Raw genomic sequence first — 72,089 nt, forward strand, 5'->3', positions numbered from 1 at the left:
TCGCCTTTTGAAGCGTGGTGCTGTGCCCACTATTTACACAGAGGATGTGGGTCCCCAGTACGCCGAAATTGTTAAAGGTGAAGAAAATAATAAAATCGTTGGCGAGTTACTTCAGCAGAGTGCATCTGTCGCAGCCAACGAAGGTACCAATTTCAATTTACAAACGAGTTTCGAAATATGTTTCTAGCTATACTTTTATAGACAATGCGAATAAGGAAAATAGCCTTATGGAGGCAAATTTATCCAAAATGCCCGTGGCTACAACACCTAGCAAATTTTTCTACTACGACACCAGTTTGCGGGAAGTTGAGGAGCTGAAATCTAAATTTTATAAGAATCAACTAATTTTCATTAGCACTAAAATCTTCTCAGAGTGACCTTTTATAACATTCTTTCTTTAATAATACAGTTTTTTTAATTCACAGTTTCGGTAGCTTTAAATTAAACGCAAAAAGAAACACACACGAAACTTCAAAATTTTCGCATTTTCGGGATAAAAAAGCACTAAATGTATTGCGAAGAGCAAATGGTTGGCAATACTGCACAACTCAGCAAACGTGACGTCACGTACGCTCTGATGGGCGCAATCTTGTTTCTATCATTCTTGGATGTATATTGCTAACCTCGTCATATATTGTAGAATTGTTTCGAATTTGGCAAATGGTGATATTTTTGCTGGGGCGAGTGCGCGCCGGTGCATATAGTATGTATATGCATGCCCACTTATATGTACATACATATGTATGGATTAGGGATAGGGAAATACATATTACACTAGTTTACAATTTTTCACTTTCAAAAATGGTCCTCGACCAAAAGGCGTTTTTTAAACTAATTTGAGGTCGCTGAAACCAAAAATTAATTTTATTTTTTTTTTCAAAGAACGGTTTCCGAGATATTCCCAAAAAACCTGTTTTTTGGGCAATAGTGCAGTTATTACCTGCAATCTCGAAAATAGTGCGCGCCATTTCTTTGAAGTGCATAAATTTCGAAAGGCACATACATAACCTACATGGCAATATATAATTCGTGTCAATGGAAGTCGTAGTTTTCGCAAAACAGCTGTTGAAAGTTAAAAAAAGGCTTTTTTGACGTTTTTTACCAAATTATCAAAGTTTATTAACTTTTTTCTGGAACAAAAAATTTGTTTATATCGACATAAGATAGGTTTTCTGGAAGACAATTTTCTCACCTACATTTGAAGCCTAAGTTTGTCTGAATCGACGAAAAATTGTAGAAGTTATAACATATTATGTGAATGACGACAATTTCATCGTCTGTCATATATCCTTTTGATGTATAGGTACAATACGGTTTCGAACAAAAGTAAATCACGCCAGCCTGCGTATTGAGTCACGCAAAATAACTGTTCTTAGGCTCACTATAATTAAAAACAATATTTGTTTCATACAAATAGATATATATATATATATATATATGGGGCATTATTCGCCAACCGAACACCCCCATCTGCCCAGAACAGTTTTTATAAAAAAAATTTTTCCCTATGCCGAAATAAAAGCTTATGTCATGTACTTTAATTTGTCATGTGGCACTTTTTAAATATTCAAGATGGACGACGAATATTGACAAATATGTTGGAAGCTTAACAAAAGATTCGAGTCTGCTGCACCAGTTCCAGAAATACTAAAAAGCCATTCCTTCCAAATTTCAAACAAAAAGGAAGTGATTATTAAAAGATTTTCCAATTCTCCAGAAGAAAAAAAAGTTTTACTGTGAAAAAAATCCTGTATTATGAAAAAAAAATTCCAATTTCAGCAATTTCCTTCAAAATTTATATTCAGCAGCGAACCCAGAAACCCCCGAGCATCATGTCAATATTCGTCGTCCATCTTGAATATTTAAAAAGTGCCACATGACAAATTAAAGTACATGACATAAGCTTTTATTTCGGCATAGGGAAAAATTTTTTTTATAAAAACTGTTCTGGGCAGATGGGGGTCCGGTTGGCGAAGAATGCCCCATGTATATATATATATATATGTATATATGTCGCAGAATAGGCTTATTGGCCCATTGTACCAATTCTTGCTAAATAAGAGGTATGACCTTGTAGGTATGACCATTGTACGTCTGTATACAATTTTCGGTGGCGCCATATTTCTGCAAGTATAAATTTGTGCACGACGACAGAGGAAAAGAGATGGACTCTGTTGTCGAGTAAGGTCTGGTCGTAAGGCGCGGAATACATAAGTGAAAGAAAGAGAGCAATAGAATAATGAGATGATGAAATTATACAGGCTCCTTTCGTAAGTCCGTCAGGCGGTCGGTCAGTTAAGATTGCGCCTTGCACTAGAGCAGAACTTACTTTGTTTGTCTTTGTTTATATCTGTGTTATAAGAAAATACACTGAAATGTCCAAGCATGCGCCAGATAAATTCTGTTTTATTTGTGGTTTATATATCTTCAAAGAAAGTGCTCGAAAAAAGCTGACCACGCATTTATTAGCAGCTTACGAGCAATATTTTGGTTCACGAACAAAAAATATGGACAAAACGTGGACTCCAAGCTCTGTCTGCGCTACATGTTCTGCACGTTTGAACGAATTTACCAAAGGCTCACGGTCATACTTATCTTTTGGTAAGCCATTTGAGTGGCCTATTGATCATGTGAGTGATTGCTATTTTTGCCTGACTAAACTTCGAGAAGGAAAATATAGCAAAGCTACGTATCCCGAAGTGTCATCAGTGACAAAAACCGCACCACATTCTACCCAATATCCAAAACGTGAACCACCAACACCAAAAGCAGAGTCCCTCAGTTCTCAAGGAATAACAGCTTTGATTTCGAGTGTCGGCAGTTCCCCAAGCACATCGAGTCAGAAGGCAGAGCCAATTAATCAGAGAGCATTAAACGTTTTATGTCGTGATCTCAACTTATCGAAAGAAAAATCAGAACTCCTAGCTTCACGTCTACAGGAACGCGGTTATTTGAAATCAAGTACTAACGTAACGTATTACCGAAACCGCAATAGAAATTTCGAACAGTATTTCTCAAAAACAGAAAATTTTTGCTGCACTTGGAGAAACTCATGATCCAAACGAGTGACGTCTATTCATTGATGGTAGCAAGTATAGTGTTAAGGCTGTCTTACTGAACAAAGGCAACAAGAAACCATCAATCCCTGTTGCTCATTCTACGAATATCAAAGAAACTTATGAGACAATGAAAGAGCTACTTCAATTAATTGACTACAGTTCGTATAACTGGAAAATATGCTGTGACTTGAAAGTTGTCGCTCTACTGACTGGTCTGCAGGGTGGCTATACCAAATACAGTTGTTTTTGTGTCTTTGGGATAGCAGAGCGGATGACAAACATTTCACTCAACAAGTTTGGCCGAAGCGTATGGAGCATGTCGTGGGAAAAAACAACGTTACGAAAAAAGCACTTGTTGAGAAAGAAAAGTTATTTCCCCCCTTTGCATATAAAACTTGGGCTAATGAAGAATTTTGTGAAAGCTTTGACAAAAAAACCGGAAAACACAGCCCTTAAATACTTGAAAACCAAGTTCCTAAGATTATCAACAGAGAAAATCAAAGCGGGTATATTCGTCGGTCTACAGATAAAGAAATTGTTTACGGACACAGAATTTCTACATTGCCTTGACAGTTCCGAAACTAAAGCTTGGAAAGCTTTCCAAAGAGTTGTCCATGGATTCTTGGGAAACAACAGGAGCAACAACGACCGTCAATTGATTCATACAATGATGAAATTCTTTAAAACTATTGGTTAGTATTGTAAAACGTACATACTCTAAAATATATTTATCATATACATTCATTGGAAAATTATGAGAAAATTTACAATAAACTTTATTTTTGTTAACAGGTGCTCGCAAAAGCGTTATGAGGGCTTTTGGGATCAAGCAATGATGAGCGACTACTGCTGGATGCAACTTCGTGAAGATTCCGTGCAACACAAAAGAAGAAGTTCGAGAGTAAAAACGTATTTTCGACCTCAAACATAGCCAAGTCAAAAGCTGCAAAATCACACGTGTTGACTTTATGGGTCATAACTTCTACAATTTTTCGTCGATTCAGACAAACTTAGACTTAGGTGAGAAAATTGTCTTTCAGAAAACCTATCTTATGTCGATATAAAAAAAATTTTTGTTCCAGAAAAAAGTTAATAAACTTTGATAATTTAGTAAAAAACGTCAAAAAAGCCTTTTTTTAAACTTTCAACAGCTGTTTTGCGAAAACTACGACTTCCATTGACACGAATGTAGATATCAAATGTAGGTGAGAAAATTGTCTTTCAGAAAACCTATCTTACGTCGATATAAAAAAAATTTTTGTTCCAGAAAAAAGTTAATAAACTTTGATAATTTAGTAAAAAACGTCAAAAATGCCTTTTTTTAAACACTCAACAGCTGTTTTGCGAACACTACGACTTCCATTGACACGAATTATATATTGCCATGTAGGTTATGTATGTGCCTTTCGAAATTTATGCACTTCAAAGAAATGGCGCGCACTGTTTTCGAGATTGCAGGTAATAACTGCACTATTGCCCAAAAAACCTGTTTTTCCCGGAATATCTCGGAAACCGTTCTTTGAAAAAAAAAAAATTTAATTCATTTTTGGTTTCAGCGACCTCAAATTAGTTTAGAAAACGCTTTTTGGTCGAGGACCATTTTTGGTGTAAACTAGTGTTATCGCAGGAATTGTGTAGCATATGCTCTTTTGTATGTGCGTTTGTTTTTCTACGTTCCCATAAGAATGGTGATATTTCGTATGCACGTACATACATACATAAATATCTATTTATAAGAACAAAAATGCGAAGTGGTGAAAATTATGAAATGTCTTTAAATCTGGAGCAGAAGAACTTTGAATTAAGAGTCTGATAATTGATAAATGTGTTTTATCTACAACTAGCTGGTTTACTGGTGAGTGTAAAGAACGTAGGATTCCATTATTAAACTTTTTCGTCCTAGTGCTTCTGCGAAAGCACTGCTCCTGTGCCGCTGAAAAAGTTCGATGGACCAAGTAATGTTTTCTTATTAGATAGTATTTAATTTGAATTTCAAAGCGTGCTGGCTTTGCTCGTAAACACAAACAGTAAAGGCTCAATATAAGCAGTGGGCAATAATGAATTTTGTTAAAAATTGTTTCTTTCTGATGCATTTCAACAATCAAAATACGTCTATATTTCGCAAAATAAAATATTTTATTTGTGCCCGCGAAAAAAATACTGTACGACGCAGCCAAGCAAGTTCTGCGCCGGGTGCACAGAAATATGTACATACATATATATATATATATATATCTATCCTAACAATATCCAGAACGTAATTGTGCCAGTGTTACGCGGGTCTCACGAGGGAGCTGGAGCTCTTCGTCTGCTATAGGGGGTGGTTCGACTCCCATTACGGCATTCGGTGGACGGGAGCTTATGAAGGAGGTAACAGTCTCCCGGTGAATGTCGTTTAAAGTCTGTCTGAACACTGTCTGGTCCAGTAGATGTCTGTTAGTTTTGTCCTGGATCGCGTAGGCGTAGTTTAGTAGGTGTCTCCTTTCGTGCCTGGGAGGCGGCTCTGGAAACCTGCGGTAGCACCCTAACAGAAACTGCTTTCTGAGCAATTTGTTATGCTCCTTCACAGGAAGAATATGGGCCTCGTCATGAAGATGTTGTATTGGGGACATCACGAGCCAACCCGTTGCTGTCCGAATGACAGTGTTTTGGCATGTATGGAGCTTTATCCACTGCGTGTCACTGGTCCCAGGCGACCAGACAGGCGCAGCAAAGTTTAGAACCGGCCGGCCAATTGCCTTAAATGTTTGCTTATATAAATAGTACATAGTAAGACTAAGGTCTTTTAATAGTATTTCAATAATATTATAAGCAACTGGAATATTTGTAATATAGAAGCTTCTTAATCTAAATTTTACACCAGTTCATTTACAAATCAATCCAATATATTTAACTTGACTATAATAATAAGAAGAAAAGAAGCAGTAGGAAAAGAAAAGAAGGATTTATAAAAGAAAAAACAAAAGTAGTAATTAGAGAATGTAGAGAGAAATTTAATGCCCTAATTTAATGCAATCAAACACTTTTAAAATAATTATAGGCCTGTGCCCTGAAGTTAAATCTGTTAAGTCCAGCCTTTACAATGTCGGGTAATGAGTTCCACACTTTAACAGCGTTAATGAAAAAAAATCTAGATTATGCTAGGAAATTAAATTTTGGAACGATGAATTTGTTGTGTCTGCGAGACCTTACTGGTATCAAGTACTTCTCTGTCAGATAGGGAGGAGACTTGAATAATGTAAGTTTGCACAAAAATATGCAATTTCTAGCAGAGAAATAACTATTAAGGCAACAGCCCAGGGACCTTGATCGCCAGGCAGAGATATGGCCATATCTGCCAATCCCATATACAGTGCTGGACTTAAGTATAGGCACAATCCGTTTTATAAAAAGAACTGCAGTTTTATTTGTATTCAGAAAAACGATATATTTATTTTGTAGGTATATTATAGGTGTAGAGCTTATATATTACATTAAAAAATAGCTATGAAAACTAAATACATTTTCTTTGCAAATAAAGCTCAAAAATAAAAAAATTAAAATTAATTCGATATTTTACTGGACAAAAGTATAGGCACAACTACTTGCATAATTTTTTGTGCGCGTCTGTTTCAGTATCTGTTTCAATTATCTGGCAACACTTTTATATTCAGCACATTCCTATGTGTACCGTTATTATTTTTTATTGATTCAAACAAGCGAAAAGTTGATAACATTTTTGTAAATAATTATTTTGTTTGTAAACTCTTTATAATGAGCCCAAAAAAGACTGAAACAACAGTATCGGAGCGTAAAATCACTTTACACTCGCATAGCCAAGGAAACTCGTTTGCAGAGATCAGTGAATTAATGGATCGTAGTCGTTTTACCATACGGACCATTGTAAATCGCTTCAAAGGTGAAACAAACTTTGAAAGTGCAAGTCGCTGTGGTCGTCCGCGCAAATTAACAGAGAGAGAACGTGCTCAGGTCATACGAAAAGTGAAACGTGATCCAAAAATTACATCTTCACAGGTTGCTGCAGAGGTAAAGGCAGAAATTGGCAAATATGTACACTTTAAAACTGTACAAAGAGTGTTGCATGAGGCTGGTTATAACTCTCGTGTGGCTAGACGAAAGCCCTTGACATCTGCCATCAATCAGAAGAAGCGATTGGAGTATGCCAAAGAGTTTGAAAACAAGCCAAGCGATTTCTGCGACCAGGTATTGTTTTCTGATGAAAGCAAGTTCAACATTTTCCGGCCTGATGGACACACAAGGGTATAGCGACAACGTAACACTGCAATGGAATCTCGAAATCTTTTGCCAACGGTTAAGTATGGTGGTGGGGGGATGTTGGTATGGGGCTGTATGTCTTCCGCGGGTGTGGGAGAGCTTGTTTTCATTAATGAGATTATGGACAAGACAGATTACTTAAACATCTTTAAGGAAAATGTGAAGAAAAGCGCTGAAAAACTGAACTTACCCGGGTCGTTCACATTTCAACATGACAACGACCCGAAGCATACAGCCCATGACGTCAAGATATGGCTCGCTTATAACGTTTCACACGTCTTACCACACCCCCCGCAGTCACCAGACTTAAATCCGATAGAACATTTGTGGAAGGAATTGGAGAGAAGAATTCGAAAACGCACAATTTCAAATAAGGTTGAGCTAAAAGCCGCTTTAATGGAAGAGTGGCTTAATATTGGCGAAAATGTAACAAAAAAACTTGTCCACTCAATGCCAAATAGACTTAAGGCCGCCATAAAACAGAAAGGGTTACCAACAAAATATGAAATTAATATTTCAACGCATTTTGGCTATCGTTTAAGTAGTTGTGCCTATACTTTTGTCCAGTAAAATATCGAATTAATTTAAATTTTTTTATTTTTGAACTTTATTTGCAAAGAAAATGTATTTAGTATTCATAGCTATTTTTTAATGTATAAGCTCTACACCTATAATATACCTACAAAATAAATATATCGTTTTTCAGAATACAAATAAAACTGCAGTTCTTTTTATAAAACGGATTGTGCCTATACTTAAGTCCAGCACTGTACATACCGCGTGGCGTTATTAAATGCCACATTAAGTTTATGGCAAGATGTGGAGTCGAGATTGCTGTATACCACCTCGCAGTAGGTAATGAGAGGCATAATTGGCTGGAGAACTAATTTGCGCCTCGTTTTCTCTGCCGTGAATGTTGCAGAGACTCTCAGCTTACGCAATGTAGCATAAATATTCTCCACAACCCTATTTATATGGTCAGTACAGGTAAGTTGTGTGTTAAGAATAAGCCCAATTTTTTTTTCCTTATCCATAAAGGTAAGGAAACTTGTACTTATCCACTTAGGGATATAGTTAACATGCACAACACTATTACATATAGGTAAGATATATGACTTTGACGCGCTCAGACATAAAGAGTTTTCATTAGCCCATACAGAAATAGCAGACAAATCACTGTTTATTTTGAAACATAAATCTTCAACGAGACCAATACGACTGGACAATTACAATTGTATATCATCAGCATACGTATGGACATTCACATATTGACAAACGTTAAAAACATCATTGACAAAAATACTGAATAAAAGTGGACCAAGGATCGACCCTTGCGAAACACCAGTGTGTACGTATCTAGACTGAGATGTTAATTTACTGGTCTTGACCTTCTGCGTTCTGCCACCAAGGTAGCTGGCCATGAGCTTTACCGCACTGTCTTTGAAGCCGAAATAGTGTTTAAGCTTCAAACATAACAATTTGTGATTCACTGAGTCAAATGCTTTAGAAAAGTCAAGAAAACAAAGTAAATGCAAGTCTCTGTTGTCAAAACTAATTCCAATGTCGTCCAGTATTTTAACCATAGCAGTCGAGCAACTGTGACTTTGTTTGAAGCCAGTTTGCAGAGGAAAGAGTAGACGATTGTTCCGTAAAAATGATGAAATTTGCGTGGCCATCAAGTTTTCGCAAGCGTTGGAAAATGTGGGCAGTATGCTGATAGGTCTATAGTCAGCATAAATAGCATTTGTCTTTTTTGCGACTGTGAAAACTATAGCCTTTTTCCATACTGCTGGGAAACGTGAAGTAGTGAAGCAATGGTTTATATGGGTAAGGGGTCCTATTATAAGAGGTGGTTAAGTTTCAAGGGCCGCTGTTGATTTCGAATAAAAAACAATTTTTTTAGGAAATTATTCGCATTTATCTATATTAGGATAGTATTGGTATGGCTCAAAATATCGGCCAAATATCTACCAAGGCCTCGGCGGCATACCTCCATCCGATAGTCCAAATTTTCTATGACGCTGAAGCATAATTGAAGTTATATGCCGTTAATGTGCCGAATTATCTCATCCTTTAGCTCTTGAATTCTTGCTAGCTTATCGACGTACACCTTTTCTTTCAAATAACCCCAAAGAAAGAAGTCCAACGGTGTCAAATCACATGATCTTGGCGGCCAATTGACATCGCCGCGACGTGAGATTATTCTGCCATCAAATTTTTCGCGAAAAAGAGCCATTGTTTCGTTAGCTGTGTGATAAGTGGCACCGTCCTGTTGATCATCCACATCCATATCTTCCAATTCGGGCCATAAAAAGTTCGTTATCATCTCACGATAGCGAACACTATTCACAGTAACTGCCTGACCGGCCTCATTTTGGAAAAAATACGGCCCAATGATGCCGCCGGTCCATAAACTGGACCAAACAGTCACTATTTGTGAGTGCATTGCTTTTCGGCAATCACTCTTGGATTGTTATTCGCCCAAATGTGGCAATTCTGCTTATTGACGAATCCACTGAGGTGAAAATGTGCATAATCACTGAAGATGAAGTGCGCGATATGCGTTTTGATTTAAACGCCCGTTTTCATAATATGCCTGAATAACTTTAACGCGTTGCTCAATTTTGTATCTTTCCCTGGTTCAAATTGAATAAGTTTGAAATTGAAAAAGGTCAAATGAAATACAGAAAAGAACGTGAAGTTTAGGTGTGGTTTGCATTCAATAACGGCCTTTAAAATTTAACCACCCTTTATATTGGATGACTATACGGACGAACTTTAGCGAGATGCCATCATCGCCTACAGCATTAGACCTTGATAAAGCTTTCAGAACATCTACCTCACTAATTGTCATAAATTTTAGAGTAGGACAAGGTGAGGACTCCTTTAAAATAGGAGAACAATTTGTTTTCTTACAAACACTAATAAAGTAGTCATTAAGTTCATCAAGGTCACTCGGGACTTTCCTTGCCATGAATTTTACATTTTTTTAGGTTGCGCCACAGTTCTCTTGTTGGAAGTGACTTATCAAGTTTTGAGTAACTGTACCAACGTTTCGCTTGTTGTATTATTGCAGTGGTTTCATTTCGGATTTCCTTGTACCGGCGCCAAGAAGTATCTGTCAAGTTTTTTCTCCACTTAGCATAATAAAGGGTGATTTTTTAGCTATTATCTTTTCAAACAGTTGGTTTAAACAGCTGACGCACGTTTCGTGTTTTGTTTCACTGTCAAACATCTTCAGTTTGGTCTATAATTTAACCATGAATCGTCTTACAAACGAACAACGCTTGCAAGTCATTGAATTTTATTATAAAAATGCGTGTTCTGTTCAGAAAGTTTAAGATCCACTTTTTTATCGAAAAATTGTGTTTAGCGACGAAGCTAAATTTTGGATCAATGGGTACGTAAGTAAGCAGAATTGTCGATTGTGGAGTGAAGATCAGCCAGAAGAATTGCAAGAGCTACCAATGTATACAGAAAAGGTGACAGTTTGGTGCGGTTTATGGGCTGGAGGTATCATTGGACCGTACTTCTTCAAAGATGCTGCGAATCGTAACGTAACTGTGAATGGTGAGCGCTACCGTGAAATGATATCCAACTTTTTTTTGACTTGCATTACATGTGGTTTCAGCAAGACGGTACCACATGCCACTCAGCACGCGTAACAATGGACTTGTTGAGAGGCGAGTTCGGTGAACATTTTATTTCACGTTCGGGACCTGTCAATTGGCCTCTCAGATCGTGCGATATAACGCCTTTAGATTATTTTTTGTGGGGCTATGTTAAAGCTCATGTCTATTAAGATAAGCCTGCTTCAATTAACGCATTGGAAAACAACATTAAAGCATTTATATGTGAGATACCAGCCGAAACATTGGAAAGATTATGCCAAAATTGGACTAAGCGGATGGACCATTTGAAGCGCAATCCCGGGCAACATTTGCATGAAATAATCTTCAATCAAAAAATTTCATGTTTTTTTCTGAATTTGGCTTGTATTTTTTGAAAAACTTTCCTATAGCTCTAAAAAAATAACTTTTTACTTGTTGCGCTTTCTAATGGCAGCTCAAACTTTCTAGTTGTACCAAGAACATGAACTATTTAAAACATTTACAGAACAAAGCGGAACATGCATCTTAAATAAGGAGGATAGGCTACGGTTGAGGAAGTTAAGTTCATTATCAACAGTAATAAGAAACCAACATTCATTCCAATTTATAGAACCCATGTCTGAATACAAAGAATTAACATTCAACGATTTAAAATCACGATACTCGTAGGTGGCACCTAAATTTGGACGATTCATCACAACATCTAAAGTACAAAATATTAAGTCATGGTTAGAGATAAAGTCAGCTTGGTCGAATTTAAGAATATGTGACAAATCACATGTTATAAAATATTCAAGAAGACTAGGTTGGGAGTTATTTGAATATCTCGTTGGTGTAATTCCGTTAACAACACAAAGTCCTGCTGTTGCCAACTGGTCGAATAGTTTACTACTACTAGGCTAATTTTTTTAAAAGGTTAACACTAAAATCACCACACAACAGGATACGTTCGTAATTTAAGACAAATTCAGACAGGTCAACAAAAAGTGTATCAAGAGCACTACTTTTGTTAGGATTGTGTTTAACATGCAATTAAAATTTTATTCATGCCATCAGATACTTCAGTAAATAAGTATTGATTTTCACAGTTATTTGACTTTGCAATCAGTTTAAATTTCAAACTTTTTTTGCAGTGCACTGCAACTCCCCCCGAGTAATAGAAGTTCGAGACATAGAAGTTGAAACGCAAGGGTGAAAGGACACCTCCCTGCGGAACATCTTGCTTGATCTTCCTCTGTTTAGAAGTTTGGTCACGAAAAATCACTGACGAGTGACGACCGCTCAGATAATTGGCGGACCACCTCTTCAGCCCTGGCGGGATTGTCGACTGTTAAATATCATCTAGTAGCGTGGCTGTCAGTGTCGAAAGCCTTCTTCAAGTCCAACGCTACAAGGACAGTCCTCCCACAATGGCGGTTTTGGTTAAACCCGCAGTTTATCTGGGCATTTATGACGGTGAGTGTAGTAACCATGCGGATGTCGGGCTGGAGCCAGGTGTTTCGTGAAGGGAGTAAAAGGGCTTCAAGTGTCTTCACTACTGGGGAAAGGAGAGTTATCGGCCGATAAGATTCCCCTTGGTTGGCGTATTTACCAGGTTTCAGTAGTGGGACCTCTCACTGAGCTTACTCATATCAGTTGTGAAATTGCAGGTCTTCAGGTTATAGAGAAGTCTCTATGACAGGAACGCATGGAACTTTGAGGGGTCCTCGTTTTTCTCGCGGAGTTCACAACAGACATATTTTCCACCAAAAGTTAACAGAAATATACTCAACTGGTCAAATTAAACAGAAGTTGAGTAAAATTCGTTTGTATGAAGGAAGAAAGAATGCTAACGCTGTAGGGCTAGCTACAGACACTTTATCTTAGGTATACATATGCTAAGTTCAGTAGTGACTTAGAAAGAGCAAACTATCCAAAATTATATTCATATATTATGTCTGCCTAAGGATTATTCTGTAAAACTTTGTTGACCCTTCAACCAAATCAAATCCTTCATAGAGAATTGATTTATTACCAGGCACACAGAAAGATGGCATATGCAAATTTAAATATTTGGATTTATATACATATGCGCATAAATACATATATGCTATGTATGTATGTGCACTTCCCACAGCAAAAAATATTACGGTAAAACTTCTCAAGAAATCCAGCGCACATTAATAAGCACAGCATTGTATATACAGTAACCTTCAAATGTGTACAGTAACCTTCAAATGTGTACAGTAACCTTCAAATACTCTGATTTCAGAGTAAGTTTCTAACCTTGCAGATATATGCATATGTTTTCATACACTTTTTATCAATTGAAGAACTACATACGTAAAGTCATATACTAATTAACTATTTGCATACTATCAGTTAACATAAAATAATTGTTTCGAAATCTTTGTCCTAGTATTGAAATGTCCGACACAGAACTTTTTTATAAGCTGCTTATGTAGTTTTCGGCAAGTTACTGTATGCTCATGCGGGCACTTGACGCACAGCAGCTGCGGTTGTAGAGCATTTAGAAAGACATATTTACATACATATATTGATGCATACATATTTATGGACCCGCGGGCACTCGATTTGACAAAAGTTCAAGACTTACCAAATATTGGCAAATAATTCTACGCGAAATATGCCAATATTGACTATTTTCGATTGGTCGAGAAAATTGACATATGGGCGGCTCGTTTTATGAATGAAAGTACTTTGCTCGTAGAAACATGAGCTCGAACATGAGGGCTGTACCATGGCAACTAGAATGATGACCGCTACGGCTGCGCCTATGAATGCATTTTGTTCTTGTAGTCGCTAGGCATAGCACTTTAGCTTTGAACGACAAACGCATTTTGAAAAATAAAGTGAGTGGCATGTGTGTGCGGTTATATGTACATATGTACATGTCTATTACATAAGTTAAAGATTTTCGCGTAAAAAATCTTCTTTTAAAAAGACTGCGGCATGACCGCTCTTTATTGAGTTCTGTCTAAAACTAAATTACAAAATTTCTTAATCTAAAACCTAAACTTAAAATGCACCGAGCTACCTGTGGTGGCGTGAGCAATTTCCAGGAATCGCTGACTTTGGTTGCGCGTGCATAACTTCCGGCTTAATTCGATTGGGGTGTTGCTGCCGTTGGCTTTTCTGCTGACATTGCGTCTGGATTATTGTGGGAAGCGCTATGTAAGCGTTGTACATCCGCTGTACTCATGTTACTGATCAGGGTTTTGAAAAGTAAACATTTGCCATGTTAACACTTCGCCTCTTAAAAACGTTCGTCCTCGAGCGTTGTTAGAAATAGGGTAAGTTATTGAAATTTTCATATCTTGGTTGATCTTTTGGCAAATCTTTAAGTTGACCCAAGTTGAGGCCTGCTGGAGGCATCTGGTTGCTGTCTAGGCTTTGTGCGATGATTATTTTGTTTTGAGTTTTCCTCCAAAATTTGAAAAATATTAGTGCTATGCAAGTAATAGCTGCAATTGATCCAAGTGAAAGTGAGCCAGTTGATATTGCTGCTGTCTTTAGGAGATTTATTTTTCGGGTATTATATGCAGTTCTTGCAGAGATTTTAGTGAAAGCAATTCAATTCGTTCGTTTTCGATTGGTGCTGGTTGTAGGACAGCTGGGATAGCTGGAGGAGGAATTGCCTCATAGTTGATGAATATTTGATTATTAACTTTCAATGTTGAGTTATGGAAGTTGATAACATGAGCTCCCGTCAAGTTCTTTGTTGTTGCGTCAGCATCTATTTTTCCCACAAAGCCATTAAGTAGTAAAATGCCTGATTTTATTTCTTCAATATGTGGAATATGGTGCCCGTTGCTTATGGTGCAAGTTGAATTAAAGGTATTAATTATTCTAGGTATACAATTACTATTAGTTATATTAACTATCTGCTTTTGTTTACAAATTTCAATTATCTTATAGTTATTACAATGAGTTCTTATTCCGTAAACTTGATTGTTTCCTTTTAATATTTCACTAATATATATTCGACATTAATTATAGTGTTATTTGCCTTTATTGCAGGTCTTATAATAATTTTTTGAAAATTTTCTTTAATTGTTAATGGTATTTTTACCAAGTAAAAATTGTAAAATTTTTGCTAATAACATTAATTTCTGATATTTCTAATGCCTGTTCCGCATTTTTAAATGGAGTTTCATCATCTTCTAATTTTTCAAGTGCAATTTCAATTTCGTTCTTGTTTAACAATAATGAGTTTAATATAAATTCTTCTTATTAAGTGTTCTGGATATGAAAGCTATGAGTTTCTTATCTTGTGCGAGGACTGCACCGATGGCATAGTTGGAAGCATCGGTTGTTAGATGGAATTCTTTACTAAAATCGGGGTATGCCAGTATAACGTCATCGGACGTAAGAGAGTTCTTGACTTTGTTGAAGGCATCTTTTTCTTTCGCTGTTCAATACAATATTTATCTTGGCTGATTTAGTTTTTGAAATACGTCCCTCTTCCCGTCTTAAGAGTGAAGTTAGTGGTTTAGTTAGCATAGCATAATCTTTTATGAAACGGCGATAATAGCCTGAAAGGCCTAGAAATGAACGGAGTTGTTTAATAGTTTTTGGATATGGTATCTTCGCTATTGCTTCCACCTTTGCAAGGTTTTTCGTTATCCCTTTGGATGAAATGATGAATCCCAGGAATTCTACTGAGTCTCTAAAGAAATGACATTTGTCCAGCTGTATTTTCATGTTAGCATCTTCAAGCGTCTTAAAAATTTGTTGTAAGTGGAGGGCATGCTCTAAGTCAGATTTACTAAATACGACAATGTCGTCGATATAAACGTAGCAAATTTTGCCAATGTGATGGCGAAGAATGTCATCAAGCGTGCGCTGAAAAATTGAAGGAGCGTTTTTGAGTCCAAATGGTAACCTCGTGAACTAGTATTTGCCGTTATTAATTGAGAAAGCGGTTTTCTCGATATCAGATTCCTTTAATGGGATTTGATGGAATCCGCTTTTTAAATCTAGGACTGAGAAATATTGATTTTTCCTTAATTGGGACAGTACCTCATTAATTTTAGGTATTGGATAACGATCCGCTATGGTTATCGCATTGAGTTTGCGATAGTCGATTACTATTCTGTACTGTTTATTGCCTTGAGAGTCCGGTTTTTTTGCTACAACCCAAACGGGTGAATTATATGGTGACCTTGAAGGTCGAATAATGCCGTCGTCTAGCATTGTTTTAATTTGGGATTCTACCTCGCCTTTTAATACCATTGGGTAGGGGTAGTATCTTGTGTAAACTCGGGTATCTTTATTTGTCCTAATTTCGCCTATAACTTTCGTAGAGTAAGTAAGTTTGTCGTTAGGTTCTGCAAAGAGTTTAGAAAAGTTGTTCACTAAATTGTTGATTCTGCTTCGTTGGGTAGATGTCATATGATCTTCTTTAATGTTAATTGCGTTCGCTGAATTGGATTCAAGTTGCTTTATTTTAATTTTGGTGTTACCCTTGATTGACATAAAATTGACTTTGATGTGGATAACAGCTTCGAGAATTTCAAGGCTGTCGTTTCCAAGAATACCATGGAATGAACGTAGCGTTGGGAGAAGGAAAAATTTTAATTTTGACTTTGTATTAAAAAGCTTTAGGAAAGTATGTTCCTTTATTTCTATGTCCCCTGCTATTGATTTTGCGAAAAAGTTTGATTCATTTTTAATTGGATTAGGGACGATAGAAGGTTGAATATAGTTTTTCGTTGATCCCGTGTCAATTAGAAATTTCACTATCTTTTCACTCTCCAGCCTGCATTCAAAATAAGGCAGTGAAGAGTGAGTTAACCTAAAAAATGTATATCTGCTATGTCAGTCAGATCGTTGTCTTGTAGTTCATCGTACTGGTCTATATAATCATTTGTATGTTCTGCTATAGATTGCTCTTGACCATAATTTTGGTCGGAATCTATATGGAATTTTGTCTAACTCTGTTATATTGTTTGGTAGACTATTGTACAATCGATAGTCACGTCCAAAATGTCAGTAAAGTTCGCACTAGGGTTGAGGGCAGCTTGAACTAAGTTTCGTCCCTCTTGTTTAAGTATGTTATTTACGACTCCTGCTATTACGTTTGTTAATTGCTTCATGTTGAATGTATTTGCATTTGAGGAGGAAGGAACAGATTGTAGAGGAGGAGCGCTTAGCACAGGAGGTCTTACCAAGTTATTTGGATTAGACATGATAGTTTTTCTCTTTTTTTCCTTAATTCTTTATAACTTATTTTTTATTTAAATTTTTGTTTTTTAATTTTTTTATTATTGATAAAGCTGGAGGGTCCCCCCGAAGGTGGTGAATCGCAGCTTTTGCGTGTAATTAGTTATTGGCTATACAAGCATAACATACGGCTTGGTATTTGGTTACTCCTTCTTGGAAGGAGGGCTTTCGTACCCTGGAGGGTCCCTGGTGTTGGGAATCGCAGAGTTAAGCTATATTATCAATTTGCAATTTATTGAGTTATTGGCTGTACGAGCCGTTCTTTATGAATTTTATAATTGTTGTATTTGTTTTACTCCTTCTAGGAAGGAGAGCTTTCTTATCCTGGAGGGCCCCTAGTGTTGGGAATCGCAGAATTAAGCTATGTTATTAGTTTTAAATTTATTAAGTCATCGGCTGTACGAGCTGTCCTTTATAAGCTTTATAATTATTATATTTGTTTTACTCCTTCTAGGAAGGAGGGCTTTCCTACTCTGGAGGGTCCCGTAGGAATCGCAGAGTTAAGCAATATTATAGAGTTTTTTATTTTTAATTTATTATTGGCTATACAAGCCTTTATTTACAGAGTTTAGCAGGAATAAATTATTTTCTCTTTCACAATATATTTATTTTTTAACATTTTCGCATTACTTTTGCGATTTCAAGGAATATAGGCATTTATATTTACTTTAAGTATGTGGCCATGTACATAAAAATAAAGGTTAATTTTAAAATTGTTATTTTTTTTCCACAGTTTTGTATTTAATATTTTCGTGATATCTTTATATTTAATATTTTCATGATTTTACGTCCACAATTTTGTATTTAATATTTTCGTAATATTTTTATATTTAATATTTTTAAGATTTTACAAATGTATGCATTTTCAAACTTAAATTTATAGACGTGTATGTAACTTACATAAAGGTGTGAAGGAACATTTTCACTGTTGACCTTTCCCTTCCATGAAGTTTACTTGCGTGTCTTGCGCTGATTCGGTGCGGCGGCTGACAGCTAGCGTCTCCCGTTTGCTATCGCTACTAGGGGGCCTCTTTTTCGTCACTCTTGGTTGCTATGATGCGGCGAATTGTTGGTAATCCCCGTTTGTCAGGGAATCCTTTTCCGCTACTTGGTCGCTGTGGTGCGGCGGATTGTTGGTAATCCCCGTTTGCCAGAGAATCCTTTTTCCGGCACACGTTTCTAGCTTTTGGTGGCACAGCATGAAAAAAGCCCTTTCTGTCCACCGAGTTCGGGAGCCAATTCAGCTACTACTCGCGAACGGAACACTTATTAGTGGTTCTATTTTTAGTACGGGCACTATTGCTGGAGACGGCTCCTGTATTGGTTCAGACTCGCTTTAGTTAATGAATTGGCCCCACGCTGGGCGCCAGTTAAAGATTTTCGCGTGAAAAATCCTTTTTAAAAAGATTGCGGCATGACTGCTCTTTATTGCGGCATGACCGCTCTTTATTGAGCTCTGCCTAAAATTAAATTTAAAAAAATCTTAATCTAAAACCTAAACTTAAAATGCACAGAGCTACCTGTGGTGGCGTGAGCAATTCCCAGGAATCGCTGACTTTGGTTGCGCGTGCATAACTTCTGGCCTAATTCGATTGGGGTGTTGCTGGATTATTGTGGGAAGCGCTATGTAAGCATTGTACATCCGCTGTACTCATGTTACTGATCAGTGTTTTGAAAAGTTAAGATTTGCCATGTTAACATATAGCATACTATATGTACAAAAAATTCACATATTTGAATTTGCATATGCCGTCTGTCTGTCTGCCTGGTAATAAAGAGTTTTCTATAAAGAATTTATTGCTTTGTTTGAAGGCATTAAGGGATATATTCTATGTATGTAAATGTGTATATGTTAAAACATATGTATATGTACGTACATAGGCTAGGGCATCAAGTGTGCATACGCACATACAAATATGTACATGCATATGCAAAAGATAATTGTTTTAGCATTTGTTAGGCAGGAATTTGATCATTAGGATATTATATATATTTTTGGTGCGTACACCCTTCTTGGGTGTTTGGCCGAGCTCCTCCTCCTATTTGTGGTGTGCGTCTTGATGTTGTTCCACAAATGGAGGGACCTACAATTTCAAGCCGACTCCGAACGGCAGATATTTTTATGAGGAGCTTTTTCATGGCAGAAATACACTCAATTTGCCATTGCCTGTCGAGGGGCGACCGCTATTAGCAAAATGTTTTTTTTTTTGTTAATTTGGTGTTTCACCGAGATTCGAACCTACGTTCTCTCTGTGAATTCCGAATGGTAGTCACGCACCAACCCATTCGGCTACGGCGGCCGGGTATTTACTCCCTAATTATTGCATTACTACTCCCTATCATTCATTAATAATCATTTAGTAAGTTGGTTTGAAAACATAAATTGAATGAATTTTCGTTTATCAATCACATTCATTGTAAAATGTCGTCGGCTAATCGTCAATTTGATTTCCTACAGAAGCCAAAAACTGTGCAGAGCCAATATGCTAAAGAGAGAATTCGCTGTAATCAGCTCTGTTAAAAGTTTCACCACACTCCGTAGGTGGTTAGACTTCATTTTCGACAATTCACACTATTCGTAGCTCGTGAGATTTCTCTATACATTAACGTTCTCTGTATGTATGTATATACGAAGATGCCGGCACTTGCCACGACAAAAATTGACGGTTCACCAAATAGTTTTGTCTTCCCCGCGTGAGGGAAGATGTGCTGGGCTCGTTTTATAAATCATCGAGGTTTTGCGCTGGCGTTAATGAATGCTGTTGTTGTATTAGAATGTTTTTGTTGTATTAAAGAACATTTTGGAACGCTGCTTCTGCGGCTATGAAAGTAGTTTGTTTTTCTAAGAGCAATTTTTGGGATATCTACTGTATTTATAACTGATGTAAGGATATTTGATTACATGCTTATTTTGCATAGATATACAAAGTGTTATCTATAGTATTATTTTAAAACATGGCGCTTATTCTGACTAAACTACAATATGTACAGATATGAAATATATATCAAAAGAAAGGTTTTGATGAGCATATTTCCGGAAAATTGTAAAAATTAAAATTGGTTAATTTGTTCATGAAATATTTGCGTGTAACGTTATCAAAATTTTCATATTGATAACAGCGATGTCTATGCAAAGCGGGATGACACACAAATATACGCATGTATATGAGTACGTTTGCTTTGTTTAGCTCTTTTTCTAATGAGCACAGCATTGTATACATTTGGATTCTCAATAATTGTTTTGTTTTGTTCTCTTTACTAATAAATATGTATTCATGAACATAGTCCCAACGGGTGCTGCGAATTTTTTTCAAAATTTTGTTGTGATGGCAATAATTGGTATGAATTGACAATTGACTTGAAATTTGTCAATTCACTTAAAACAACGGTAACAGTGCAAATTAGAAAGAGTTTTGGAAAGACGCAAAATAGAATTTCTTTTAAGAAAAGAGTACATCCATATTTAATTTTAAAATATGCCTAGAGGACGACCAAGAAGAGTTCGTAGAAGAGTTCCTACTTTAAGTGGAGGAATAGAGCAGGTAAGTAAGTGATAAATGTTTAAAACGTAACATATTGGATATGATTGGTAGAAGCATCCACTTTTGTTTTCGTTCATATATGGTACAATTGAACTACAATATATAAACGTATGTATGTATTTAAAAATTTTGTGTGCGTTTGATCCTTTTTGCAAAACTCAAAATTTTAAATAGTTTTAAAAAATGAGGAGAGAGAGACAAATTAGTTATTTATGTGATACTATTTCAAAGGTAAACTGTATTTGGGCTATTCTCAGAAACCATTTATAGTAATAGACGATGCCCAACGCCATTTAAAAGAACACTATTACCCATCAAATCAACGAACTTTTTGGCACCGATATACATTTTTAAGTGTTTTTTTTTCTTTGTATTGTATTCTATGTGTGTACATGCATATTTTTTTGTATGCTGCCATTATCAAATCATATATGAATATGAACTTTGAAAATTTTTTTTACCATTCTTCTTAAATTTTTTTAAAACGTAAAGATCTGTGGAAAAAAATTTTTACTTTTGCAAATCCAAGAAATTTTACGAATGGCAAAAAAAAAATTGTATAATTGTGTTGGTGAATGGCATACGACTTATCATAAAACAAATGCATCCGAATGGTTTGCACGCGGAAGTGTTATGCGGAGAGGCTCAGGGAAGGCGATTTCTATTGCCTCGTATAAATTTGCAGCAGAGCGAAACCACACTTCCTTTTAGGTTGAAGCGCCGCCAATTTCCCACTACAATAGCCTTCGTCATAACAATAAATAAGGCCCAGGGGCAAACATTATCAAAGGTGGGCTTTCATTTAAAGAAGGATTGCTTTGCTCACGGCCAACTTTAAGTTGCGTTAAGCCGGGTTAGATCCTGGAAAAATATACGAGTTCAAATGGGCAATAACGAAAACTTGACGTTGAATGTAGTTTATAATGAAGTAATTTAAAAACAAAAATTACTGATTTAACTGAAAAAAATTTTAAAAATGTTATATACATAAGTTCTTACATATTACATATGAATAAAAATATACAGTTTTCTAATCATCATAACTTTTAATATATAAAAGTGTCACATATGCTGTTTACTTTCCGTGGGAAAAAAGCCCACCCGATTTTCGGGGGTTACATACTAGTAGAATATTAACGCTGGTGGTTTATATAAAATATTTTATATAAAGATCCTACAAAAATTAAAAATACGCAAATCAAAATTTTGCCATAGCATCAAGTATGATACATATGTACATTAGTGCCTACATACAAATGTATGCATGAATGTACAAATGTATGTACAAATGTATGTACCTACGTTACCGTACGCTTGGTCAGCGCTTGGGCAAAGACAAGTGGACAACACACTTGCTACGTACCGCATTCCTTTTGTGTAGACGAGCAAAGCATTGTTGCTCGCCTCTATAGCTCGCCCCTTCTTTTCTTTTCAACCGTGCTGTTTCTGTTCTTGATTCACCTGTCACCCCTTTCGTTTACGTCGCCAATACCGAAGTTGCTAGTAATGCCCTCTACCATAATTATCTGTTGTAAGTTAGTAGCTCTTCTACTTCTGTGTACAAAGATTTCTGCTTCACATTTATCGGCTGTTGATGCATAAACTTGTAAAATATTGATGTTTAATGGTTTTAGGTATATTTTTTTTTGTTAACATTGTTGCAATCTTTAGAATTATTCCAACGACTCTGTGATTCGTGGTCTAATTTCCTGATTAATAAATTTTCATTTTGTCTTATATAAATTCGCCCTCATCTGGCCACCAAGTTTCACATACTCCAACAATGTCTACTTGTACAGGGTTTTCCAAACAGAGGTGTTATTTTGATATGCAAAGAAAAATGCTATTTTTAACACACTTTTATTAGGACGGGTTGTATGTATGTATGTAACGGAATCTTTGAGCTTAATTTTCACTGACTTCTAAAAATCTGATCGACTTGAAATTTTGCACACCTATCAAGGACCGATGACATTGCAATAATTTGATAAAAGTTTTCCATTACCCTTATTGGGATTGCCAGGATTAATATTTTCTTTTTTTACCTGTGGGCAAAAAGTAAGGTGAATTTGGTTGTAAAATGAAAAATCTTTATTTATTCTTGTAAATCAGTTTCTCAGGCTCCCTCCACGAAATAAGTTCTTAATCCCGATTACTTCTTTATCACGGCCGATAACTGCATAGCTTTAGACTCATAGCCGATAAGAAAGGAATTAAATATAACACGAATATATCGAATAATTTATTCACTGACTGCAATGATAACAATAATTTTCATTCATAATAAAAAAAAATAGTTTAAAGAAACTAAAAAATTCGCTTTTTTGCTAATCGAACTAAAAATTAGAAAAAAAAAATAGTTTAAAAAAACTAAAAAACAAGCTTTTATTGCTAATCGAACTAAAAAGTAGAAAATAAATTTTAATGACAGAGAGGCCTATAATGAAGTAATAGCAAATCGAACGATCAAATTCCTTCCTTTCGTATCGTAGGTTTTATTTCACGATATTTAAAAATTCCCGTAATACCCTGTCAGCTGATTGTTCTCTCACCACACAGTGTTGCCAAGCACTACATTTCGAAATCATTTACAAAATAAACTTAGAAAAATTATAATTTTTATTAAAACAACTTAAAAACACTGTTGAATAATGTTAATTATAGATAAATGAACTATTTGCAAATACAACCAAACACATACACACACAAACCGTGTATTGTGTAAATATGTAATTAAAAGAACGCAGTTGTTCTCAGGGATGAGTTTTTGTGCTCGTTAGGGGCTGCGGTAAGGGACTGCTTACGGTGTTTACTGTTTTCAGCATTAGATGCCAAAAATTTAAATGATATCAACCATTGAGTAAGCAATAAAATACAGTCACAATCACTCAGATTTAGGCAAACGTGCATATTGATGTTGGAAGTTGGCGGAGGAGGGGCATCGCGACGAGTTGTAGAGGTGAGCAACGATGATTTGCTCGTATACACAAAAAGAATGCGACACAAGCAAGTGAAGTGTTTGTCGAAGCACTGAGCAGGCGTACGGTAAACGCAGAGAACGTTAATTCATAGATAAGGTGCAGTCCCGGCCCGTTCCTCATTTTGGGCTCTAACAAAACACGGGTAAGAAATTAAACTCAGAAATTACTTCACCACAAGTTAACAGTAGGAAATTAATTAATATGGCTGGCAGAGAGAAATGAGAGGGAGAGAGTGATACGCAAGTGTGAAAAAATGTAGTTTACATTAGCTTACATTTGCTTGCGTACAGAATAGATTTGTTCATTTGATATGTCCATATGTTTTGTATGCATGTTTACAGATTTGTTCTTTTTGGTTTTTTTATGAAAATTGCGCGTAATTGTATGTATGCATGTTTATATACATATACTAGCATAGGACATATGTATGTAGTTAGGTTATGAACATTGCGCGAAGTTGTATGTATGCATGTTTATATACATATATTAGCAAAGGTCATATGTATGTATATTAGGTTTACATATAATATATGAAAATTGCGCCAAACATTGGAGAAAAATGTATGATTGCATTAGATTTGATTTTGATTAGATAAATGTATGTATGTACATATATGAAAATTTCGCCAAATATTGAAAAGCTCTTATGATTGCTTGTAACCAGTTGAACTTTGGTTTGAATTTTAATTCGAAAAGAAAGACAATTGTGAGTGCACGTGCGCGGTGAGGTAAACATTTTGAAATTATAAATAACTAATAATAAAACAAAAAAATGCCTAAAGCTTCAAAATGTCGTGTTCGGGAGTGTAAGAGTGAACAAAACGTTGGAGGTTTTGCATTTCCCAAAAATCGGGAATTATCAAATTTGTGGAAGGAGAATTTGCGGATCTCACCCACAATGCAAATACCAATGTATAATTCATTTGTATGCGAGCGGTTCCAACTCTAAACTTGGGTAAGTAAATTAATTTATTATTATGTCTCCATATATGTATGTATGTACAGTGAAGAAAAAATAAACGCAGTTACCGTCAATATTATTATTTCTTAAAAATCTGTGAATAATTTTTGAAATATTAGTGTCCCAGTTTCTTTTTTGGTTCACTGTACATACATAAGCTGATAATCGTATGCTTGGATGTCGTTTTCAATACTTCGTGCCTATTGAAAAGCTTAATATACGTGAAATAGAAAGCAGGGAACGGTTTATTTATTTAAAACAAGTTGCGCACTTTCTCATTCTTTTATTTATTTATAAAAAACTTTTGAATTTGGGTAATTTTAGGCCGAGTATAATGATTTATTTAATGAAACTTGGTTGAGATGTTAGGGAGTGGTTCATGAACACTCTAGTTTCTAGTTTTATGTATGTTTGTATATGATTACACTAAATATACCTCAATTTAAGTTTTGTAAAAATAAAAATAAAAATTTTAATTAGGCTATGATGATGTTCCACCGAACAAGTTGACCGAAAAAAAGCAAAAAAGGAGCTGCTGTATCGAGAGGTGCGTGCCTAAGGATAAAGCTATACTTTTTGCGTTTCCTAGGGACGAAGAGACCCGTAAGAATTGGGCCTTGGCTTGCAACGTGCACTGACAGGGTTTTTATTTGCCAACGCCATTTTGAACCCATAGAAGTCGCTCGTCTAGTGCTGGCTCTGATTGGGTTTGCCCGCCCGTCACTGCAACCTATAGTAGGGTAGTTAAGCAACTAGAAGAAGATTTAACTCTGGAAGAGTTTGAGAAATATTCGATATTAGAAGAAAACAGGCAGGCTAGTTATAGTAATCAGATCTGCGTGGACTTAGAAACCACAACCACTCGCGAACGGTTTGCTCAGTCCGCTCGCTATTATCAGAGCAACGCGGTCAAATTAAATAAACGTATTGAAGAGCTTGAAAAAGAAAATAATGACCTAAAAAATAAATATTCTGAGTTGTTGAAACGTGCAATAATTACGGAAGAAAGTAGTAGCAGCGATGATCGTCAGTATCAAAAAAGGTTGGTATAATGAGGACGAAAAGGCATTGGCACAAAATTTAAACTATATGTCAACTAAAGCATATTCTTTTATGCGTAACGATCTAGGTTTTTGTTTACCACACAAATCATCTCTTTTGCGTTGGCGCCCCATCAGGTAGGTTGTTCCAGGTTTCGATGCCAATGTCATTATCAATTTAAGCGGATCTGACTTATAATAAAAGTAGGGATATAATTGGGAGGATGGATCCATGTGTAGAAGTCCACGCAAGTGGGGAAAGTTACTGATCGCCATTCACTTGGGAATGGCCAGGACGATTCTTCTGCATATGGTTCAAGCAGCTCACAACGGCCGGGATTAGCCCACGTATCATCTGGGTAGCTTCCGAACATCCGTTCGGGAGTGAGCTAACGTGAGAAGGCGAAACATTCCAGGATAGCTGGTTGTGCGTTGGGTTTGGAACCCGTTGGGTTCGCCCCCAATGAAAAATTAAAAAAAGCCTCGGATGAGACCTCCCTATACTCCTCCTCCCTCCCGGCTACGTTGGCTGGGTCATGTCGTCCGAATGGATACAAACGCTCCGGCTTTGAAAGTATTCGATGCGGTACCAGCTGGTGGTAGCAGAGGAAGAGGGCGGCCTCCTCTGCGTTGGAAAGATCAGGTGGAGAAGGACTTGGCTTCACTTGGTGTGTCCAACTGGCGCCGGTTAGCACGAGAAAGAAACGACTGGCGCGCTTTGTTAAACTCGGCCAAAATCGCGTAAGCGGTTATAGCGCCAATTAAGAAGAAGAAGGGATATAATTGATCGGTTTGAGGTCCATGGGGAAGGCCAACGTCAGAGCAGAGCAGGGAACAGTGCTTGTTTTTTTTTATGGGGGGGTTGTGCTCTAAGTGGAAGTATGTATTTTCCTACTATATTTCCAAAAATGGTTTTAATGGTACAGAGTTACATCAAATTGTGATGAGTAACATTTCCGCAATTACGAAAATTGGACTGAATATAAATGTTATGATTTGCGATCAAGGGCCCGCGAATATAACTTTATTTAATCAATTGAAGATTTCTGAAATGAACACTTTTTCATGCACGAAAACAACAAAATTTTTTGCATGTTTGACTATTACCATCTCATAAAGTCCATCCGTAATGTATTTATGAAATATGATATTCCAATCGCCCATGGCACTGCAAGCTTTAAGGCCGTTAGGAAGTTATTTGATATTGATCAAAAGAATTCCAATTTTAAAATTTGCCCAAAATTGACGGAGGCTCATATTTACTCAAGTATTTTCGAAAAAATGAGCATTTCAAGCGCAACACAAGTATTGAGCAATTCGGTAGCGTCTGGTATTGACATGATGTGTAGTCAAAATTTATTTGGTAATGACGAAAACTTGATAAATTTTGACAAGCCCACGCAGATATTTGTTAAAGAAATGAATGATCTTTTTGGTGAACTCGATGCAAAGCATTTCCAGTCAACAAATCCATTAAGGTCTCCTCTGAAGCGAAATGATAGGGGCAAAGTTGAAAGACTACTAAGTTACTTCGAGTTCTTTAGTCCAATGTCTACAATGCATACATATTCTACTATTAAATCTATCCAAGGCTCACGTACTACAATAAAATCGATGCTGGAAATGTGCGAGGAGCTTTTCAACAGGATCAAAATTTAAAATTTATTTTCCTTGGAAAGTTAGACCAAGACTGTCTAGAAAATTTCTTTTATCGGGTCCGAGCTAGTCAGGGTATTAATAATCATCCCACAGCACACGAAGTGTAGTACATAGTAGCGCGATTGATATCTATGAAAATTTTACGACAGCGGTTCGAAAACAAAGGCAATAATTGCGAAGATGATGATGATATTAATTTAGACTGGAATTTAGGGACTTAGGATCATCATCTGGAAGAAGAAGTAGGGGAACCGCTAAGTGAGCAACTCGTTTTAGAAAATATAGAGGTAGCAGACGAGAATTTTGCCGAAGAACCAAATATAGGTGAGTTACAGGTGCAGCGTTATTACACTAGCTATGGTATTTACCAAAAATTACTGTGTAAGCTAAAATGCGACAAATGCGCCCACATTATGATGAAAACACAGGAGACTTAAAATTGCATTCCGAAGCCCTGATAAGGTCTAAAAATTTCACGGATGACACCGATTTGAGACTGGTGAATCCTGAAGACAGGGTATTCGAAGTGTGTCGCCTTCAGATGATGTGGTACCGTTAGCTTTGTGCAAAATATGCTCACTTAGATAATATTCGGAATGTAATGTTGCAGTTATAAAACAAAAAACCGAAGAAGTATTTCCCCATCGGTTCGCAATATCTGGCGAATGTCAAGATCATCGCATCAAGCTACTCGATTTTTTGATATATGTATAAGTTAACAGCCAAATCATCGAACGTCCCTCGCAATGAATTCACCGAGCAACCCGCGCGCAAACAATGTCGCTGAACCCGACCACATATGCAACATAAACAAAATAATGTGAGTCGGAGCAACGGCCAGCCGTTTCCGTTGTGTCGCAAGCGTTGGAATTCTGATCGGAAATATGCTGAGTCGGTTTTACAGACCACAAACCCATGGCATGATCTTTATGTACTTATTATGTATTTAGGTTTAGATTCATATTTCCATTTATGTACTTAGCTTTAGTCTTTTATTCATTCCATTCTTATAATCAGTTTTGTCCAGACAATGGTTTAATAAAGAACGATTGACTTTACTCCGGCACGCCGCCGTTAATATTTGATGTATTGATTTACACTGTTGAGCCACAAGGCCAACAGTCCAACAAAGGGGACGAAGTCAAGTCTCCCAACCTAAACATCCTAAAGCTAATTAGAATCAAGAAGTAGCTGAGACGTGTCAGCAACACCCGCCGCTGGACCAAGGCTTCATCACTGCTCCAGAGGGAAAGTGAACCAATACTTATAACTGGCGCCCAACAGAGTTAAAACTGGAATTAGATAATCTTACGATATCTATTAAGTTAGGAACACCATGGCCCTAAACAAGAACATGTAAGTGAATGTTCGGTAAAAATTAGAAAAAGTATTGATGAAAAACTATTTTAAATAAAAAAAATTGTGAATAAATTGGCAATGCGAAAGTGAGCATTACGGTATAGACGCGAAATTATTGACGTGCAAGTGCAGTTTTTTTGTTGAAAAAAAAAAGAGAAACAAGTTGATATTTTCGCTTCATTGGCTGCTCATGACTTGGGCTTATAGAAATATAAAGATAGAGTACGACAGTGACGAAGAGCAAGAAATAGGATTTAGGCCAGGAAGAAACGGTCAATTAGGAATGGAGCCGGCATTACTAAAAGCGTTAGTAGAAGGTGCGGTAAACAGTGCGTTCCTCGAACAAGAGAGGAGACTAAAAGACGAGTTCCGAGCGGAACTTGAAACAGTTAGAGGTCAGGTTAATGCGTTAAGAATAGAGACCCCACAAGTTGAAACATACCAGAGAGTAACAATTGACCCTAGTGTGGGATGTGAGGTGAAGTTAGACATTGTAAAATCAGTGCCTAGCTTCAATGGAAATCATGAGGAATACGTGTCGTGGCGACAGGCGGCTATAGACGCATATGAGATTTTCAAAAGATACGTAGGCAGCGAAGCGCATTACGAGGCTGTGGCCATTTTAAAAAAACAAAGTAACTGGTCCAGCTCGTGCCATCCTTACGTCGCACAATACAGTGCTTAATTTTGACGCCATTATCGCTAGGTTCGACTGCTCGTACGCAGACAAAACATCCTTGCGCGTACTTAGGCAGCAACTAGAAATGGTTAGGCAGGGTGACCTAAACTTAATGGAATATTACGATGAGGTAGAAAAGAAGCTCACTCTGGTCACAAATAAAATAGTAATGACTCATGACGAGCAAGCTGCGTCCATTCTTTGTGCAGGCCCCTAAAATCTTTAGTAATCCCAGCGAAGCCCAAGGATTTGCCATCTGCATTAGCAGTGGCCCGTGAGGCTGAAAATAGCATCGAAAGAAGCGCATTTGCTGCATCTTATGCTAAAGTAATTGAAGAAAGAAACCATAGCGGCGATAATACTAGATTTGGCAATCGTAACCAAGCTAGACAAGGCAGGGGCCAGGAAAGAAATCCACATTTTGTGGGAAATCAAGGCCAAAGCAGGGCACAGCAAGCTGACCCTAAAACGCTAGCGAATGACAAAGAGCCACAATCAAAGTATCAGGCTCAACCCATGGACGTTGATCCTTCGATGTCCAAGTTAAGACAACAGACCAATTGGGGAAAGCCACAGGGCTATTCTACACAAGACGGGGCTCGGAAAAGGCATAACACTTCAGAACGCACGTCAGGCTATAGGCGCCAAAAGATTAACAATATTAAGCAACGAGCGCCTACCCAAGACGGGAAAGAATACGAAGAAATGGCCGAAACTGCGCGTGCTGAAATAGATGACGAAAGTGGCGAACCCGAGGACAACGATTTATTGAATTTTTTAGAGGTTGTTCCCGATTGCCGTTCGTCGAGCGTCAATTGGCTGGCAAAACATTAAAGATTCTTATCGACACCGGGGCGGCAAAAAGTTACATTAAACCCGTAAAGGAGTTAAAAAACGTAACACCAGTCGACACCCCTTTTACTGTGAACTCCATTCATGGGTCCAGTAAAATTCAAAAAAAATATTCAATAGTAATTTTTGGGAAAGTTGCCACGTTTTTCATATTAGATACCCTTGACACCTTTGATGCTATAATAGGCTTCGATCTGCTCACGCAGGCGGGGGTAACTATTGACCTGATGGAAAACAGCATAAACTACGGTAATACTTCGGAAATACTCAATCACCATCCGTGCGATAACGTGAACTTTACACGTGTCGATGATATCGTAGTCCCAAATTCCGTAAAAGGCGAATTCAAGAAAATGATACTGAAGAGAATTAGTGCATTCGCGACCTCTAACGAGGCACTGCCTTACAATACTTCAGTCGTCGCCAGGATCCGGACTGTAGACAATAAGGAGGTATATTCAAAGCCCTATCCATACCCAGTAGGCGTGTCAGATTTTGTAAACAACGAAGTCGCACAGCTGTTGAAAGATGGCATCATAAGGCCATCAAGATCTGCGTATAATAGCCCAGTCTGGGTTGTTGATAAGAAAGGAATAGATTCCAACGGAAATAAGAATAAACGGCTGGTCATTGACTTTAGAAAACTAAATGAGAAGACCATCGCCGACCGATATCCGATGCCGAGTATCCAGGTAATCTTAGCTAACCTCGGAAAGGCTAAGTTTTTTACCACACTGGATCTTAAATCCGGATACCACCAGATTTACCTAGCGGAGGACGATCGTGAAAAGACATCCTTCTTGATAAATGGCGGAAAATACGAATTCTGTCGTTTGCCCTTTGGTCTAAAAAATGCGGGAATCATTTTTCAAAGAGCAATCGACGATATCTTGCGAGAACAGATCGGAAAGATATGTTATGTCTATGTGGATGACGTAATTATCTTCTCTGAAAATGCCGCAGACCACGTCCGCCATATCGATATAATACTTCAGCAACTTTGCGATGCTAACATGAGAATCTCCAAGGAAAAGTCGAAATTTTTTAAAGAAAGTGGCGAATATCTAGGCTTCATTGTTACTAGCGAGGGAGCAAAAACAGACCCAGAAAAAGTCAAGGCGATCCAAGAGTACATTGAACCAAAAAATTTATACTCTCTGAGATCTTTTCTAGGCCTAGCCAGCTACTATAAGGTGTTTATCAAAGACTTTGCAGCCATAGCAAGACCCTTGACTAATATACTAAAAGGCGAAAACGGCACTGTAAGCAAACACATGTCTAGGAAAGTAGCAGTCCAATTTGACGAATCTCAACGCGACGCTTTTAACCGATTGAGAAACATACTAGCATCAGAAGATGTTATGCTCATGTACCCTGATTTCAAAAGACCTTTTGACTTGACTACAGATGCTTCTGCAAATGGCATTGGAGCAGTATTATCTCAAGGCGGTAGACCCATCACCATGATCTCCCGAACGCTAAAAACGTGCGAAACTCACTATGCTACCAACGAAAGAGAGTTGTTGGCGATTGTATGGGCCCTCGGCAAACTGCAGAATTACCTTTACGGTACAAGAGAGCTACATATATTTACAGATCATCAACCTCTCACGTGCGCAGTGTCTGAGAAAAATACGAATGCGAAAATCAAGAGGTGGAAGGCGTTTATTGAACAACATAACGCCCAATTGCATTACAAGCCAGGGAAAGAAAACTCTGTCGCAGATGCCTTATCTAGGCAAGAGCTTAACGCTCTCCAAGACGAAACGCAATCAGACATAGCCACTATTCACAGTGAGGTATCCCTTACATACACTATACAAACAACTGATAACCCCCTAAATTGTTATAGAAATCAGATAACTTTGGAAGAATCACGTTATTCGTTGCATCGAAGACTTATTCTATTTGGCAAAAAAACCCGTCACTTAATTCAATTTACAGATAAAATTAATCTCATAGAAACATTAAAACTTGCTATGAACCCCGATGTTGTAAACGCGTTTTATTGCGAACTCACAACTTTAGCTGCATTTCAACATGAGCTGGTTTCAATTTTCCCGACAACCAAATTCTGGCATTACAAAAGAATAGTGTCAGACATCACTAACAAAGACGAACAGGTAGAAATAGTCAACACCGAACATAATCGTGCGCACAGAGCGGCACAAGAAAACGTAAAACAGATACTTCGGGACTACTACTTCCCAAAAATGACTAAATTGGCTAACGAGGTTGTACTAAATTGCAAAGTTTGCGCTATCGCCAAGTACGACCGACACCCCAAAAAAAAAGAACTCGGGAAGACGCCAATTCCCTCATTTGTCGGAGAAATGTTACACATTGACATATTTTCTACCGATCAGAAACTTTTCCTGACTTGCATCGATAAATTTTCCAAATTCACCGTCGTCCAGCCCTTACCTTCTAGATCAATAGTCGATATTGTTAACCCCATTTTACTTATAATTAATACATTTCCAAACACAAAAATCGTTTATTGCGACAATGAGCCAGCGTTTAATTCCGAAACGATCACTTCATTGTTAAAAATCAGTTTAACATTGACGTTGTAAACGCCCCCCCCATTACATAGCTGTTCCAATGGGCAAGCGGAACGTTTCCACAGTACATTAATAGAAATCGCAAGGTGTTTAAAGTTGGATAAAAAAGTTAGCGATACAGTTCAGGCTATCATGAGAGCAACAATAGAATATAATAAAACCATACATTCAGTAACAGAACAAAAACCACTCGATGTAATTCACTCTATACCGGACGAAATTAAGCAAAAAATCAAAGATCGACTAATAAAAGCTCAGCAAGATCAATTAGCTAGATGCAACCCGAACAGACAGAACAGGATGTTTGATGTAGGAGAAAAAGTTTACCTCAAAAATAACAAAAGATTAGGTAACAAACTATCTCCCTTGTGCACAGAGGGCGCCGTACAAGCAGACCTGGGAACGTCTATACTTGTTAAGGGGAGGGTGGTCCATAAGGACAATGTGAGGTAAACATAGGTCATAACGCATAAGATTCTTACAGATAGTTACTACAATTCAGTTTAATCATTTCATACAGGTTCATCGGAGTGACCCTCATACTCTTATCCACAACTCACGCACGCATCACCGATTTCTCGCACGCAAGCTACATTCCGATATTGGACGGAAACGTTTTTGTATGGGAACAACATAGTTACGTGAGACATTCTACAAATTTATCTAATTTCGTGAGCATTATAGATGATACAATTAAATTATCAAAACTTTTCCCTCAGTCACACATGCGAAAATTGTTAGATGTAGATATCGACCATATTCAGAATATTTTATCTAGCTTAACGGTACACCATAGAATGGCCAGAAGTTTAGACTTTCTAGGAACAGCTTTAAAAATCGTTGCAGGTACGCCTGATGCATCAGACTTAGAAAAGATTAAACTTACCGAAGCCGAGCTCATAGAATCAAACAACAGACAAGTAATAGTAATCACTGAAGCACAGAAACAAATTAACCTTTTAACTGATGCAGTAAATAAATTAATTAAAGAAAAAAAAGGCGAGTTCGTAGACTCTCCTCATTTGTATGAAACTTTACTTGCACGAAATAGAATGTTAACCACTGAAATCCAAAACCTTATGCTCACTATAACGCCTGCCAAATCTAACATCATAAACCCCGCAATTCTCGACCACGAAGATTTAAAATCAATTTTTACCGAACAGCTCGCAGAGGTCCCAGTAGTTAATTTAATGGCAGTATCAAATATAAAAATATTTCAATCAAATAGAGTAATCCACATAATAATTGAATATCCTAATGTTAAGACTATTTGTAAGAAGGTTATGATATATCCTGTTGCCCACAATAACACCATTCTGCAAGTACATGATGACATAGTAGCTGAATGCGACGATGGAGTCCTAGCTGTGACAGAATGCGCTACAACCAACTTTGCGACGTTCTGCAAGAAATCTGCTTATGACACATGCGCCAGCGGATTACATTCCGGAGGTTCAGCGTTATGCCACACACAGCCAAGCCACTTGGAACCGATTACCCTATTAGACGAAGGAATAATCGTTGTCAACGAACTATCAGCAAGAGTAAGAGTAGATGACGGCCCAGTGATGACAATTGAAGGCACACATCTCATCACATTTGAACTTCAGGCATCGCGGCGTCACCATTGCTGAATATTACAGGACACGACCAAGTGCTCAGCCTCCCAATGTTACAAAGGATGAATGAGCACAATCTGCATATAATTCAGAAGTTAAGAGACGATATGTTTTCCGGAGGGACTCCCAGAGTCTGGTTCATGGTTGGTGTAACACTCAGCCTTGCCTTTGGCTGTATTGGCATCATCTATCAGTGTTGGTACCGGAGAAGATCTTCCATCAAATTGCAAGAACTGGTAAAGGGTTAAGTGTCACCGAGGACGGCAACAATCTTAAGGGGGGCTAGTTAACAGCCAAATCATCGAACGTCCCTCGCAATGAATTCACCGAGCAACCCGCGCGCAAACAATGTCGCTGAACCCGACCACATATGCAACATAAACAAAATAATGTGAGTCGGAGCAACGGCCAGCCGTTTCCGTTGTGTCGCAAGCGTTGGAATTCTGATCGGAAATATGCTGAGTCGGTTTTACAGACCACAAACCCATGGCATGATCTTTATGTACTTATTATGTATTTAGGTTTAGATTCATATTTCCATTTATGTACTTAGCTTTAGTCTTTTATTCATTCCATTCTTATAATCAGTTTTGTCCAGACAATGGTTTAATAAAGAACGATTGACTTTACTCCGGCACGCCGCCGTTAATATTTGATGTATTGATTTACACTGTTGAGCCACAAGGCCAATAGTCCAACAAAGTGAACCAATACTTATAACTTATATAGGTGTCAGAAGCGCAACGATAAACTAAAAAAGTTGTCGTACGTTGTAGGTCAGGGTCCAACAAGGTGAGTTGCGCAGGTCCTTAGGGTAAGTAAAGCCAGCGTTTATTTATCGTTTATTCTTATACATATGTATTTATTTATATTTATTTTTCCTATTTTCCAGATTTTTTTATTTTTCAGGGTTTTTTCCATCTTTCAGATTATTCTCTATCTTTTAGGTTTTCCTTTTATCTTCTTTTTCAGGTAGCACCTGAGCCTAGATTTTTAAACCACTGCAATTTTCACTTAATCACGATGGATTGAGAGTAGTGTTTTAAAAATCAGGTAAATCGCATTGACTTATCGAAGTCGTGTGAGAAATCGTCTTTAAATAAAGAAACAATTTCGCAATTCGTGCTTAAACAGAAACATTTCGTTTTTATTAAATAAATTTTTTGTCGTAGCTCATAAAAATAATAAAATAAAATAAAAAAATATTACCATACATTTTTTTATTCATATATAATAATAAATTAATAATAAACATCTTATAACAACTGGCATTATTAATAACTTGTAGTCACTAATTATAAATTCGGTAAGGATGATGATGATACAATTGGTTTTATTTTAAATTCTTCAAGCATATCAAATTAATAATCCTCACAGAGAAATGATTCAGGCACACAAGAAGATGACATAAACAAATACAAATATGTGAATTTATATTCATATGCACATATACATATACCTTCTGCTGAAATATGAACGAGACGTTATCAATAAAATGGTCCGCGGATGACATATGACAAACATACATTGTTTGTTTTTTGATAGGACTGTTATAAGCTTACATGGGAAATTTCAGCGTGATATGTCACATAGTTTGTTTTCTGTGCTACTGTAAACAAGTCAAGCTCGAGTGTGTTCTTCAAATTTAACGATGGAAATTCAGGTTGAACAAAGAATTTGTTTGAAATTTTGTTATTCCGTACATCGGTTGAAAACTTGCCTCATGAACGTCGTCCAGCAACATCAGTAAACGCCGAAAACATCGGAAAAGTAAACGAAATTGTCCTTGAAAATCGCACAAATCGGTTAACGCTGAATATTATTTAGACGTTTTAAAGCGTTTGCGCGAGAACATTCGTCTTAAAAGGGAGGAATTGTGGGACAACAAGTCATGGTTCTTGCATCACGATAATGCACCAGCTCACACATCACGTCTTGTTCGCGATTATTTGAACAAAAATAATGTTAATATCGTTCCGCAAGCACCGTATTCGCCTGATATGGCTCCATGTGACTTTTTCCTGTTTCCCAAGCTCAAGTTGCCGCTCCGTGGACAACATTTTGAGACAATTGAAGTCATAAAAGAGAATTCGAAGAACACACTCGAGCTTGACTTGTTTACAGTAGCACAGAAAACAAACTATGTGACATATCACGCTGAAATTTGCCATGTAAGCTTATAACAGTCCTACCAAAAAACAAAAAAAATATTTTTGCCATATGTCATCCGCGGACCGTTTTATTGATAACGTCTCGTTCATATTTGAGCAGAAGGTATATGCTGTGTGTATGTATGTGCACTAGCCACAGCAAAAAAAAAATTTTACGATTCCATAAAACTTCACAAGAAATCCAGCGCACATTCATAGGCACGGAATTGTATGTACAGTAACCCTCAAATATGTACAGTAACCTTCAATTACTCTGATGTCAGAATAAGTTTCTACCCTTTCTGATATATGCATATGTTTTTGTGCCCTTTTTATCAATTGAAGAGCTACATACATACATACGTAAAGGAATATACTAATTAACTATTTACCTATTATCAGAGAACATAAAATAATTGTTTCGAAATTTACTCCTAGTATTGAAATGTCCGACACAGCACTTTTTTATAAGCGACTTACATATGTATGTATGTAGTTTTCAGCAATTTACTGTATGCTCATACGCGCACTTGACTCACAGCAGCTGCGGCTGTCGAGCATTTAGAAAGACATATTTACATACATATGTACATATATTAATGCATATATATGTATGGAGCCGCGACCACTCGATTGGACGAAAATTCAAGACTTACCAAATATTGGCAAATAATTCTACGCGAAATATTCCAATATTGACTATTTGTACTTTGCTCGTAGAAATATGAGCTCGAACTTATAAATGAATTTGTATTTATTGTGCTTTTTAACACGCTTTTATTAGGTCGGGTTGTATGTGTGTATGTATGTATGTATGTATGTAACGGAATCTTTGAGCTTAGTTTTCACTGGCTTCTAAACATCTGATCGACTTGAAATTTTGCACACCTATCAAGGACCGATGACAATGCAATAATTTGATAAAAGTTTTCCATTACCCTTTTTGGGATTGCCAGGATTAATATTTTCTTTTTTTACCTGTGGGCAAAAAGTAAGGTGAATTTGGTTGTAAAATGAAAAATCTTTATTTATTCTTGTAAATCAGTTTCTCAGGCTCCCTCCACGAAATAAGTTCTTCATCCCGATTACTTCTTTATCATGGCCGATAACTGCATAGCTCTAGACTCACAGTCGATAAGAAAGGAATTAAATATAACACGAATATATCGAATAATTTATTCACTGACTGCAATGATAACAATAATTTTCATTCATAATAAAAAAAAATAGTTTAAAGAAACTAAAAAACACGCTTTTTTGCTAATCGAACTAAAAAGTAGAAAATAAAAAATAGTTTAAAAAAACTAAAAAACACGCTTTTATTGCTAATCGAACTAAAAAGTAGAAAATAAATTTTAATGACAAAGGGACCTATAATGAAGTAATAGCAAATCGAACGATCAGTCATAGTCAACTACCTCAGAACTATAATTCTGTTCAAAAAAATGTTCATTCAAAAATTAAGATACAAATAGAGTAATTCAAATTAGAGTTAAAAGCGTGGGATGCATTTTGCTTCACTTTCATAACCCTCTGTACATAGGTAGTTGCCAATAGAATGATTGTAATATTTACTATATCAAGCATATATTGTCTATTTGCTCCTGCATTTTTTTTACATACATATCTAGATACATATGGATATGAGCTGTGTTTTGAGGCAGGTCAAGATTTTTTCTGCCCACATGAATATGGATGGTAGATGTTATTTGTATTTAACAATTTGTAGTATATGAATATACACACATACATATGTACATAATAATTTAAAAAGGACACATTTTGTTGAATACTAACCCTTGATGCAAATGAATGGCTCACAAAGTCAATTTTTTAAGTGGATATTTTGAAATAATTTTGATAATACACTTAATATCAATACAATTTAGTTAATTAGATACTTAAAATTTAACATTCATGCATGCATATACTTAGAATTAATTTATTTATTCATCTCACAATTGCAAATATGAACTTAAGGCTTTGAAAAACAATGAAGTTAAACTACAGCCACTCGAATCACACAATTATACTGCAATCATTAATTTATTAAAGGAAGAAAGAGGATTCAAAGTATTCCTAAGGGGAATGCATTATTCGGCTGATAAAGATGAAATTAAGCAGGAACTACTAGAATTAGGCCATGAAATAATTAAAATTCAAAATATTTTGCAAAAAGGCACAAATAAACCGCTGCCATTGTTCTCATTGGAGATGAAGCAAGGTGCAAGCAATAAAGATATTTATTCAACAAATAATCCGCCTCATCAAAAGAAAACAATTCCACAATGCACAAATTGTCAAAAATACGGACACACTAAAAACTTTTGCACAAAAACCCCAGTTTGTGTTGTAGAAAATAGCAGCAGCATATAATGCGCCCTTTGCGGAGGCAAACACACAGCGAGCTACAGAAGATGCGCGGTGTACAAAGCACTCAAAATAAAGCAATACCCAGAGCAACATAACAAAGAATTGAATACTGATAAACAGCAAAACGCTTTAAATCGGCAAATAGATTCACAATATGTCAAACCGACAATGTCATATGCCCAAGTTACTTCTAATAACCCACAATCGGGTGTGACAAATTCTGAAGCAACTTCAAATGACGACATCAAAGAATTAAAAGAAATGATGAAGCAGGTCTTCGCACAAATGTCAAACATAATGAATATTATATCACTGCTCGTGGACAAAATAGATGGACAGCACAAGTAGACTGAAAATAGTCACTTGGAATGCAAACGGCTTGGGCCAACACTTGAAATAACTGATAGTGTTTATAAACCATAATTCAATAGACATATTACTAATTTCTGAAACACACTTCACTGACAAAAGCTTTGCAAGAATACCTAATTATAAAATATTTGTCACAAACCACCCTGACAACAAAGCCCATGGTGGCACAGCGATAATAATTAGGCAAGACATTAAATGCATTGAATTAGAAAAATACGAAAAAGAAAACATACAAGCGACATCGATCCAAATTGAAGATGAAGGCGGCAAACTCACAATCTCTACTGTATATTGTCCCACAAAATACATAAATTCCATATCACAATGCTACCACTTTTTGAAAACACTTGGCAAACGATACATAGCTGGCGGGGATTATAATGCTAAAAATGCAATTTGGAGTTCAAGATTGACGAGCTCCAAAGGTCGTATTTTACTGGACGCCATAAAAAGGAACAACAGCAAGTTCATAAATAGTGGCGACCCAACATACTGGCCAACTGATCCAAAAAATGGTTCAGATCTGATCGACTTTTTTATAACCAAAAACATTAACCACGAAAATATGTCAATCAAATCGTTAATTCAATTGTCATCTGAGCATTCCCTAATAATAATGATATATCAGAGCTCATATACGAAGGCGTCCTCGAATAGAAACCAATATAACAAAACAACTTGCTGGGATACATTTAGAGAAATAGTCATCCGTAAACTTAACAATAAAATAAACTTAAAGACCATTGACGAAATCGACAGTGCGATAGCCTATTTTAATGACACAATAATGAACGCCACTATGAAATCAACTCCACAAGAAACTATCTGTTCCTCGAGCTACAATATACAAGAAAAAATCAAAATCCAAAACCGCTTACGTAAACGCTGGCAAATAACAAGGCTGCCACTTGTCAAAAGCAAGCTAAACGCTGCTACAAAGGAAATCAAGCAAATGCTATTCGACCATAAAAATATGAAACTTAAGAGACGCATCGAAAAACTTGGACCCGGTATAACGACAAACTATTCACTATGGAAAGCTACAAACAAAATCGAAAATAAAATTTTTTACAAACCACCTATCAGAAAACTTGATGGCAGCTGGACTAGAACAAATCTTGACAAGGCTGAATTACAATACGCCTATGTTAAACCTTTTCCCGGCCCACGCAAAAAAAAGATCCACGCCAACCAAAAAATATTACATTAGAAGAAATAAAACAATGCATATGTAAGAGAACTGATCTTAAGAAGTCGCCAGGATACGACCTAATAACTGGAACAATTTTAAGAGAACTCCCAGAGAAGGGGCTTATCTATATAAAGAATTTGTTCAATCAACTCTTGAACTTGAAATATTTCCCAAAAGTATGGAAAATTGCTCAAATTATCGCAATACCAAAACCATGCAAAGATCCTACGCAAGTAACTTCGTACAGATCTATAAGCCTACTACCAGTATTATCAAAAATTTTTGAAAAGTTACTTTTTGACAGAATCGATCCCATTATACAAAAGGACAAAATAATACCTTGCCACCAATTCGGATTCAGGCAAAAACATTCCACCATCCAACAAGTTCACAGAGTTACAAACAAAATTTTTGAAGACATCGATAAAAACGAACGTGTGAAGCAGTATATCTCGACGTAGCCAAAGCTTTTGACACAGTATGGCACGCGGGACTTCTACAAAAACTCTTGACTTATTTACCAACAGACTACTACGAACTTATGAAAAGTTATATAACTGGAAGACAATTTTATGTAAAATTCGAAGATAAGTATTCTGATATACTAACAATGGCAGCAGGTGTACCGCATGGTAGTGTCCTTGGGCCGCTTCTTTACCTCCTTTACACAGCTGATATCCCTACACCGGCAACTAAGAATTCTCTAATAGCAACATTTGCAGACGACACTGTATTGTTATCATCAGACAAAGATCCAAGAACGGCTGCTTATAAACTTGAGGAATTACTTGACAACACCACTCAATGGTTCGAGAAATGGGGAATCAAAATAAACGAAGATAAAACCGCCCACGTCACATACACTAACAAGAGAAAAAAACAATACAATCCAATAATCATAAAGAATAAACAAATCCACCACGACACAAAGGCAAAATATTTGGGTATGATTATAGACAATAAACTTAACTAGAAGTTACACATTGGACAAAAACGACGCGAAATCAAGACTAGGTTTAAGCAACTTCATTGGCTTTTGGGAAAAAATTCAACGCTCTCATTAGAAAATAAGATACTAATATACAAAGTAATTATAACACCAATATGGAAATATGGCTCAGAGCTTTGGGGAACTGCGAGCAGTACAAATATAAAAATTATACAACAAACGCAAAATAAGATACTCCGTATAATATCAAAAGCAGAGTGGTATATACTAAATGATAATATCCATCGAGAACTTAAAGTAAAAACAGTCCACGAAGAAATACGCAACAACAGCTTAAGACACACAAACCGACTACTAGAACATTCTAACAGGGAAATTTGGCAAAGTCCATTAAAAGAGGAAACCGAGACGAGGAGGCTTAAGCGCAAACGACCAACTGACCTGCAGATGTAAATGGTGTCACAATTTTATGAATATATTGATTTATTAAATAATTAAAGTAATTAAATAACGAGTTAATTTTTTTTCTTAGATAAATGTATATAGTGGTATTGGCTTCTAAATACTGTTGAAACCCAAAAAGAAAGAAAAATTGTAAATATTTTAAGTAGAAATAGAAACAATAATAAAGGGTAAAAACAAAAAACAAAAAAAAATCTCACAAGAAATAATCCATTTGCGCATGCAAAATGCCGACGGCAAATAAGCATGAAAGAGAAATGTGATTTTTGCATGCATATGTACATACATATTATATTATATATTAGAAATATGTTTGCAAACGTTTGTCTATTTGCTTTTGAATTTTTTATATGTAGATACATATGAGGCAGGTCAAGATATTTTTCTGCCCACATATATATGGATAGTTGATGTTATATGTATTCAACACTTTGTAGTATATGAATACATACATATGTATATAATAATTTAAAAAGTACAACATATTGTTGAATAATAAACTTTGATGTAAATGAATGGTTTAATAAGTTAATTTTAATGTTATGATAATAGACCTAAATTCATTACAATTTAGTCAATTAGACACTTAACATTTCACATTCATGCATGCATATACTTAGAATTAATTTATTCATCTCACAAGAAATAACCCTTTGGCGCATGCAAAATGCCGACGGCAAATAAGCATGAAAGAAAAATGTACAAGTCCGATGTTATTTTCTTTTGCCTAACACCAAATCATAGCATTTTACATTTCAATGCAAACGCTATATTTAATTCTGTTAACTACGCCCCGCTATGTTAATTCTCTTCTGTTAACTTTTCCAAGGCCGTGGTGAAATAATAAAAATTTCTTACCCGCGTTTTGTTAGCATTTGACATTTAACCTGCTCATTCGTTCCTGAGCCTTCTCTATCAATTTACGTTCTCTGGTAAACGTATAGACATCCTATATTTCTATTGTATATTCATGTATGTATGTACATATGTATATTCATTAAATGTATCATATTTGATGCTATGAAAAAATGTGGATTTGCCTATTTTAATTACATATTTGTGTCGTATAAAAGTAGGTAATTTTATACCTGCCATACATTACCATTAGGCGTCCTATGCTCCAACTAGGACTTAGAGGATCTTGTATACACATACATACATATTTACATATTTATATTTATCTATTGAGTATGGGAATAAGTTTCTGCCAGCATACGGATTTCTTTGACGAAAAATTATAAAAATTGAAGTTCTTATCTTAAAATCATCAGTATATTGCTAGAACGAACACAAAAATATATTAGTATCAGCAACGACATCTCTTTTTCGAAGGCAGATACTTATCCAAATACTCAATACAGAGAACGTTAAATATAGAGAATTCTCACGAGCTACGAATAGTGTGAATTGTCAAAAACGAAGTGAAACCGCGAACACTATTTCACCTCGCTTAACTCGACAGCGGGGAAGTTCTTAACAGAGCTGATTACAGTGAATTATGTACAAGTACATTGGCCCTGCTCAGTTTTTGGTTTCTGTATGAAATCAAATTGACGAATGCCGACGGCATTTTGCAAGGCATTTGCTTGTGCATTTCTATGTTCCCTTGATAAACGAAAATTTATTCAATCTATATTTTCAAACAAGTACAACCAAATAAAGATTTAACAACATTTAAAACAAAGTAACTTTAATGCTTGTTGCTTTAATTTTAAAAGAAAAATTTAAACAAAATACATTGTAAAACGACCTCACATTTTGTTGTGTGCGTTTTAGTAAATTTGATGAAAATATTTACTAATTTTTCGAGTCGAAATTAATTTTAGGCAAGAATTCCAAGAGCTTATTGGTATATTGATGAATATATATGTACATATATCAATATATGTATATACATATACATATATTATGATAGTTATATTTGTGCAAAAGTTCAATTGCATCTTCAATTCTTATAGTGTTACAAATGTATGTGCACACGCACTGCAGCAACAATGACCTATCTCACGACGCATTCCTTATCATATTTATGTATGTACATTTGAATATGCATTTTTTGTTCCTTTGCCAAACGAAATTTTTTAAATTTACCTATGTATATTACAGGGAATAATTCATATATGTATGCATTTTATAGATAGTACAAAACTTTGAAATTTAAAATAAATAAAAGAAAACTTCAAAGAAACGTATTTGCATACATATATGGGACAACTAAGTTCTATTGCATCTTTAATAAATATAGTGTTGCACGCATATGTATGCACTGAACCAACATGACCTACCTCACGAGCATCGCCTTATCATATTTCATGCAATAATTAGGGTGTAAATATTCGAATGATCGAATTCCTGCAAATGCTAAAACAACTCCTTCTGCATATGCATCGACGTACATATGTGCATGTGCGTATATGCACACTTGATGCCCTAACTATATCTACATATGTACGTTCAATTGATCAAATCAAAAAATTCTGTATACAAAACGCTTCATTACCAGGCACACAGGAAGATGGCATATGCAAATATAAATATGAGAATTGAATTCAAACAAATCAATGCTTATTAATATACACATATGCATGTACATACAACCACACACACAGGGCACTCACTTTATTCCTCAAAATGCGTATGTCGTTCAAAGCTAAAATTCTATGCCTAGCGACTACAAGAACAAAATGCAGTCTTAGGCGCTGGCGTAGCGGCCATCATTCTAGTTGACATAGCGCTGAACAGTCGCGGCGGCGCCGAACAGTTTCAACTATTGTACTGTGCAACAAAAACTCATCATCAAAAAATTCATTGATAAATTCGAGCTCATAGTTCTAAGAGAAAGTACTTTCATTCATAAAACGAGCCGCCTATATGCCAATTTTCTCGACAATTCGAAAATAGTCAATATTGGAATATTTCGCGTAGAATTATTTGCCAATATTTGATAAATCTTCAATTTTTGTCAAGTCGAGTGCCCGCGGCTTCGTACATATGTATGCATCAATATATGTACGTAAATATGTGTATATGTACAATGCTGTGCCTATGAATATGCGCTGCGCCATGAGTGCGCGCTGGATTTCTTGAGAAGTTTTATCTTGAGCTGTCGCTAGTGAGCATGCACACACACAGCATATGCATATGCGCAAATGTATATAAATTCACAAATTTACATTTGCATATGCCATTTTCCTGTGCGCCTGGTAATGAAGCGTTTTCTATAGAGGATTTTGATTCAGTTGAAGGGATTCAACAAAGTTTTACAGACACCAGACAGACAGACATAACATATGTATATAATTTTGGATGATTTGGAAAATTCAAATATATATGTAGGTCATATCAAACAGCTACCTAACATTCTATGCTTCTAATCACCAACAAATCCTTATCGACTGCTGCTAAATTTACATAATTCAGCCCCTTACTGTTAACTTTGGTAAAAAATGTGGCTGTGGTGTATCTCGTGCGCAAAACGAGTACCCCTGAAAATTTCATACGCTCCTGTCATTGAGACTTCTCTATACATTAACGTTCTCTGCGAGTACTTTCATTCATAAAACGAGCCGCCCATATGCCAATTTTCTCAACCATTCGAAAATAGTCAATATTGAAAATTTCGCGTAGAATTATTTGCCAATATTTGGTAAATCTTGAATTTTTGTCATGTCGAATGGTCGCGGCTCCGTTATTATATATGAATGAAAAAGGTTATAGTATTATTTACCATATACCTAATAGACATATGTATGTCGTATGCTAATATATTTATATGAACATGCATACATACAATTTCGCGCAATTGTCATAAAAAAACCAAAAAGAACAAATCTAATATGTAACCATGCATAAAAATTATATGGACATATCAAATGAACCAATCTTTTCTGTGCGCAAGCAAATGTAAGCTAATATAAACTATATTTTTTACACTTGCGTATCAGTCTCTCCCTCTTCTTTCTCTCCGACAGCCATATTAATTAATTTCCTATTGTTAACTTGTGGTGAAGTAATTTCTGAGTTTAATTTCTTACTGCGCCTTCTCTATGAATTTACGTTCTCTGGTTAACCCTTTCGGTACATCTTTTTATTGCGCCATCCAAAAAATCCAAATATTTGTCTGAGTATTTATTTTAGGACCAATAACAATACAAATAAATTTTTTTTTTTTTTTTTTTTGTTAAGTGATTTTTTTTTAATGTTGCCATATGGCAACAAATGTTTTGTATTCGTTTCAATCGCAAATAAACTTCTTCTGCAATCTAATGCAAGTTAACACCTTACGAGAAATTTGTTGCCATATGGCAACAAGCTTAGTTTTAAAAAATTAGCAAAAAAATATTTATATGCCAAATGACAGATTGAACATTTTTCTATATACTTTATTCAAAAATTGTTGAAAACATTTGCCCAAAATGCCTCAAAAATATAAAAATGCAAAATACAAATTTCAGAGTGAAGTGCTATATGCCAAAAGGCTTTCTTTAAAAATGTTGTATTACCGATATATAATGGGCGGTTATTATTTATTTTATTCCTGTTTAACCATTAAACTTCAATTTTTGAAAATATGTAACAAAAAAGTTGATATATTTTACAAGAGAGTGTTGACGGCCTTTTAAAGTTTACCGTTGCCATATGGCAACAATATCGCGAAAGGGTTAATGTATACAGAAGTCTCACGGGCTACGAATACGAGTAGTGTGAAATGTCAAAAATTAAGTCTAACTACCACCGGGGTGTGGTGAAACTTTTAACAGAGCTGATTACAGCGAATCCTCTTTTTAGTATATTTGCTCTGACGAAATTTGAAATTTGCTTGTGCATTTCTATGTTCCCTTGATAAACGAAATTTTATTCAATTTATATTTTCAAACAAACATAAATGATTTGTCTGTGCCAACATTTAAAATCAAAGTAACGTTAATGTTAGTTGATTTAATATAAAAAGAAGAATTTGAACAAAGTTCACACATTTTGGTGAAATTTTAAAACTATACAAATTTGATGAAAATTTTCACTAATTTTTCGATTCGAAACTAATTTTAGACGAGAATTCATAGAGCATAGAAGTGTTTTGGTATATTGATATATGTATATGTATATCAATATATACATACATATATCATGTTAGTTACATTTGTGCAAAAGTTCAATTGCATCTTCAATTATTATAGTGTTACATACATACAGTGAGTCACAGTCAAGTGAGCCACCAATTCCTTGAAGATATTTGTTCAAACAACTTTTGTAAATACTTTCAAACACCCATTATTTTTTGTCAATTTTATCAAGTGAGCATGCTTGTGTAATCTAACTGTATTTTTTCTGTTTGTTTGCTGCTGAAGTAAGAGTAATAATGAAGAACAAAAACAAACGCACAAACTAACGCCACACTCAAAGTGAGCCACCTAACATTGTTTCTTTTAAAATAACGGGATATGTATTTTTGGATATTAATTTTCGCTTGCATCTTATTCTTAGTGTTTTAGTTGTTTATTATCAAGCGGGTTATAAAGATGGGTCGACAAACAAGTGTTGCAATTAGACAGTTAGTAATTGATCTTTTTAAAAAAGGAAAATCCCAAAGAAAAATTGCGGAATATGTGAATAAAAGTCGAGGAACTGTCCAGCACATCATACATCGCTTTACTAGAGGAGGAAGAGTAGGAAACAAGCAGAAAGAAAGCAAAAAAAAAGGTGTTTTCAGAAAAGGACGAGGCATTTGACGAAAGATGTTTGAGGAGCCGCTAAATATCCACGTTAACCCCGAAACTGTAAGAAGAGTTCTCAGAAAGCAAGGTTATAATGGTTGTACGGCCAGAAACAAGCCATTTATTAGCAGCAAAAATTGAAAAAAAAGGTTGGAGTTTGCGCTGAAATATGTCTACAAGGATATGAGTTTCTGGCAAAAGGTTCATAACGGTATAATGCAACGTAGAGGCTATATAATATTTTTGTAGGTTCTCTCTACAGACGAAAGTAAATTTAACTTATTTGGCTCTGACGGTAAGAAGATGGTATGGCGACAAAAAAACACTGAGTTTCAGCGAAAAACCTAACTCCCAGTATGAAGCACGGCGGTGGCTCCGTCATGGTTTGGGGCTGCATGGCAAGTGGTAGAACTGGAAATCTTCAACATATTCCAGGCATAATGGATAAATACGTTTATATAGACGTTTTGAAGCAAAATCTTAAGCCAAGTGTCGAAAAACTAGGGATCGAAGGCGACTTCTATTTTTACCAGGACAATGATCCTAAGCACAAGTCGTTTGTTGCGCGGGAATACCTATTATATAACTGCCCCCACGTATTGGAAGTACCACCGCAGTCTCCAGATATAAATATAATTGAAAACTTATGGTTCCGTCTTGACCAAAACCTGCGGAAACATAGCATTTCTTCAAAACAAAGCCTTTTAGATGCCTTACAAGACGAGTGGCGTGCAATTCCTTCCACATATGCCTGTAAGTTATTAGAATCAATGCCCCGACGTCTAAAAGCCGTTATTTACGCCAAAGGTTGACCAACAAAGTATTAATTTGTTATTTAAGTTCAGTTCAGCTAAGGTGGCTCACTTTCACTGTGAGATAGATTTGTGAATTATTTTAGTTTTTGTTCATTTTTTTACAATAAACAAAGAAAGTTCTTCATGTAAGCGATGAATTATTGAAGCTAATATTCAAACAATAAAAACACATAAGCCTTTTTTCCAATCTGTGGTATTTTTAAACAAATTTCTACTAAATCTGATGACTAGGAAGTGTGGCTCACTTTGACTGTGACTCACTGTATGTGCATACGTATGCAGCAACCATGACCTACCTCACGAACACCGCCTTATCATATTTACAGGCAGTAATTAGGGAGTAAGTATTCGAATGATCGAATTCCTGCAAATGCTAAAACAATTTTTTCTGCATATGCATCGACGGATTTGCATGTGCGTATATGCACACTTGATGCCCTAACTATGTACGTTCAATTGATCAAATCAAAAAATTCAGGCGTAGCGGCCATCATTCTAGTGCCATGGTGCTGAACAGCCTTAAATAGTCGCGGCGGCGCCGAACAGTTTGAACAAAAGCTCATCATAAAAAAATTCATTGACAAATTCGAGCTCATATTTCTACGAGCAAAGTACTTTCATTCATAAAACGAGCCGCCCATTTCTCTCGACAATTCGAAAATAGTCAATATTGGAATATTTCGCGTAGAATTATTTGCCAATATTTGGTAAATCTTGAATTTTTGTCAAGTCGGCTTCGCACATATGTATGCATTAATATATGTATGTAAATGTGTGTATATGTACAATGCCGTGCCTATGAATGTGCGCTGCGCCTATGATGGCATATGCCATCTGCCTGTGTGCCTGGTAATGAAGCGTTTTCTATAGAGGATTTTGATTCAGTTCAAGGGAATTAACAAATTTTCCAGACACCACCAAACAGACAGACATAACATATGTATATAATTTTGGATGATTTGAAAAAATTCAAATATATAGGTCATATTAAAAAGCTACCTAACATTCTTTGCTTCTAATCACTGACAAATTCTTATTGACTGCTGCTAAATTTACATAATTTAGCCCTTTACTGTTAACTTTTGGTGAAAAATGTGTCTGTGGTGAAAAAGTCTTCGCGAGACGAGTACCCTTCAAAATTCCATACGTTCCTGTCATTGAGACTTCTCTATACTTTAACGTTCTCTAGAACTCGTTTTGCGCAATGACAATAACGTAGGGAATTTGGCGGCTACTCGTTCCACGAAGACTAATCACCACAGATACATTTTTTACGAAAAGTTAACAGCAATAAACTGAATTATGTAGATTTAACAGCAGTCGATTAGAATTTTCTTCTGATTAGAAACAAAGAATGTTAATGCTGTAGGCTGAATTTTTTGCGAAACACCCAAAATTATATGCATATGTATGTACATATATACATATATTATGTCTGTCTGTTAAACTTACCCTTGTCAACCAAATCAAAATTCTTTATAGAAAACGCTTCATTACCACGCCCACAGGCAGATGGCACATTGCCTTCGTACCCAGGACCTTGATGATACATTCCCTGTATAATATTTAGGAACGTTTGAATAAAGCAATGTTCTTGCAAATTAATCTGTTTCACATAAGTTGAAAAATGCAGTTAGTGTTGTTGGTGGTGGTCGTTCGGCCATTTGTTGAGCAGTATTTTCAGTGAAATAAACACTTTGTTCATTTTCTAAATGGACTGACAAATAAATAACAGCTGGATGGCGATCATGAATCGGAAATGATAATATTCTCCAAACTGCTTCGGTGCTACTAATGTATCTTCCCATTTGGTAATTAGTAATTTCATCATTTTGATTTACAACTCCAAATACTGCCATGCCACTTCCTTTATTGATATATTTGCGTATGTATATCATGGATTTTACGGAGTTACAATATTCAACATTTATATGTGCGTTAAATGTTTTCGATAATAATTTGGAATACGGAACTATCCAACGGTTATCGATCTCCACATCTTGATTACTTATTTTCACAGTGACTGTTTTTCCATTATCTTCTGGTGATCTTCTACGGTACAATGGATATCCATCATTTCCAGTCATTGTTTGAGCAATTAATTGGCTTGGGTAGTTTTTTGAACATTTACGACCAACCATACATGGGGAATTTTGATTTAACGTACCACACGGTCCATGAATCATGTTTTTGGTTACAGTAGTATGTAATTCTGGATCTTCATTTATTTCTGGAATTTCAGCACATACCTATAATATGATCAATTTTATCTGTGGTTAGTTTTTGTTTTAACCAAATCAAAATATGCGCATGAGGCAAGCCTCTTTTTTGCCATTCGACAGAATGCATGAAACATTGTACATCTCCGTAAACTTTAGGATTTACAATGAAATCCATTAGAGACTGTAGCTTTCGTCTAAACACTCTTGCAGTAATGTCATGCCTATCAGTAGCTGATTGCCCAGTATATAAATGATTCTTAATATCATCCCATTTCGGATTGCATGTGAAAGTTATGAATAAGTCGGGTCGACCATAATCTCTGACATAACACATTGCATCTTGGGCATATTTATGCATATGCCTTGGACTGCCTGTATACGATGAAGGTAATATTACCATTTGACCAATGTTATTAACGTTGGTATCGTTGTTAATTGCATCTCGTAAATGTATGTATTCGTCACAGCATAATTTTCTTTGGTTGAATCTAATGTAATTCAATCGTTCTGTTTCAATTTTCGCATACATGTCAACAATATACTGATGAATTATTTTACGACATTTTAAAATGTGATTCTCTTGATTTTCTCTTATCATGATTCTGTATGCATAATAATTCATTGCGCTTACAGTTTTATTTGTTTCTTGACCATTTGCTGGATTTATTTGTTTTATATCAATCGAATAACCATCTTCACCACGACAGAACATAAGAGGATATTGTAATGCATCATATTTTCGATGCGTTTCATTAACACGTTGCAGTGTATCATTTCTTCTTTGCAAAACAATATCTCTTGGTTGAAATTCATCTCCAGATATAACAATTGCAACCTCGTTGCTTGAAGTTGGTTGATAGTATCTTCCACGATGTTCGCCGGCAGCCGTTTTATTTGCATCAATTTTAATTTTATGATTATCAGATGACAATCTTTCGATTGTTGTTTTAAAACTTTGCACCAAAACATTGTGTGTGTATAATAAATCTTGTAACTCTCTCATAATGACTCTGTTTATATTTCTGGAAAATGCACACCGTGCTTCAAGTCCATCATCGTTGTCATTAATGAAATAAATTTGCAAAAATTTTGACCCTTGATCGGGTAGTGGTAGTAATGAACCTTTTAAGTGATATGCTAGCCTTTGAATCTGAAAAAAGCCATAATTTGTGTCCATAAAATCTAATGATTCATTAGATGTGTCAGCGAATGTTGTTGAACGTTGAAGTTTATGTATTACCTGGAACATTGGCATGAAGTTATCGGTTATAATTTTTCCAGCACCAAAAGATGTCATTTCAAAACATGAATTATATGTGGCAGTTTTTTCAAGAAAATTTTTGGAATCGGGTGATGTTCCCGATAATAATGTAGCTAATGGTTCGGGCGGATATTGTATGTCTGGTAAACGAACTTTTCCTGCAGCGCAACACATGCCTGGTGTTTCAGTTTTGAATTTCAATGCTTGACCAAATCCGTAAATTTTATCCATACTTCCAATGACAACGTATTTGTGAGATGAATAATCAAGTTATGGATTATATTGAAATGCTGCCCCATTCAAATTTACAGAATTGATATTTATTGGTGGATTTTGAGAACGTGACCTAGTACGATCTCTTTGTTGACTTAATCTATAAGCATGATTTTCCTCACTTTCATTTTGTCTGTATTTTGCACATTTCTGTGACGTGTATTACGTCCGATGTAAGCATGTCTTCTACCTCTTGGCATTTCTTTTACCGAATCAAAGTGGTCTTCTTTAGGTCACTCTGAGCTCTTGATTGCTACTTTTCTTGTTTTTAAACTTGAATTCAAATTAACATACTGTTAGCGGCATCTTTTAAAAATATAATTGAACTGTGAGCACGCGTTGAAATGAAAATTACACAGAACAGAAATGGGAAGTGATCAGGAAAAATTATATATATTTTTGAAATTTTTCTTGAAAATATCTACGGAAAGTGTGAAAACAATCTCTTTTCTTAAATATCTTAAGTAAAAACTTCTAAAATATTAATTATTTTTGCCGATTTCTGTTGTGTGTATTTTTCACACCATTTATTCACTGTTTCACTTGTTATCAATCATTTGCAAAATTAATATATATTTTGTGAATTTTTCGTGAACATATCGTTGGAAAATGTGAAAACAATCTCTTCTCTTAAATATTTCTGACGCACTTTTTTATCTCTTTGGTTGATACCTGGAAACTGCTTCACTTGAACACTTTACCAAATAAAACACTTACTTTCACTATGCACTATTACTGATAACCTTTGGTAGTCTTCTAAGAAAACGGCCTTGCTTAAGTACTTTTTTAGCGACGACCTATTCAGGTTCGTTGAGCTAATGGTTTTGCTTCGGTTATCCCGAAGTGTGGGTGTAAAGAAGAAGTATTTAAGCAAAGTGTTAAGTTAGTCACAGCAGCATTGTGTTACGATTAATTATTGCAGGCGGTCAGCTACAGCTGTGCCTGCTAATTTGTATGTTTCTATTCTATGCGAATGCAGGCGTATGTATGTTTGCATTCCATTGAAATGTATGTAATGGAATGAAAATGTAGGCATAAATACTGCTGCGTTAACTTGTACATATGTGAGTAAAAAGTACGCTCCATGCAACCGTTTACAATAACAACCACACGCATAAAAATAACGCTGCCTCGTGTATACTGTGTGTTGACGAAGAAGTAAAAAAGATTTTAACCAAACATAGTTACAAACCTTCTCCACATGTGTCTCTTCAATGTGGCAAAGTTTGGTTAAAATCGGTTGAGCCATTCTCCGTAAAGTTCATCACAACGCGAAAAACGGCTTAATTTTTATATATATAGATGTACAGATACCATATGTATCAAAAGAAACTTTATCATATACTTCCACTCCCCTTAAATAACACTTAAAAGATAAAAATAAAACCATACGTAACTTACAATAAAAACCATATCCATTTTTTTAACGAGCCTTGTCCAAGAGTCGAGAACTCCAACTATTGCAAAAAATCACCATACACTGAATGTACAACTAACTCCACCTGCATTGCACAAATAATAAACAACAAATATGCTCTGTGCGACCAAGAAGATGTTGGCAATATAAACCTAATCATCCAACCTGAACCAAACTATATTTTCTTCATCAATACAAACAAGACTACCGTAACAACTAGCTGCAACAACGACACTAACGAATTTAAGAGTACAGCTCTCCTCTACTACAACAACTGTTCAATCAATGTCAACGGCGAAATCTACAAAGACAACCCCATGTTTTACAGAGACGAATTTTTTCTACCACTCATGAGCTATTCCGAAGTAAGCGCAAAAACCATAACACACAAACTGAGCCTCGACAAACTTAGAAGCTAGCAAATAGAAAGTCACGAAACAACATCAAATTATTCTAAGAACCTGTTCATTGAGCTTGATATTTACCGCCGCCCTTGTTTACATCGCAAGGAAAAAACTAAATCCCAACACATGACTGATCTTCCACTAAACGTTCCAGTCCCTACGTTTTCCTTGTGGCCTTCACTTTACTCTAAGAGAGGAGGAGTTATGGAAACTCCCATAACACAACCACCAACCAAAATATAAAAGTAGCTAAGTCAATGAACTAAATTGAGTTCATAAGAATTATTATTAAAATATGGAATAAGCAATTTGTAATTAAATTGAGTTCATAAGAATTGTTATAAAAATACAGAATGAAAAACAGAACAAGCAGTTTTGCAATTAATTTACAAGTTTCATATTATCGATTGCCGAATTAACAAAAAATTGTAAAATGCTAATTAAGCAATACTAACATTATTAAGAAATTGGTTTAGTATTAAAATACAGAATAAGCACTTTTGTAATTAATTTATAAGTTTCATTTTAAACATTTTTAATAATAAAAATCAGTTGTAATTCAGTGGTGAAAGAACGAACTACATATATTGTTTTTTTTTCTATCCTTCGAAGGAACCATACCTCTAAATCGAATTCTGATGTCCCCAATTTCAAAATATCACCATTTTTGGTCTTTACATGAAAAAACCAACTAAATGGCCTTCCATCGCTTCATTTTATTGTTATTCAAGGTTTTGGGGGCTGGAGCATTTATTATTGACTCTACTTTTTTGGGGTTTGTTTTGAGACCGTTTTCCGAAATAATAAAACCTAAAAATTCTACTTCTGTCTTTAAGAATTCGCATTTGTCAAGATGAATTTTTAAATTTGCTTGTTTCAAGGTATGAAAAATTGTTTTAATATCATTAAAATGGGTTTCTTGGTCTTTACTGAATATAACAACGTCATCGATGTAAACATCTCTCTCGATCTCTTCCTATGTGCTCCCTTAAAATGTCATCAAGAGCTCTTTGGAAAATAGAAGCAGCATTCTTGGGACCGAAAGGTAATCGGCTGAATTCATATTTCCCATTATTCACCGAAAAAGCTGTCTTCTCTATATCTGATTCTTTTAAAGGAATCTGATGGAACCCGCTCTTTAGATCGAGTACTGCAAAGAATTTATTCCTTCCGAGTTCTGAAGGTACTCCATTTATTTCCGGGATTGGGTATTTATCGGTTATTGTTACTGAGTTAGTTTCTTATACTCTATCACCATTCTCTCCTGACGCATCTAATTTTTATTGTACTACCCATACAGGCGAGTTATATGAAGACCTAGATGGTCGAATAATACCGTCGCGGAGATATTCCTCAATTTGTTTTTCGACATGGTCTTTGAGACACATCGGATAGGAATAGTTTTTTGTATAGACTGGGGTTCCTGATGTTGTTTTTATTTCGTCTTTTACAGTTTTTCGTCTGGATCGCTAAATAAAGATTTGTAATTTTCGGTTAATTTTCTCAACATTGAGTTTTGGATTGGGGTCAAATGCTCTGATCTTATATTGATTGAATTCACATCTTGTGACATCTGTTGCTTTAGTTTTATTCTTAAGCAGTTTTTAATAGTCATATAATTATCCTTGGTGTGTATTATTGCACCTAATTCTTTTAAAGAGTCGTTTCCTATGTTGGCGTGTGTGATGGGTAACATCGATGGAAGATATATCGACTGAATTGGCTTTAAAAGGAGTTTCATTTCTAATTTTCTTTTTTGCTAAACGAGGTTGAACGTAGTTCTTGTTAGAACCAGTATCTATCAAGACTTTTATTATCTCTCCATCGCTCGTTTTGCTCTCAATGTATGGCAACGAAGAGACATTCATTCTAAAAAATGAATGTCTGTAAAATCAACGTCCTGAAATTGGTTCTTGAAATCGGGTTGGTCGTCTTCTTCTATGTTATACTTTCTGATATGGTCGACATATTCGGGTAATGTTAGAGTGTCTTCGTAGCATGGTGTGTTGGTTACATCTTCGTACTGTGTTTCTATATTAAAATTGCGTCGTCGTTTATCCTGTACTAGTGGTTGCATTGTTGTTGGTCTTTTCCCGGGAAATTTCGATTCGATGGTGGGCGATTCATATAGTTTACTCTTCTTGTTTGTAGACTCTGGTCTACTTCCATTGGCTCTTGTTTTTGCTGGGGTTTTGGTGCAAAATTTCGAGGTGGTACGAATTGTGGACTATTATTATTGTTTTGGTTAAAGAAGGGTCTTTTGAAATTATTATTATGGATAGCATTATTTTGGGGTTGCGGGATGTACGCTAACTGAGGGTAATATGTTTGTTGCTTTTGTGGGGTTGGCTGGTTGAATCTTCTTGGTGGCACTGGTGGGGCTTGGTTCTGAAAACTTTTTCTATTGTGGTTATTACAAGCGTAGTTCGTACGGTAATTTTGGTTTTCGAGTTTTAAACACAGGTGGAGTGCTTGTGGTAAGTCCACAGGTTCTCGCATTCCGAGTAGGATGTCCTTGTCCAGGAAGTTGTTTGTGGCTTATCGAAGGTTTTGACACATTTGTGGTGCGGCGAGCTGCATTAGGTCGTCTTAGGCACTTTAGAAGTTTCCACTTGCTTGTCCAAATACTCGCGCCGAATCCCTTACCACGTTGGGCGCCAATTAATTATCACTACATTGGTAAATTAAAAAAAATATTTTTTTCTGGAGCAACCTCCGTCTTTATTTCACAATTCCAAATTATTAACTACTCTTGACAAAATTCCTTAAAGCTAATTTAACCTATGCATTCCCTCATTCACCTGTTATGCCGCGTGACCATATTCGCGGAATTTCGCTTGTTGCTGTTCACACGGTTTATTGCAGACATAGCGTCAGCGAAAAGATCGAGCAACGGAGGTGGATCAACTTTCAGCGTAAATAGCGTTAAGCGTAAATAGCGTGTAGTGGATGAACTTTTAACATAAGTAGCGTTAACTTGCACAAGGGCAACAACAACATCTTCCTTTCATATGTACATATGCATGTATGCCTAAATAATCTTGCATTATTTATTCACATGTCACAAGCCATCACATCTCTGCAAGAAATCAAATACACATACGCACTAGTGAACGGGATTCTGCCTAACAAGTGCAAAATCAATTCTGCTCTAAAGTCTATGTAGGTGTGTATGTATGTATATATACCCAATGGCCGCTGTGCCACCTCGCATTCTAAAATATTCTAGAGCACAACAAAAACACAGCGCACTCACTTCACAGGCGCATGTCGCCCAAAGCTAAAATTCTAAGGCTATCGACTAAAAAAACAAAGTACATTCGTGGACGCAGTCGCAGCGGCCATGATTCTTTTAGTCGCGACAAAAGTAAATTTATATATATATATATATATACATATGCGTATATGCCCGTTTGGGTTTTTGAACAGATATTAGAATCAATGCTAGTTGGATCCTTGAGCAATTTCAGCGAATCACATATTTCTGTCCGCAAAGCCACATATGTGTGTTTATTCACATACAAATACGTATACATATTCCGTCTTTTCACCCACGGACAAGAAGACGGTCGCAGTTGTTGTTTTTTATAGGCATACATTCTGCGCTCGTGGAGAGTTTGTATGCATATTTATATACAATACATACATATGTATGTGTGTATGCTCGTTTGGCTTTCTGGACGGATGTTAGAATGATACTTTCTCATCAATATAGATTAGATTTGATTAAAGAGATTAAATACATAAATATGTATATGCATGTTTAAATTTTAATTTCCTTTTTGATTGATTTATAAAAAAATGAGTATCCAGTATAAATTACTTTATACCGAAAAGAAATTTCTACTGATCAAATACAAAAAAAAAACGTAAAACACTATTTTAAAGCAATTATAATTAAAATAAACTCAAAAATTTTACCAAACTTTGCTGGTTTGAATTGTAAAAAAAATCGTGCAAGGAAAAAAATATTACTATTCAGGACTTGAACCTTAATTAAATATATATATATATATATATTGTATATATAATTTGCGCGTTCACCCTTTTTGGGTGTTTGGCCGAGCTCCTCCTCCTATCTGTGGTGTGCGTCTTGATGTTGTTCCACAAATGGAGGGACCTACAGTTCCAAGCCGACTCCGAACGGCAGATATTTTTATGAGGAGCTTTTTCATGGCAGAAATACAGGAGGTTTGCCATTGCTTGCCGAGAGCCGACCGCTATTAGAAAAATGTTTTTCTTAATTTTGGTGTTTCACCGAGATTCGAACCAACTTTCTCTCTGTGAATTCCGAATAGTAGTCACGCATCAATCCATTCGGCTACGGCGGCCGCCATAAATACGTGCCATAAAAACCAAACGAATGATTCTGTCGATTTTAGCTTCTGCGCCACAAATTTTCCTGCGCGTCTTTCTTAATCGTAAACTCATTCGCTTCGCTGTGAGCATGAAATACGACGAATCCCTTACTAGTGTGTTGAATCCCCTACTACTGTGGTGAAAAATTATATGAAATCCTCTACCAGTGTGGTAAACACAGAAAAAATCCGAAATCCTCTACTCGCGTGGTAAGCAAAGATGTGTAATTCTCTACTAACGTGGTAAAAACCAAAATCCTCTACTAGTGTGGCAAGTTGAATGTGAAAATCCTTTACTATGAATCTACAAATTAGTACCCGAAAAAAGCTCATTTAACATTTGCGCCTTCACATTCCATTAAGATTCTATGGTATCATAGGACAATCACGCTCTCTAGCGAAAACAAATTTAGAATGGTTATTGACTGTGCGAAATTAAACACATCTGCAATTGTAGATAGATATCCCAACCAGAGATAAATAAAGTGCTTTCTGAATTGAGAAATAACCGACTTTTTTCTGTTATTGACTTAAAAAGTGGCTTCCTCCAAATTCCCTTAAAGGAAACTGGCGTGGAGAAGACAGCTCTTTCAGTGAACAACGGAAAATATGAGTTCACTAGACTGCCTTTTGTATTAAGAAATGCCCCCGCCATTTTTCAAAGGACATTGGACGACATATTCAACAGTACATAGGGAAAATATGCTACGCATACATATACAATATAATTATATTTAGTAAAGATGAAGAAAAACCTACTAAACATATAGAACACATTTTTGACATAGTCAGTAAATCTAATATGATAGTACAGGTAGATAAATGTGAATTCTTTAAAAAACAGGTGAGTTTTTAGGATTAGTAGTCTCCGCCGAAGGAATTTGTACAAACCCCTCCAAAGTAGAAGCGATACAAAATTCTCCTTACCTTGAAACATTTAAGGATTTGCGATCATTTTTAGACCTCTCAGGATATTATCGCAGATTCATTAAAGATTACACCAAATTAGCGAAACCACTAACTTTTCTTCTTCGTGGAGAAGAAGGCAGAACGTTGAAAACCATTAAAAAAACCCTCTTTAATCTAAATGATAAAGCTAAGGCTGCTTTCAGTAAAATTAAATCCACTTAAATACCTCCAGAAGTAATTTTGCAATATCCCGATTATAAAAAACCTTTTGATCTAACTACAGACACTTCAAAATATGCCATAGGCGCTGTTTTAGAAAAAAAATGTTCCCAAAAAATTTCATATCACGAACGCTATCCAAAGTCGAAGAGAACTACGCGGTAAACGAGAAAGAAATGCTTGTCATAATCTGGGCATTAAACTCCTTTAGAAATTATTTGTACGGCAGAGCGAAAGTAATTATAATAATAATAAAAATAATAATGCGAAATTAAAACGATAAAAAGCCATACCAGAAGAGTATAATTATGAAATTAGATACAAACCCGGTATAGCCAACATTGTAGCAGATACACTATCCAGACCATTTGAAATAAACTCGCTATCAGCCTCTTTACTAGAAAGAATTAATAACTTAACAAAAATTTCAAATGTAATTTTCAATTAAATGAAATAGAGCGGTGCTCTGTAATTAGAAATAGAAAAAATTGTTGAAAGAAAATTAAATTTTATAAAAGAAGAATTATTAAATATTGATTACTCAATTCAAAGGGCAAAAGCCGGAATTAATATATAAACTCATTTTTGTTATTAAACGAAGAATTAATTGTTATAAAAGAAAATTTAGAGAAGCAAACTATACCTTACTTAAATTTAATTGAAGCTATTGAATTTAGTGATGTTGAAATTGCATCAAATACATCATAAATTATTTATATTGTAAAATTTCCCTTGACTAGAGAAGGAGTTTGTAAATCAATTATGATAAAACTACAATAATAAAAAAGGAAAATAAAACAATTAAAATAAAATACGAAAGCTTTATCGTATGTAATAAGGAAATGTATAGTATTAAATGTAGTTGTAAGACAATAAATAATTTAGTACTATGTAAGCAAAATAATATTGAAGAAGTCACGGATAGCAGTTGCATACCAAATTTAATTAGAGGATACTCAACAAATTGCACCACCATAAACAGCCACAAATAGGTACCAACGATTAAAGAAATAACGCTTGGCCTACTACTCCTAAACAGCTACAACGGATACATAAAAATAGATGGTAAGTTAATAAACCTACAGGGAACATTTTTAATCATATTCGACAATTCTACGATCTCATTTGGAGACAAACATTTTATGAATAAAAACAAAATTTTCGGAAAACCATTGCCAGTAATCATCAAATCGGCAAATGCCATAGAAAACCTTGAAGAAGTTCTTTCCTTACAATACTCAAGGATCTCAATGTGGCCAATATTCAAGAAATTAACGCCATAAACACTAAATATAAAATCAGTGTTTTTACGGGCTCTACAATATTAATATTATCACTCCTCATTTCGATTATCATTATGACGAAGAAGATCATCTCAAACAGGAAAACTAAAATCCACATTCAAGTCGGCACAAGCAACTCCGAAGATAGCCATCCCGTAGCAGTTAAAAGATCAAACCCTCCATCCAACGAGGACGCTGTATGCTTCAATAAGCCAATTTGCCAACGCAGCGTTACCGCTTTATGCGAAGCTACTACGCTTACGTTGTGTTGTTGCATTACTTTTTCATGGGAACCGGGAACCAAACTTATCCGAAATTATGCAACGTGACTTCTGACTATAAATGTTATGAATAATTTTTAAGTTTTTCAGTTGTTTCTAATTTCTCGTCAATAAAAGTAATTAACTTAAGGCATTATGCCAAATAAAATCCCGAAGTTTTATTTTAAGTAAATTGCAATAAATTACATACATATTTGAATTTATCTATAAAGGTTAATAAAATACATATGTATGTATATGCCCTTTGTTATTTACTTAAAGAAATTTGCCGTCCCCCAGTCAATATTCCAAATATGGCACTTACAAAAACAAAATACCTTCATAGCCCCAGAAACAGCATTCTAAAATGTCCCTTAATACAACAAAAACTATTACGTTCATAAGCGCAAGCGCCGTTTTCTCAAATCAAGGCTCGGTCATTCATAAAACGAGTCCACCACATCTTCCCTCACCCGCCTGAGCTATCCATAAGCCTATTTGTCTTGAGGAAGACACAAATATTTGGTCAACCGTACATTTTTGTAGTGGCAAGTGCTGGCATTTTCGTATATATGTTAGCGTGAACGTCCGAAATTGGAGAATGTCGACTTTTACCGGTGAATGTCAGCAGATAGCAAATACGTCGATGAAAGATGGAATATTTCATTACATTGTTGTACATTCGGACCCTCTCCGGTGTGTGTCGACAATGACAGATATGCTGTGGAGGAGCATGCAAGACCTCTTTGGATTACAGACGCTTAAAACGTTTTGATGTTTCAAAAATTAATGATGAAGAGAAGTTAATTGCACCATTAAAACCAGGGGAAACGAACATACAGTATTATGTTGCCGATGAAGAATTGTGCAGTATACATACTATAAAACTCACACATAGGCCACGGAGGAAGAACACGTATGCTTAAAGAGTTGCAAGTTAAATACAAAAATATTAAATATGAAGTTGTAATTTTGTATATATTTAAATTTATGCAAACAGTGTCAAATGCAGCACAGAGCACCTAAGAAAGGTATTGTTGTGAAGCCAATGGTTAGTTCTGAATTAAACTCAAGATGTCAAGTTGATCTGATAGATCTGCACTCAAATAGAGATTGGTGCACCAGCAATTTTGCAATCAGATAATGGCAGAGAATTTAGTAATCAAGTGATATCCGAAATATGTGGAAAGATGTTAAAATAGTTCATGGAAAGCCTTCACAGTCGAACACAAGGCTCAGTTGAAAGGGCCAATCAGAATATACAAAATATGGTAACTGCATTGATGAACGATAACTATACCAATAAATGGTCGGACTGTTTATCCTTTGTTCAATTTGCCAAGAACACTACATACCACGACGGAATGCGCCAAAGTCCTTATGAAGCCATGCTTGGCGTTAAAGCAAAGCCTGGCGAAAGCAAATCGCAAATATTGAAACTGAAGAACAACTTGAAGAATTTGCCTATACTTGCCTATACTACTTATAAAAAAATTGAATGGTGGTCATACTGAAAACCATATTCCAAAGAAAAATATTGAAGAGGACTTACAACTTACAACGTCTTCACATCAAATTCTGACTGAAAAACACGAGTTGATTTCTACAAAAAGAGCGGCCACGAAAGAAAATCTTCTACTGCAAGCAACAAAAATGTTACGAGCCTCACAAAAACAATTTCCTCCTGCTCAAATTGGTGATAATGTACGAATACAAGTCCCTGATGTCGACCGTGGTCGTACAGATAACGGAAATGTGTTAGTGGTTGTTGTGGGAATAAAAGACTCCGACTTGTATAAACTGGCAAATAAAAATGGTACCTTCAAACAGCTTTACACATGTAATCAGTTCGTAATTTGTAAAGAAAAGTTACTTTCCATAGATGGGATTTCTTTTCAAGAAATGTCGCGGAGAAAAGCAGCTGCAGCTAATTCGAGAAGCGGGGGTGTTCTACAAATAAATGCAGTTGTAAAAGCAAGGGACTCTTGTGCAATTCAAATGGTCATAATAGGGGTATATTCAATAGCGCATTATAATACGCAACGTACTTTTGCAGTGTTGGCAATGCGTTCAGAAATGCAAATATGGCAGTACTGCAAATGCATCGCGTTCCAAAACGCCATTTTTTTATCAAACGTCGCGCATTATTTGCAGGAAAAATTTTAATACTGCCAATCTATCAATTGCAACACTTGTCACATTGGCAGTGCTGCCAGCGCTGCAATTACTGCGCATTTATAATGCGTTTCTGAATATACCCTAGTTTAAGTTGTTGCAATAAATAAGATTTGAATCACATAAATAAGTATTTTTGTATACCATTATTTTCTTTTCTCATGTAGAATGTACCGTGTATTTTAAATTCGTGGTCATTCCTTTCAGAAAAAGAGGCGAAAAAGTTACGTTACCTTTGTGGCGTTTTATAGCGACTGAACTACGAAGAAAAAAATATAAATCTCCAACATGTTTAACATTCACCATTAGTGCATGGTAAATGTCAACATTTACCGGTGTAAGTCATAAATAAGGGTATTAGCAATGATTTCGGACATACACCAAGCGACTATGTGAATGTTGACATTCACCGGTGAAAGTCGACATTCTCCAGATTTTGGTGTTTCAAAGTAACATATACATATGTATGCATATCCATATGTATGTAAATATGTTTTCTAAATGCGCGACAAAATGGCGACACTCATATCGAATGGTGATTGTTTTAGCTGCTGTGTGTCAAGTGCGCACAGAATCATATACTAATGATGCAAACAAAAGCCGCCGTTAGCTTAACACAAGTTAACGTCTTCGAAATTTCGTACTGTCGAAAATTTAAAATCCATTCCTTCTTGTTCTTTTATAGAAGATAAATACTTAATTAAGATATATCTTCACGTATAGGATTATCCAATTAACAAAAACTGTACGAAATAAGAAATATAGCCGTGAGTTAGAAATTTACTTTGCAACCAGATTGCTGCTTTTTTTGCTGAAATGTATCTATGTTTACGTATACATTTTTCTGTGCGCGCGAAGCAAGCCTTGCTTGGCTGCGTCGTACAGTGTCTTCTTCGCGAGTATAAATAAAATATTTTATTGCCCGAAATGTAGACGTATTTTAATTGCTGAAATGCTTCAGAAGAACAGAAAAATATTTTCAAACCTCATTTTATACATAATTTCATCGAAAATATGAAAGCTATGAAAACCCAAAAAATAATCCCGAATATTATAGATTCAGCGTAGTCGAGCTCACTAAGGAAAACATTTTCATAAAATTCATTTTTGCCCCCCTTTTTTATATTGGCGGCCGCTGTAGCCGAATGGGTTGATGCGTGACTACCATTCGGAATTCAGAGAGGAACGTAGGTTCGAATCTCGGTGAAACACCAAAATTAAGAAAAAGTTTTCTCTAGTAGCGGTTGCCCCTCGGCAGGCAATGGCAAACCTCCGAGTGTATTTCTGCCATGAAAAAGCTCCTCATAAAAAATATCTGCCGTTCGGAGTCGACTTGAAACTGTCGGTCCCTCCATTTCTGAAACAACATCAAGACGCACGCCACAATAGGAGGAGGACTCGGCCAAATACCCAGTGTACTCGCCAATTATATATATTATGTATGTATATATATATTATATTATATATATGTATGTATGCAAGGGCGAATTAATCGGCGGTCCTTCGTCGTAGTCTTTCGAGCGTCCTTAGTTTCCTGCCGTCCATTTTTCCCTGATTTGTAGCATGGAGTGCACGAATGAATCTGGGTCGTAGTTTCCTCCAAATATGCTGCGAAGCTTCAAACCAGACCCATAACAAATTTTACATTCGAAGAATACGTGGTGGACGTCTTCTATCGCGTTTACTCCACACTATTCACAAGTGGGGTCCGATTCGTGTTTGAACCGATGGAGGTATGCTTTGAACCATGAATGCCTTGTTAAAAATTGAGTCAGATAAAAATCCACTTCTCCGTATTTTCTTTCGAGAGAGCTTCGAAAGTCTGGAATGAAGCGATGTGTCCAGCGGTTCTTCGTTGTGTTATTCCATTTTTGCTGCCGAGTTTGGGTACTAGTTTCCCGTGCTACGATGTGTTGCGTTTCACTCTAAGCCAATAGTGCAGCTTCGCTTGCCAATATCTCTATTGGATGCATTCCAGCGATAACCAGCGCTGCTTCTTCTGCTGGTACCAAGGTGGATTTAATAAGGTGACAGCATTCACCCAGCTGAATTTTTCACCGTAGGTATGGCTTACGTCAAAATGATATGCTTTGTTTGTATGTATTGGTATGTTTACATTCGTATGTTTACATTTGCTTGCTGATTTTGACATGATGCTTGCACCAAACGCAACAACAAATACATGTAGGGTTTTACTTATATGTGTTTGCTGTCACCTGTAATAAATTCGCCTTGGCTGGTACTGTCGTGATGCTGTGATTGCCAACTTGTATAGTTGCCACTTCTACTTTTTTCCGGCTCAATATGAGAACGGACTCTGAAGTAGGGGGATACTCCGATCTTGTCCAGTGCTTCCAAACTTTTGGCCCAGTTTGCGATGTTGAATACATTTTTTACATACAAGGTTACTAGAAAGCAGCACCCTTTGCCACCTTCGAGCCATCGGGTACCACTAATTGCCTGTTGTACGGTATTCACAGCGTCAACGGTGGACCTTCCTTTCCTGAAGCGAAACTGGTTGTCAGAGGTTGGTGGAATCGATCTCGTTCTCGAGGCGTTGTAGATTATTATCTCCAGGAATCGTTCCCTCCGCGAGGAATATATTAAAAAGATTTATTTCGAATCTGTTCACATCTTGAAGAACCTCGTCTGCTGAGATTCTTGGAAACTGGTGTGCGGTTGGGTTCGAGGTTAAAGAAACTAACTTCCTTTGTTTGGGGAAAAGTGTGTTTACCACTTCGTTCAACAAGATCGGGCATGTTGATATGGATTCCTTAGCGGACTTCAGCTTCTTAGTCACCACCTTGTATGCTGTCCCCCAAGGATAGTTTTCAACATCATCGCCGAGCCCATGGAAGCTTTTACGCTTACTTTCCTTCATTGCTATCTTAAGTTGACGTCGCGTGTACGTTTATTTGGTTCCTAGGGAGTTAGGTCTACCTCTTGCCCGTTGGAAGCTTATTCTAGCCTTAGTGTATTCTTTCCTGAAAGAATGAATACTCTTGTTCCACCAGTAAACAGGAACGTGTTTATTTGTTGTCGTCTTGCGAGACATTGACGCATCACAGGATCTACGAATATCACCCATAATTTTAGTTGCCATGTCGTTCGCGCATCCCGAAAATTCGCTTGTTGGCAACATTTCTTGAAATATACCAGGATCTAAGGTGCCGGTTTTCCATCCTTGTTGCTTCAAACTCGATTGTTGTTTTTGAAGTTTGCATTCGTTTAAGCCAATGTCAGATATTAATGCTGTTTGATCACTTTGAGTATAACGCTCACTAAGCTTCCACTTAGACTCTCCATAGATGTTAGCGCTGTCGAACGTGATGTCTATTATTGAACCAAAGCCATTTCTGAAGAAAGTATTTGTCCCGCCGCTGTTCAGTAAAACAATATCCAGGCAAGCAAGTGCATCAAGGAGTGCTCTGCCCTTTGGTGTAGTCCGCTGTTGGCCCCACTCCCTAGCCCATGAATTTAAATCGCCTGCAATAATATATCGATATATTGACACTGCATCCATGGCGATTTTCCCTACTATCTCCTCAAACTCGTCTAAAGGGGTGCTTCGAGGTATGTATGTAGCAACTATATATAAATATATATGAGATCTTGCCGCAAACAGAAGTTCTTTTTTTACTACGCTCTCTAGATGTAAGGGATGTCGTCCGCAGGACCATATTGCAGCCTTTTTGCAAGCGTCTTGCGCCCAGTTAGCTGACCCTTCTCTGTACTCAATATGGCTATATCAACCTTGAGTTCTGCAATTGTTTGCGACAAGAGATCTTGTGCGGCTTCGCAATGGTTGAGATTGAGTTGTAGCAATCTCATAACTGTTTAATCTTTTGGAGCGCTTCTTGAAATACCGGGCATTTATTGCCGCCGGTAACATGATCAGGGCGGTTGGTAAGTCTGTGTTCACATAAAAAGCACTTCGGAGTACTTTTGCATGTTTTTGCTACATGCCCTTCTCCCCGCATTCAAAGCACACTCCTTGGAGATCGGGTCCGCTGTATCAATTTCGGGATATTTGCCCGAACTCTAGGCATTTAAAGCAGCGTCTAGGTTGGATTTTTTGCGGTAGTGGAATAACTGCCGTTTGCGTACCGCCATATGCCTTCTGTATCGAGCGAATCTGCGAGGGCTCTACGTTGAAGTTCAGGAGCTTGGAGTTTAGTGCTAAGCGAACATCTTCAGGTGCAGTTACTTCATCAGCGTCTTAAATTGAAGACGTAATTCCTCTGTTAACGATTTAACCTCCGCCTTTCCTGAGAGAGCCAGAACCACCGCTGCTTGTAGTTTCACCGTGATCACGTCAGATTGCTTAGTCAACTGGAACAGTAGATTGCCATTCGCAGTTTTGCGAATTTTTTGAACCAGCCCGTTATCCCTTTAAGAGAATCTCCATTTTCCACCGTCTTCAAAATCTCAACGAAAGAATATTCGCCCGTGCTTCTGACAATGATGGAATCGGGGCGAGGAGGCTTACTCCTTGTGCGCTGCCGTTTATTTACCATTATCCATGCTCCTTCCGTTGCTTGGTTTTCTTCCAAATTTGCCATGGCTGTCTTTTGTGAGACACTGACAATGGACTTAGAAACTTCCTTTTCCTCTCTAGACGGTCCTTGTTTCGAAAATACCTCACCCGGAGCTCGTACATGGGTCCGCTTTGTCGCTTGCTGTGCAATTCTTCCAAGAGATGGAGTCATCTGCGAATACTTCGTATATTTGGTATGAGGTTTTGCTTTTTCGATCTCTTCTGCTACCTGATCGTAGGAAGTCGAAATCACCTTCACTAAATCTCTCAGATTTTGGTTTATGGAGCGTTTGCCCCTGCCAATGATATCCCTCAGATCATTTATAAGTTGGCCGAGGCACAGGAAAGAATTTTCTTCCTCTACTTCAGTTGTCACTGGGTCTGTGATACCTAGAACGGACGCAGTATTTAAGGAAGTTGAGCGCACAGGAGAATGTGATAAACGCGGTCGTCGCTCAAACGGATCTAAAATGCCCATTCCAACGTACCGGTTACCGATGGAGTACTTTCTATTTTGAGGGAGCTGATCCATCCGTTACTACGTTCGCAGCACCACCTTTCGATTAGCCAATACACCTACTTTTAGTGTGGGTGGTAGTTTAGATACACACCTACAGAAGTTAATCGTTGAATTGCTGAACACTAAAACAGCTGTTTCGTGGATCGCGGGCAATTTTTTTAAATGTTTCAAATCGTCCTTTAAGCTATTTATTTTTTTTTGTCGTTTATGCACTTTTGCCAAAAGGAATCACTACACTTTCGCACGATTCGCGGATAAAATCTTCACTTTTATTGACCGTTGACGGTTCTAAAATCGAAATCCCTCTGAAACACAACTAATTCTGTGACACTATTGCTGTCAATATATTCACATATATATATATATATGTACATACGTACATACATATATAGATGTATATCATGGTGGAAAGAATAATGAGGTGGCGCCTATCGTGGTCCCGTTACTTTGCGCTCAGCGAATTTGACAACTAGTTACGTGATTTTAGCTCCAGTATGGCCAGATTACCATTTTCGTAACTTGATTTATCTTTTTGTTTTTGTTATTTTTATTATTTTGTGTCTCGGAGTTTTAGTTCTTTCTTCATGACATTTTTCTAGTTGTTCTAATTAAAATGTCATGTTTATAATCTTGTAAAATATACATTTTTTAATAATTATTTAAATAATTCACTCAGTTTTATTTAGCTTTACTTTTTTTAACATCTGGTTGCATTGCCCGCGAGTGCAGGTGTTGTTGGTGTTCTTCTGCTTTCGGCAGTCAAATCTCTCTCTCGCTACTGCAGTGTTGCCTAGCTTTGGATATAAAAATGCATTAAAATGCCCATTCAAAGAAAATAACCCAACAAATTTTTATTGAATCACTTAAAGAACTTTGTATGCGTGAGAAATTGTCTTTAAAATGTGCGTTTTTTTAAATAAATGTGTCATGCTTATGTACAATTTAATTTATGAGGTTTTTTTTAAGCGAGACTCTTTTGTTAAGGGAACGACTTTTTTGCTATATTTGAAGTTATGTAACTAGATAGGGTACTCTTTTTGTAAAAATGTCAGTATGGTTTCTTTAGTATTTTCTGGTATTTTGTGGCTTATTTTTACAATGAATACACCTATTGATGCCCTATGTCCCACAAAGGATTGATGGCCGAAAGAAACGATTACACCTCTATGGTTCTAATTCGCATTCAATAAATATTCAAAGGCTTTTTAGAATGTGTAAAAAGTTTTCAATCTTAAGAAGAGTTGAGAGAGGGGCATTTAATATTTTTGCATAACCTTAAATGGAGCCAAAAATTAAATTTGCACTTTCAAATTATCAAATTTTATAAGAGTAAAAAAATTTTCATTAGCACTAAAATCTTCTCAGAGATCTGGTCACATTGCCCATGATTGCGGTTATAGTTGATGTTTATGAATATTCGTTTCTTCTTTGAAATGTGCGTTAATAAGAACAAACGATAACAAACGTTTTAGTGAATATTTACGCAAAAATAAGATAATTCGTGAAAGTGTACTCGTATAAGTGAAAAATAAGAAAACATGAAATGTGCAGTGAAAAATTGTGCTAGTAAGAACCTCAATAAAGCGTGTGATATAAGCTTTTTTATATTTCCAAAGGATGAGGCGCTCTGCAAACAGTGGATGCATTTCTGCCGGCGAGGAAATGCCTTCAATCCAAAAACGAGCTTTATATGTATGAAGCATTTTACTAGTGATAGCATTGAAAACCAACTAATGTTCGAAATGGGTAATGTATATAATGTGTAGTTTTTAAAATATATTAATTGAGTTCAATATGGTTTTTTCAAACGCCTTAGGATTTGCTAAAAATCGCCTTTTGAAGCGTGGTGCTGTGCCCACTATTTACACAGAGGATGTGGGTCCCCAGTACGCCGAAATTGTTAAAGGTGAAGAAAATAATAAAATCGTTGGCGAGTTACTTCAGCAGAGTGCATCTGTCGCAGCCAACGAAGGTACCAATTTCAATTTACAAACGAGTTTCGAAATATGTTTCTAGCTATACTTTTATAGACAATGCGAATAAGGAAAATAGCCTTATGGAGGCAAATTTATCCAAAATGCCCGTGGCTACAACACCTAGCAAATTTTTCTACTACGACACCAGTTTGCGGGAAGTTGAGGAGCTGAAATCTAAATTTTATAAGAATCAACTAATTTTCATTAGCACAAAAATCTTCTCAGAGTGACCTTTTATAACATTCTTTCTTTAATAATACAGTTTTTTTTAATTCACAGTTTCGGTAGCTTTAAATTAAACGCAAAAAGAAACACACACGAAACTTCAAAATTTTCGCATTTTCGGGATAAAAAAGCACTAAATGTATTGCGAAGAGCAAATGGTTGGCAATACTGCACAACTCAGCAAACGTGACGTCACGTACGCTCTGATGGGCGCAATCTTGTTTCTATCATTCTTGGATGTATATTGCTAACCTCGTCATATATTGTAGAATTGTTTCGAATTTGGCAAATGGTGATATTTTTGCTGGGGCGAGTGCGCGCCGGTGCATATAGTATGTATATGCATGCCCACTTATATGTACATACATATGTATGGATTAGGGATAGGGAAATACATATTACACTAGTTTACAATTTTTCACTTTCAAAAATGGTCCTCGACCAAAAGGCGTTTTTTAAACTAATTTGAGGTCGCTGAAACCAAAAATTAATTTTATTTTTTTTTTTCAAAGAACGGTTTCCGAGATATTCCCAAAAAACCTGTTTTTTGGGCAATAGTGCAGTTATTACCTGCAATCTCGAAAATAGTGCGCGCCATTTCTTTGAAGTGCATAAATTTCGAAAGGCACATACATAACCTACATGGCAATATATAATTCGTGTCAATGGAAGTCGTAGTTTTCGCAAAACAGCTGTTGAAAGTTAAAAAAAAGGCTTTTTTGACGTTTTTTACCAAATTATCAAAGTTTATTAACTTTTTTCTGGAACAAAAAATTTGTTTATATCGACATAAGATAAGTTTTCTGGAAGACAATTTTCTCACCTACATTTGAAGCCTAAGTTTGTCTGAATCGACGAAAAATTGTAGAAGTTATAACATATTATGTGAATGACGACAATTTCATCGTCTGTCATATATCCTTTTGATGTATAGGTACAATACGGTTTCGAACAAAAGTAAATCACGCCAGCCTGCGTATTGAGTCACGCAAAATAACTGTTCTTAGGCTCACTATAATTAAAAACAATATTTGTTTCATACAAATAGATATATATATATATATATATATGGGGCATTATTCGCCAACCGGACACCCCCATCTGCCCAGAACAGTTTTTATAAAAAAAATTTTTCCCTATGCCGAAATAAAAGCTTATGTCATGTACTTTAATTTGTCATGTGGCACTTTTTAAATATTCAAGATGGACGACGAATATTGACAAATATGTTGGAAGCTTAACAAAAGATTCGAGTCTGCTGCACCAGTTCCAGAAATACTAAAAAGCCATTCCTTCCAAATTTCAAACAAAAAGGAAGTGATTATTAAAAGATTTTCCAATTCTCCAGAAGAAAAAAAAGTTTTACTGTGAAAAAAATCCTGTATTATGAAAAAAAAATTCCAATTTCAGCAATTTCCTTCAAAATTTATATTCAGCAGCGAACCCAGAAACCCCCGAGCATCATGTCAATATTCGTCGTCCATCTTGAATATTTAAAAAGTGCCACATGACAAATTAAAGTACATGACATAAGCTTTTATTTCGGCATAGGGAAACATTTTTTTTATAAAAACTGTTCTGGGCAGATGGGGGT

The sequence above is a fragment of the Anastrepha ludens genome, chromosome X, assembly GCF_028408465.1.
Source record: "Anastrepha ludens isolate Willacy chromosome X, idAnaLude1.1, whole genome shotgun sequence".
Classification (NCBI taxonomy): Eukaryota; Metazoa; Arthropoda; class Insecta; order Diptera; family Tephritidae; genus Anastrepha; species Anastrepha ludens.